Here is a 72,089-nt window from a genome sequence, read left to right on the forward strand (position 1 = left end):
AAAGCCTTCAACAAAAGAGTCAAGCCAAGACAGTTCACACCAGGGCAGCTGGTGTTAAAGAAAATTTTTCCGCATCAAGATGAAGCCAAGGGGAAATTCTCTCCCAACTGGAAGGGTCCATACATGGTTCACCGGGTTCTGACAGAGGATCCCTCATACTTGCAGAGATGGACGGAGAAGTCTAGCCAAAGCCAATTAACTCAGATGCCATCAAGCATTACTATGTATAATCTTTATGTTTTCCTTATATGATGTAATTTGAACTATGCCTGACCTGATTCCCATTTAAGAGAGGATACGTAGGCGGCCTTGTGGGTTTGGTCACAATTCAATAAAATTTTCATTTCCCCCCACAGTTGGAAATTGGGGCAGAATTTTGAGGAGGACCCTTAAAATTCCGAAGTAATTTCAGCCGATCAGTGCAAGCAACAGTCAGAAATGTTAACCCATCAAACTGGGGCAGAATTTTGAGGAGGACCCTCAAATTCCATAGCTAGAGAGATTGAAATGTCCCGGGCTACGTCGCAGTCGTCGGTTCATCGAAAAGCTATCTTAATTATATACTTATGTCATATTTTTACGAAATCATTCATGTTTATTACTGAAATTACTTTGTTCAGCAATGCTACCCCAATGATACATACAGTATCACCAGATCAAAGCCGAGCGGGACAAGCAAAGCTAGTGGAGATACGAACTAACCTCCCCCCTCTACAAAACTCTCGATTTTTTCTTTGGACGCAGGCACTTGGGTTGTGAAATCATCAAACATACTATACACTCATGGGATAAATATTATTTAGGAAAACGACTCTCCAAACTGTTACACTTGCAAACATTTGCTATCAGCATACACCGGTGATACCCTGTATGTCACAATGATCCCAGTAATCGCAACACCGCAATCCGCTATCAGCTAAGAAAGCTCTACTACCATTTGCCATTTTATTTCTTGCACAAGGCTATTACTCTGCCTTCCGAGGTTAAGCTCTACCTCCATTTGCATTTGCAGTGCATAAGGCTATTATTCTGCCTTCCGAGACTAAACGCTGTCTCCATCTGCATTCTTGTATAAGGCTATTATTCTGCCTTCCGAGGTTAAGCTCTACCTCTATCTACATTTGCATTGCATAAGTCTACTATTCTGCCTTCCAACTTGCATAAGGCTACTATTATGCCTTTCGAGACTAAACGATGTCTCTATCTACATTCCTTCATAAGGCTACCATTCTGCCTTCCGAGGTTAAGCTCTACCTCCATCTGCATTTGCATTGCATAAGGCTATTATTCTACCTTCCAACTTGCATAAGGCTACCATTCTACCTTCCAACTTGCATAAGGCTACCGTTTTGCCTTCCGAGGTTAAGCTCTAACTCCATCTGCATTTGCATTGCATAAGGCCACTTTCCTGCCTTCTGAGGCTAAGCTTCTGCCTCTCTCCGCATTTGCATCTTTGCATAGGGCTATCATTCTGCCTTCCGAGGCTAAGCTCTGCCTCCAATATTCTTTGAAACTAAGCACTATCTCAAGCATCGTTTATTTCATTTCTCTTATTGGCTAAGCTATGCCCATCAATTCGCAAGACTAAGCTCTGTCTTGTCCGTATCATGCTACTGCATCTCATGGGCTGAAAGATCACATCATACTGCATCTTATAGGTTGAAAGATCGCCTCATACTGCATCTCATGGGTTGAAAGATCACCTCGTACTACATCTCATGGGCTGAAAGATTGCCAAATTATCCAAAGGCATCATCGTTCGGAGGCACTATCTTCATAGCCCGAGAACACCATATCATGGCCTGAGGATCCCTTTTAATCTTTTGCATATAATTATTTAAAGTTATCATGGTTCGGAGGCACCATCCTCATAGCCCGAAAGCATCATTTCATGGCATGCGAATCCTTTATTGTATGATTCATGGCCCAGGACGTCATGGTCTCAGGACGTCATCCTAACTGTCCGAAGACAACATTCATGGTCCAACGGGAATTTGCATCATATTTAAATTTATGAGCGATATACGCTTGTATTGTTTCTAATTGCAGGTAAACCAACAAGCAACGGTCATCCCGGCAGGAGCGTCCTTGCTCCAATTCCCGCAGCCATATCAAACCTTAACCATTCCCACAAGTTGTCCACTCACCCTGTCCTGGATATTGCGTCCGTTCTTGAAAAGCCTCCATCGGCATACTCTGCTGACGGATCCTGAACTACATATGTCCTGATTCCTATAAAACTAGGGATATGTAGGCAGCTTAGAAGCCAGGGCGCGACCTAACTTCTTCAGACCGTTTCGCTCGGTCAAAATTGGCCATCATATCTTTACCCAACAACTCTTTCATCCTTCCCGGGTAAAGAACGGCAGCTGTTGATACCCAGATACCCAATTTTTTCCCTATATATTTTCAATATGCAAAAAAACTTCAAAATGACATATATATGCATATGTAAGCATATCCAAGTGTTTTATTATTTTTCCATAATTTTTTTAAAGGTTTTTAAATCAATGTATTTCCATCTTTTATCTATTAAAAAATCCAATAATTATTTCTAAAATTATTATTTTGATAATTCATTTGTTGGACTTTTATATTTATGCTAAAATATAGCTAAGGTAATTTTTGCATATTTTTTTTTACAAATTTATTTAGTATTGTTTAGCTAAATTGCATATGATTGCAATATTGGCACTTTTAAGATTCAATTGTGTTCTATATTCATAAAATTAAGCCCTATATTTTTAAATTATTAATTATATGTTACAAATCATTTTAGTGCTCTCAATTTATTTCCAAAAATTAATTTACTATTTCTTATAAATTTAAAAGCGGAAAATTGGCTATTTAAATAATAGCTCAATTGCATTTTAATTGTAGCCTAAATCTGACCCCAAATTAAACCTAATTTCCCCGGCCAATTCCCATTCAAACCCGACCCATAACCCAATTAAACAACCCAACTCGGATTCCCCACCTACCCTTTTGAATCCAGGTCGTTGATCACTCAGATCAACGACCACCATTTGCCCTTCCATAATTAAACCCAAAAGACCCTTTACCCTACTTCATTCGTTACCAAACGCCACCTTTGAATCCCCTCTTCTCTCAATTCTCTCTGAAACCTCACATGAACCCTAGCCGCTGCCATCTCATCCCACCCTAATCCGCCTTAACCCCTGCCTAATCCATGGCCTCTCGTGGTCATTAGAGATGTGTATTAGCCTCCTATGGCTCCTGGGTTTTTGTTTCTAAGGTTTCATGGCCAGACCTCGAAGGGATCTGGTCCAGTCCTTGCTTGACTTCTGTTCATGGACTTTCTCCGGCCATCCATGACCTTTCTCCGCCCATTCATGGACTTTCAAGGAAGATCCTTGACTTTCCTAGTTAGATCGGTAACTTTCAAGATCTTTCTCACATTTTTTGAGTTTTTCGAAACCCTAACCTTTAAGGTCTTTCAATTTTCTTTCAGATCTACTTATATCTGTACTTACTATGAATTTCTTAAGTGCTTTCTCGAAGGTTCTTCAATTTTTCTTTCAAAATGACTCTCCATTTTTTCTGATTAGGGTTTCTCTTAACCTCTCTTTTAAAGATCTCTTCTCTGATTTTGGTGTTGTTTCTTGATTTTGCTATGTTACCTGTTTATGCTTTCCTTTTACTTGAGTCAGCATGTTTAAAACCCTAGTTCCTTTTAGTCTTATCTGAGTTCTGAAATTATTTGCTTAAATGTGTGATTATCTTAAGTTCTTCGTTTATGACTCTCTTTTCCTTGTTCGACTTTTCTGATTTGAGTTCTTTTCACCTCTTAAACTTGACTACTATCGAAGTCCTAATTTCCTAAAAGGGGTTTTATTTTCACTTATTACTACTGTGAGACCTTTACTTGTTTCTGATTCTCCTTACATGTTGCTATGTTTCTTCTCTGTTGATTCTATGTGACTACTTGACCTACGTAACTACTGTGCTCCGAATATTTTTCTTACTACTGAATCCTAACTTACCTTGTTGCTACTGTATGCATGTGTTATATCTTTTGCTAATGTATTTGGCCTCGCATGTCTGATGATTCTGTTCACCCTATTTATATACTGAAGTGCAGAATCATGTATCTTCCTTGATTGATCTTGATTTGGTGACTGATTGCAAAAGCTTTTCTTCTATGAACCCTAATTTCACTCGCCTGTTTAAAATTAATTGATTCCTTTCTCTTTACTGTGATGTTTTACCTTGCTGAATCCTTTCCCAAAATAAGCCTATTTTGTACTTAGACTTGATTGTTTACTCCATGTTTTTATTGCACCTTATATGGCAATAATCAATCTGTCCCCAAACTGATTTCTCTCCCTAATTAAACCCGTTACTACCCGTTAAACAGTGATTCCTTAATTAAAGGGAATCACTTGTGTTAATTGATTCTGACTTGTGATTGTTTCTATGTTTGTGTTAAGACTTTACTTATTACCTTATTCTTCACTCGTTTTCAAAACTATAAATACCCACCCCCTTTTTTCTTTCAAAGACACGAACAATTGAGTTCAAGAACACACACTTATACTCAAAACTTTCTCTTTTCTTCACTACTACTTGTGTTACTGCTTTGTCTAGCCGGTTTAAAGCCAAAGCTAGACAGTGGAATCTTGCTTATTTCTTTATTTCTGCACTTTGCTTCTCTACTGGTATGTCCTAGTTAATCTTCAAGCATCGACAACAACATGTTTCTTTAGCTGTTTCAGTTTCTCTCATTCTTGTCTACTTTCGCTTATGTTTCTGCAATCAATTTACATTACTAGCATGTGAAATATGTTCCCTGCCCATTTTAAATTAACGCTCGCCTATGTGTATGAATCCCAAACCCCATATCCCCTTTATGTGTTTGCATTCTCTGGCTAGTTTGTGGACATGCCGGCATCATCTATTGTTGTGCATGACCAAACCTGACCCTTACTAGGGTCGTATGCTTCAGGCAATGTAATCGTAAAACCCCTGACCCCTTTGTGTAACTGTTGATTCTATGTAGTTTGAGTTTTTATTACTACTGTTTTCAAATCACCATTACCACTTACTATTTTCAACCCAGTTTTAAATAAATCTATGTATTCTGCACTTCCACTATATTCCTAGAACCTAGGTTCTGCCCTTCTTATGTGGGCCTTGCCTTGGGACCCTTGAGCTCCCTCTGAACTTGGACACATAAGGGTTGGCCCTTCCACACTGCACTCATCTCTATCTGTTAATACAAACCTGGGTGTAAGTATTGTCTGGGGTCCCTTGAGACCCTTAGGGAACTTTGACACACCCAGGTCTAAGAAAGGCTTTGAAATAGTTGGCATTTGAGGTGGTTTATTCCATAACTCAGAGAGAAAATCAGAATCAGGCTTCCTATTGTTGTAACTTCTAATTTTGCTTTCCTGGTGTAATTCATTCATTTTTGGTTTGTAATGATTTCTAACAAATATTGGTGGCTGGCTAGTGAAAAGGGATGGGTGATTATGCATGCTTTAGCTATTAGAAGGGTAGATAACATGCCTATAGAATCTGTTTTTAACAAATTTTGCATGTTTTAATTCCATACTTAGATAACATGCCTATAGGATCGGTTTTAATAAATTCTGCATGTTTTAATTCCACACTTAGACACCATGCCTATAGGATCTAAGCGGCTATAATCAGACATCATGTCTACAAGGTTAAAATCAGTTTTGAAATTAGATATCATGCCTATGAAACCAAATCAGCCTTTAATACTTAGATATCATGCTCGTAGGAATTAAAATCAACTATAATAGAAATTATGTCTATAGGACCTGAGACCAGTTTAGTTAAAAAAATCAGTTTGACTCGTACTGTTCTGAATCAGTTTAAGCAACTACTCCTTTTATTAATAGGGTTTAGAAATCATGCCTATAGGATCCAAATCGCCCATTTAAAAAAAATCAACCACTGCTCTGTTGCCTTCTTAATTAGTAGAAGATATCATGCTTATAGGACACCACCAATACACACTTAGGCAAGACTTAACTAATAATGATAAAACTGAATCCGCCTTTGTTTAATTAGCAACTGCTACACTAGCAGGCAGGCTTAATTCGGACTTCTTATCTGAGTTATGTAATAAATTGGGTTGCTTCAACAATTAAAATATCCTACCTTAGTATCTTTAAATTCTGACCCTAATTGTGTTTAAGTCATGCCATTTATGTGCATTGTCTGCGGAGGTATATATGAGCCTCTTATTTGTTTATATGTTTCCCCTAATGTGCAGTCTTACGTGTTTTGTATGTCGCCTTAGCCTTTTTACCTTTAAAACCCAAGAGTCAGCCTAAAACCCTCCCTTTTATAGGAATAGTAGTCCTAAATTCCTTCGGGACTAATAGGAATGGGACAGGTAATGGCATGCAATAGAGGTCGAGACCAATCCGTACTTTAAAACCTTAATGGAGTGGGAAGGGTAGATATCGATATGATGACCGGTGCGCTAATACCACGTGTATCCCCTCTTCTGAGGAGTATCATACCGGGTATCGTATTGATGTGATCCATATTGTAAATAAACCTAGGACCCCCCCTCCCTTTTATATTCTCAAGTGTTTGTAGAGTTGTAACTCCTTTTCAAAATTCGCCTTTTTATTAATTGTTTTCAAACTCTTATGTGTTCAAACTTAAATCCCCTACTATTTGAGCCTATATTTGTCTATCTGCTAATTGTACAAAATTCATAAAAACTGTCTGGTCGGGAACCACACTAGTGGATCCTGAGGGGTGCCTAACACCTTCCCCTTAGGATAATTTCAAGCCCTTACCTTGTACTGGTTATTAAATAAACTTAGAAATGAACCCTATAGGTGTCCTAATGCACCTTAAATCATTAGGTGGCAACTCTTCCAATGCCCCAGTTTCCAAAAGGAATGAGTTGTCCCATACCCAAAATGTCATAAACCCGATTTTCCGATACAAAGAGGGAAAAATGGGGCGCGACATAGGTGTATGAGAATAATGGAATGACTTGAGTTGTTATCATAAAGGATGTACGATGCATAGAGTAAGAATTTGTTTGGTTGCATTAAAGCGGGGTTACTTATTTAGGTGTTGCTGCACTAATGAGGCACATGTTGACCAGTTTATTTGGTTAGTCTAATTGAGATTTGAGCAGAGTGGATGACTCCCAAGAATAGTTTTGAAGGATTCGAGATCTACATGTAGTAATTGGGAATCTTCAGGATATATATTTGGCTAGGAATGTGGGTTTACATTAGAGGGTGACAAGTCTTGTGGCATTTCTTTATCATTATGTATTCTACACATCGGTATCAGGAAGGTGAAGGCAATGACTTTAGATTCGCAGGAAGTCTCTTCAAGGTAAACATTTCAAATGTGGTGCTTTTGGGGATATTTGAGAGAGTATTCAGTGGCTTGTGAGCCTTAGACGGTGTGGTTTTATGCTTGGGTCTCGTGTGATGAGTCTAGGTTGAGGAATTGCGGTATTATGGCAAGGAAAAGTATCAAATTGAAGGTGATTTAGAAGGAACTAGGATCAATATGATAGCTTGGTAGTAGGCCGGATCTGCATGGTAAAGATATGATTAGTTCTTTGGATGATTACAAGGTAATGAGTTTCTGCAGGTGTTTCGCAGCAATGCTCTTGGGTTTTAGTGGCCTGCGTAGCTTGGTTGAGTTAGAAGGACTCAGTCTTGACGGTTTAGTTTTGTGCAAATGGAATTTGGAGAGTTCCTGATGGTTTCTACCACGGTTAGAGATATATATTTTCTACGAGCGTGAGAAGCATGGGATGTATAGTGATTTTCTTCTAGATGGAATCAATGGAAAGTTCTTGGCTAGTTGAGTATGTAGTTGTTTATGGCTCGGAAGGGATATAAAGTTCTTATGTCTATCATAAGATGGTATGGTATATGCAGTATGTTGTGTAAAATTGAGATTTGCATGTGTAAGGTCACGGTTCAGTTCTGAAAGGAAGGTCATAAAATTCTTATGTGGCACAGCCAACTTCAGAAGATTTGGGAAATGATATTACTAATTGGTGTGGCTTGATGAGGGTATACATTTCAGAAAAAGGGCAATGTGATTGAATTAAAGATACTTCATTAGTATTAAGGCACTCTCTTATTGGATTGACTGCTGATATTCGAGTTTGCTTGGTGATACAGAAGTATTATAGGAGTACCTCCCATGGGATGATTGGGTATTAGAGGTGTGTTATATATTTGGACGGTGAAGTTGGGATCGGATATGGTGATTCACGTGCGATATGGATTTGGAGACTGGGAGTTCTCATAAACAGGTTCGGTCGTGGTTGTAGATCACGTATATCGGTCTTGTGTGGTAACTATTGGAGGTTTGGAGGCCCGAGTGGATCCTTGTTGCTTAATATGCTAGATTTTTGTGTGATATTAGGTATAGACTTGTTGTCTTAGTGTTGTGTTATTCTGGGTTGTTTTGTTAAGGAAGCAACATTGGCTATGCCGGGAATGCCACGGATTGAGTGGCAAGGTTCAACGGATTATGCTTTCAGTAGAGTGGTTTCATTTTTGAAGACCCAGCGGATGGCTGGGAAGGGTTGTTTTTCTTATTTGGCCTTCGTGATGGATGTCAGTGCAGAGACTCATACCATTGATTTAGTTTCGGTGATGAGGGATTCTTTCGGATGTGTATCCTGCTGTCGAGCATGTCACCGGACTTATTTGTTTATCTCGCCCTTCTTTCTTTTCTTCGATTTTAGATGGTAAAGGGTTGTTGATTTTGGTATTAATTGGGTGTCGGGCACCGTATCGTATGGCACCGATGGAGTTAAAGGAGTTGAAGGAGCAGCTTCAGGGACTCCTTGATAAGGGGTTCATTGGTAGGCCAATGTGGATGTGTGTTCTAACTTGAGTCGGCTTGGATGACTCCGAGTTGTACTATTGAGGGATGTGTTGATTCGATTATTGTTGAGCTTATTAGTGACCTGGGGAGATCTATGAGTTACCTTTACGTGTTGCGAGGCATTGGGATTTGTTGGTTATAGGCACATAGGGTGCAGTTTTAATTGGGGTCTCTCAGTGGAATTTGAGTGGGAAGAGTATTGGGTATTGCTCGGTGGATGGCGTATCGGTTGTGTCGTTTTGGGTTTGTGTAATGTTATGTCAATTGCTTCGCCGTGATTATGATGATTTGCTTTGGTTATAGACATCAAATTACGCGTGGTTCTCGATTTTGAGCATAGTGACTTGAGGTGTTTCATATGGACCAGTGTTTGGATAGGGTCGCTCATTGCAGCGAAGTTATGTGAAGGTATGATCCTTCGGGTTAGATTCGTGTGTTCTGTTTCTATGATGTGTGACGATTTCTCCATATTGTGTGAGGTGGTACTGGTCATCTTGCGGTACAACTCTCTCATTTGAGTCATTTTCATGATTTGAGTACGATCGGATTGTTGCTTATTGGTGCGCAGATTGCACGAGTTGTGGCTTTAGATTGTATTAATGTGTCATGTCACCAGAGTAGTTGTGTGGGATTAGATGAAATCATTGGGATCTAGAGTGAATATGAATGGATTCGATTTTAGCGTGTTGGAAGGATAATATCGATGTTCGGCTCAAATATTTGCTATGGTCCTTGCCAAAGGAGAAGTGGCTTTATGAATGGTTGATCTGAGGAATGGTTATGACTTTCTACGTGTTTCATCTAGCATTGGCAGTATACAGAAGTGTTGGAATGAGGCTTTATTTGATAAGAGGTTTATTATCGATATTTGATTATTTTGAGCAGCTGATGTGATCAGAAGTTATTGTTACGAGAGTTTGAGCTATATGGTATATCATGTAATTGCATCTGAGGCTACAGGTATGGTTTATTACAGCTGGTTCGGACTTATTTAGAGTATAGATGTGAGATTTTGATCTTGTAGATGATTTCAGAAGTAGAAATATGTTTCTAAGGTTTATGGGCTAGGTTGGATTGCGAAATTTCAATTACATTGTATTATCGGACCTATATGAGATAGGGTGACGTGGGATCACCCCCGTGTATGTGCATGGTAAGGTTACACAGTGATTTGATGGTCTTCGGAGCAACTCTGGGCTCGTTCGAGGACGAACATATATTTAAGTGGGGGAGGATGTAACGACCCGATCGGTCGTTTTGAGTTTTTGCATTTCGCTCGCTAATTCTCATGCATGACTAGACCCGTGTGTTATATTAAGACTTATGTAAATCGTCGATTTTGGTTTTTAGGATAAACGGAATTGATTTGGAAGAACAATTCTCAGTTTGAAGTTTTAAATTTGAAGGTTTGACTTTTTAGTATTCGATCTCAGATTTGGATTTTTATGATTTGGTTAGCCCCGTTAGGTAATTTTGGACTTGAGAGTGCGTCCAGAATGTATTTTGGAGGTCCATGATAGATTTAGGCTTGAATTGACGAAATTGAAAATTTGGCATTTTTCGGTCGGCAGTAAAGATTTTGATATCGGGGTTGGAATGAAATTCCGGAAATTGAAGTAGGTCAGTTGTGTCATTTGTGATGTGTGTGCAAAATTTCAGGTCATTCGAACGAGGTTTGATAGACTTTTTGATCGATTTCGGAATTCGGAAGTTCTGGAAGTCTTATGCTTGAATCCGAGGGTGATTCGATGTTTTGATATTGTTTTGAGCGTTTCAAAGGTTGGAACATGTTTGAATGATGTTATGGGATGTGTTGGCATGTTTGGTTGACGTTCCGAGGGCCTCGAGTAAGTTTCAGGGTGGTTTCGGACCATTTCTAGGCCATTTCTGGTTGCTGATTTTGGCTTCAGGGGTGTATAATGCGTTAGCATAGATCTGACCGCATTAGCATAGAGAAAATTTGGAAAAATGGAGTTGTGCTATGTGATCGCGTAAGTCTTCCCGCGATCGCATAGAGTAAAATCTTTGCTACACTGACCCGACTTTGGAAGCTTATATATCACAATCTATAAGGAATTTGAAGATGATTCAAAACTAAAAGTTGTAGCCCTTAATGTCTAGTTTTCAGAAAGTTAAACCAATTGTAATTTGGAGTTTTGTATAAAAAGTTATGACCATTATACTGGAAGCTATCTGAAAGAGTTGGAGAAGGCTGTTGGAAAAATTTGTTTAACGCAATCGCGGGGGAATGACCCCGATCGCATAGGGTAAAAGAAGGGCTGAAAAATTCTGTGCTTTGCGATCGCATTAGTTTGTCCGCAAAGCATAGGTAAATGCCTGGACAGATTATAAAGTACTCTATTTCGAGGATTTCGGCCATTGTTGCATTTTTGGAGCTATGGAGCTCGGATTGAGGCGATTTTTGAAGGGATTTTTAGAGGATTGATTAGGGTAAGTGTTTTTCACTAAAATTTGGTTAAATATCATGATTATGTCTTGATTCTTATCATTTAATTTGGAAATTTGTGGTTAAAATTGAAAAAAATGGAAGAAGGTTTGGAGAGATGATTTTAGGGATTTGGATGGCTATTTGATGTCGAATTTGGTGAATTTGATGTGGGTAGACTCGTGAGCGAATGGGTTTTCCAGTTTTATGATTTTTATCGGATTCCGAGACGTGAGCCCGGGGGCCGGGTTTGAGCCAATTTCGGGATTTTTGAGTTAATTTAATTATTTTCGCTTGAGCTTTGTTCCTTTAGCGTATATTGATGATAATATACTGATTTTGGTTAGATTTGGAGCATTTGGAGGCCGATTAGAAAGGCAAAAGCATCATGGGCTAGAGTTTGGACGGGATAGAGGTAAGTAATGATTGTAAATATTTGTCCTGAAGGTATGAAACCCCAAATTTCACATCGTTGTGCTTAGGAGTGTTCATAAAAATTCGAAAACCCGAACCAAACTGAAAACCAAACCAAACCGACCAAAAAAACCGATATTTTTTGGTTTAGTTTGGTTTGGTTTCGGTTTTGAAATTTAAAAACCGATCAAATTTGATTTGGTTTTGGTTTTAATTAAAAACAATCGAACCAAACCGAATATAGGAGTAACTATTTTAAATTTATTATTACACTTATATATATGTATACTTTTATACAAAGTTTTAAATTTTTTATAGTAAATATTATTCGTTTGCACTTTTAGTACAGTTCTTTACTTTTACATTCTAGTTTAATTGGTAGTTTTCTTTTGTTAAGTGTAAGAATCTATTTCATGTTAAAAATAATATATTTTTAATTGAGTCCTTAAATTATTCATTACTATTTGATTCAATTATTATCAATATATCTTGGTAAATAATAAATTTCTCAAAGGGCAATTGATTTGATAGTGTTACGTTGAAAATGTGGTCGTCGAAATGTGTGTTTGGTAGTGTATGTCTTATATTTAAGAAAAAATCGACAAATAACCGAAAAAATAGAAAAATCGACATAAACCGAATCGAGAAAAAACTGACTTAATTGTTTTGGATTGGTTCTAATATTTGAAAACCCGACTTACTTGGTGGTTTCTTTTTAGGGAAAAACCGATCCAAACAGAACCATGAATACCCATAGTTGTGCTGCTATGAGGTGACACACACGCTAGATGACGAGCGTGGGGTCGTGCACCGTTGGAGATTGTGACTTAGTCCGTCCCGTATGACTGTTAAGTCACATATTTGATTGAAAATTGTTTGATATCATTGTGTTTGGAAATTGTTACCATGTTTTGGGTTGAATGCCATATTTGAGCTTCGTGCCAATTGTTTTGGACCCTTAGAGGATTTTTACTACTATTCCTCACTGTTTTTACTTCATATTTGTACTCAGTCATGCTGTATTTTAATGTTTTTATAACTCAGTCATATTTACTCCGTTTTGATATTTTAAATGATATTTTGGGCTGAGCATCATGTTTTACTGTTGCCCGAGTGGCATGAGAGATTTCTGACTGAGTGAGGCTGAGGGCATGTGTTGTGAGGATAGTATGAGATCGGGTTGCGCGCCGTAGCAGTGTGGTACTGATTTATGATTATGAGGCCGAAAGCCTGATTTGTTACGCCACGGGGTGGCTTGATATGAGGCTGGGAGTCTGTTTGATTATGCCACGAGATAGCTTGTTATTGCTCTTGGGCCGTAAGGGGCCCTTCCCGGAGTCTGTACACCCCCAGTGAGTGTAGGTACCTAGTGTGAGTGATATGTTGTAGCCCGAGGGGCTGTTGTTGTTTCATATTGATGCCCGATGGGTTGTTTTGATCCATGTTTGCCCAAGGGGCGGTTCTTGATTCATGTTATGCCTGATTGGCTGATTATGAATGATTGTGAGGTAGTCCGAGGGGCTGGTTCTGTTGATATTATACCCGAGGGGCAGTTTATGGTATATATTTTGCCCGAGGGGCTGTTTACGTTTCTATCGTTTTTACTCACTATTTTTATCACTCGTTTGAAACTATCGAAGTTGTTTTAAAAAGGTTTTACTGAAACTGAGCTTGATTTACGAAGAAAATGATTTCTATACTGTTTTGGAAAGGTACTGCATTTGCTGTAGCGTTATGCTGTATTTTACGGATTTTCTTACTGCTCAGCTTTTATTTAATTTTATTACTTACTGAGTTGGCGTACTCACATTACTCCTTGCACCTTGTGTGCAGATTTAGGCATTTTTGAACCCGGTAGCGGGTGTTGATTGCTCAGTGATAGAGTCATCGGAGTTGGCGAGGTAACTGTCCAACGTTCGCAGCCCTGCTTTTCTCCCTCTTGTCTTCCTTAAACTGTATCTAGTACATTTTTAGACTCTTTGTTGTATTCAGACTTTAGTAGATGCTCGTGACTTGTGACATCCCGATGTCGGGCTTGTGTATTTATTCCGCATTGTTCATTCAGACTTACATTATGAGATATCTGATTAATTAAAGGCTTAAAAATGATTGTTATTGATTAAATGGTTAATTCAGGAGTTGTGTCGGATGCCCTAGTTTCACGATAGGCACCATCACGACCTGGTCGATTTTAGGGTCGTGACAATAGAACACTAGTATTTTACGTGGAAAATACTCGGCTCAAAAAGTGAAAAAATATGACCTACTACTCAGCAGGATTTTTTCCAATACTTCACTAAATCACTGAGCTAAAACATCATTTACAAAAATTTTTGTAAACCTAAAGATTGCCTCTAACCTCGTTGCGGTAACCAGCATCTAACTATTGTGATAGCTTCAAGTTAACTCTAACTTGAATACTCAGAGTACCTAATGCAATTGCTTCTAGATAAAGCTGAAAGGTACAATTTGAAAACCACCTACTACAATGAAACTAGAATAAAAGACAGACACTTGGAACTGGTTCTTCTATCTGGTTCATGTAGCTTCAGGTTTGCACACTTGAATCACACAATAATTGCTTGCAAAAATGCCTTGCTATTTTGCTCTCAACTCATGTTTAACTTCACCTTTTGTGCGTACTTGTAAAGTGAGAACATCTTGTAATTTATAGAGTTAGTAGAATAGGAAATAACTAGAGTTTCAACTTTCAATGTTATACTCTTCCTTGGTGGAAAAGTTCTGGTTATCTTCAATTTTTAACTCCTCCCTTATCTTGGATAAAGTTCTCTTTGACTAAGGAGTCCTTTTCCTTATCATTTATGCAACCTTTTCGATCAGAAGATATTATATATAACAACTTAAACTTATCTCTTTCACGTGCATCCCTTATGCTCGAATCTATCTGTGTCTGTGTACACTGTATATGGACCTGATTCATGCTTGAATTCGTTTGTCAATCATCAAAATAGACTTCACTTGGACCAACACGCGGTAATTTGGATTAATAGAAGTCCCAAAACGAATATCGGAAGAGGGAAAAAAAAATGAGCCAAGGAGAGCCGTTAAGCTTTCCACATTCTTCACATATACGATAATTATGCCAAGCTTGTGAAGATTATTATATACTCACATGTTGAGAGACTGGTCAATGATTATCTTTTTTTACCACGTGTTATTTTATCACATCGAATATATACCTTAACGTTATACTACTAGTTTGTAATTACAGCCTCGACTTAGCCAAATCACAATTATGCAGCCAAAGAGCCACGATCTTGAACTCGTTCCATTTTAGCCATGCTAGCTAAAAATACAAGCCTCCGACATGCATCTTCTGTTGGCATATATTTGTATGTGCTCATTTTTTTTTTCAACAACACATATTAGTTGCAGTACGCGAGCACATCTCAATTATTCAAGATTTTCAAAATATATAAGCAGTTGAAATTAATCGGTTAGGCCCTTTCAAATTTGAACCTCTCGCTTGTTTGAAATTGAACTAGAAAATCTCTCCCCATAATGGATGAGATAAAAGATTATAATCAATGAGATTTTAAGTCCATGGCATTAAATTTGTCAAACCGTTTTGTCTGGAAGCTTGGTGTAAATGCTCCGATGCATCATTTGAAGACAGATGGTCCTAAGAAAATTTTTTGAATTTTTGAAATTTTTTAAAAACTTCTCTGGTGGAATTTGGTTGAAACAAAGTTTTTGCAAAATAATTTGCAAAACCTCTTTTATTTTTTGAAGCAAACGCCACCTAATGTTATATAGACTTAAAAAAACGCTTTTGTTTCATTTTGATTTGCTTAAGGAGAATTAATTAATTTGATGTGCTATGGTTTGATAGTTTCAAATATGGAAAATAGTTTAGTATTTTGTATGTTACACGATTAGCATATAAAAAGATTTCATGAGTTTCTGCTTTAAATAATTGGTTAAGAATATACAAAACTTTGGCTCAACTCAAAGGAACATATTGTTTTACAAAGTCAACCTCTTCGTGTTTCAAATTTTAGTTACCTTAATGTTAAGTAACACCTACATTGAAGACAAGTGTGAGTTTTTTTTTTTTTTTTTTATCTAGGTTCTAAGTCTTTATTGTTTATTATTGGAAGTAAATTTTTAAAAGCTTCAAAGCATTCCATGCAAATACGTAATTTTATTTTTACTAATATCTAATTGAACAGAATATTAAGTTTTAATATGTTATGTAACGAGAATATTAATTAAGTTTCAGTATACTATGTTATGGTCTTTGCCTGGATTACCATAAAATAATGAAATCACCCCTTGATGAATAATTCTTGAGAATCGTGTTCCGTTATATATAATTCGACATATCAAATATTTGTAGTTTTTGAATAGTTATGTGAATCTATATATTTAATTACAAAGATACGTGATAGAAAATAATATATACATATCTATATTTGTTTTTATTGTATTCTATCTCATCGTTGTATAAAATAGATCTAGATTGCTAATAGGGAGGACTGTTAAGTTTTCTAGCATAGGTGATGCCTTCCCAAGGTCTGGTATGCATAACCGCATGGTGTATGGATATGTTCACACTAACCCATCGATCTGTGATCTAAATTCGAGATTTTCCTTAAGAGGTATCGGGAAGGATTTAGAATGGAATAATATCGATTCATCTTTTCTCTCAAAAGACGTTTTACCTAACCCACTATGTCCTTTGTTTAATACCAATTTTTACGAGAAAGAACCTTGAATTGAAAACTCTTTCTTCTGCCCTCGCCACTTGAAAATTAAAAGAGATGGCATGGAAAGCCTAGAAGTACTCTTCCTCTTGTAGACCCAAACTCTCCCTTATTAGGGTTCTGATTGCTACAAGGCTCGCGTGGTAGTCAAATGCTACAACCAACAATGGTTTAATTACTATGTATATTTCAAAGGAAAGTAGGTATAGTTCTTGAACTAGCATTCCCCAGCTTGAAGTCAAGTGAGTATTTGCAAAGTTAGAGTATAACTTGTGGGATCGGCCAAACTCGGCTGACTTTGGTCCTAACTTTTAGTTATTTTAAGAAATTTATTAAATATGTATAAATTATTCATAAAATAATTGGTAGTATCATGATCTTCCTTTTTTTAATTGGCCCGAGAACGTCTGTTAAAAGCTAGCTAGTCCCTTCATAAATTAATATATTTCTTGCATCTTAGTTATTTGATCTCAATCTAATTATTATAACATATTAGTAGAATAAAAATTGTAATTAATTGTCGTTGGAATATAATTATTGCAACCTCAAAGTTTGAACAAACAAGCTTAATGGTTCCCAAGTACAAACTCTGAATCGCCACCTTCGTCTCTCAACCACCAATGAAAGAAAAATAAACAAGTAAAGAAAAAAAGAAAGGACTATTTCAAAATAATTTGTCGATAAGTTGGAGTGTTTGAATTAAATTTAAGCATATTCCTCTATCCTATTTTAATTGTCACTTTTCAATTGTATAGAGTTGAATAAAAAAAGAATATTGCAAAGAGTTGTTGACTGTTTAGCTGGAATTGGATAAGAAAAATTTCATGACCATACGAAATTAGAGATTTTCAACATAATAAATAAAATAGATTATAAAAACACAAATTTAAAGTAGTTTATGATAAATGAGATCCCAGTTCCAACAAACAAAGATTTTAGGAAGTTTCGATTTGGCAACATGCTAACACAATTTTAAGTTTCTAAAAAACCAATAAAATAGGAATAACTACATTGTAAGATAAAAATATAACATTTGAAAATATATGTTGAGTTCCAAACATGAAGATAGTTTATTTCAACAAAATAATTAAAAATCACTTTGAGCTAGAAAACCTGTACAAGTACGAAAACATCCTGGTCAAAATATTTGCTGGTAACAAAATTTATCACATATAATTAATTACTACTACCAGTAAGAAACTTAAATAACCAGGAGTAATTCATTTTGGGACACAAGAAGTAATTTACACAATAATAAATTTCCTCTTCAAAGTGGAAAATTCTTTCTATGTAATGTTTGTTCTTAATCGCCATCCTCAACTACTCTTTCCGTCTCATATTAACAGTCGTGGCTACTAAAAATAATTGTTTCAAATTATTTGTCACTTTAGAAGTTCAAGACAAAATTGAATATCTTTGTCTCTTTTACCCTTAGTAATAATTATCTTTGAAGTCTATAAACACCTCAATTATGAATAACTTTGTTCAAATATCAATGTACAAAGATTAAATATTAAGACATCAATAAGGGAAAAGTAGTTAAAATCTTATTCTAATTAATTTTTCTTAATGGACGTGTACAAGAGAATTATAACAAGTAATATGAGACGGATGGAGTACAAATGATGGACTCGTAAAATTGGACTAATTCAAAAATTATTTTTTATTTTTAACCAAATTTATTTTCTAAATGGTAGCTAAATGTTTTGTCTAGATAAATAAGGTTATTTTGGACACGTCGGGACATTGGATCCTTCCTTTTTTAATTGTTGTCCAAAATTTCCAAAGTAATCCAAAAGAATTCAAAGTCATAAACAAACCGCGAAAAGGATAAGGACTAGTCAAAGTGTTAGACAAAAAGGCCCCCCGCGAATATTCCGCTGGCATAATTATTGTCTCAAATCGCACGCCCCCTCGTAAATCCCTTCCCACGCTAAGGACATTATTGTCATTTCGTTTAATCTCCTGAGGCATCCACCGCTCGATTCACCATGATGTTAGATCCACGGTTCAAAATTAAAGTTTGACTGCAAGTACGAAAAAATATGCAGACAGGAATGATTGGGCCTTTCGGTCATGACTTTGACCAGTTGGATTTTGAATTTTGATTTGAATATAATATTTAAAGAAGAGAGAGGAAAATAAGATAAATTTTCCTTTTCTTTTTTACTCTTTTCTTTGTCTATTTACAATTCCATTTCCCAAATTAAAAAAAGGATGCGATTTAATAAAAGTTACTATTACACGTCTTTTATAATTACCTAAAAGTATTACTCCTTCTAAATATGATTCAAAACGTAATTTTTCAATTTTTTTAAAATAAATTACTGCATGTTTTAATTGAAATTAAGGTTTTTTAGAAGGAAAAAAATATAGAAAAAATGACATTGTATAATTGCTGTAAAAATAATAGTCGAAAAAATATATACAATTTATATATTTTTTGTACATATATACATTCTATATTTATACAAAAATTATATAAATTGTATACACTTTTTCGACTATCACGTATAAATAGTTTTTTGTGCGGGGAAAAAGTATTAATATCCAAAAATATACTCATATATGAAAAAGTTAAATTAGAGAAAGGAATACAAATAGTAATTCTTTATCATGATTTTGGGAATTTCTTTTCTCTTTTTGGACACAAAAGGAGAGAGAGAGAGAGAGAGAGAGGAGAATGGGGCTTTTATTGTAGTAGTCATATTTTCCCATTTTGGCATTTCAAAGTTAAATCTTCTCTCTATCTTCTTCCTTTTCTCTCTCTTTCTCTCCACCATTGAAGAAAAATTTTCAGGTGTTTGAGGAAAGAGGAGGAGGAGTTAATTAATAAACTCTTAAAAATTTGTGGGTAAGCGGTGGTTTTTGGGGCTCTTGGGCGAAGCAGAGATGAATGTCATGCGTCGCCTTAAGAGCATTGCTTCTGGACGTTCCTCCGTTTCAGATCCTGTAATTTTCTATCTCTGCTTTTCTTTTTCTTTGTTTCTCTTACACTGGTCAAAATAGAGCGAAATAAAGATATATGTTTTATCTATAACAGGAATTAGGATTGAATTAAATGTTAATCGTTGTTTTCTTAATGAGTCTAGATAGAGGAGAATCGAGTGAAGTGATTTGTATAGAAGGTTGGGATATGAGAGAAAGTAAATGAAAAATATGTGAATTTACTATTTTCTTGGTTAATTTTCATCATATGGTTTGTTTTGTTTAGGAAATTTGAGAAGAAAGATGTTTACTTTTTGAATTTGGAATTTAAATTCTGCTTTTTTAGTATTTTTCTTTTTGGGGTCGATGGTATTTGTGTTGAATGCTTCTTTGTGATTCTCGAGGGGAAAAGAATAAGCTTTACAGTGATTTTATTCATCATATTAGCTCTAAATATGTGCGACTAACAATTAAGAAGGTAAATGCCATTTGGAGGATCATTTGCATATTTGACTTTTATTTTGTTTTGTGTATTTTTTTCTGGGTTGGGTAGGTGAGGGTTGGGAGAGTTAGAATCTTGCACCCTATAGGCCTGCGTTCTTTGATAATATCTGACTGTTGTGTCCTAAATTTTGTTAGGATTAACTGAAATGAGATTTATAATGGAAGCTTGATTTTAAAAAAAAATAGATTTATCATTAATTCATCATGTGATATATTACTAATTTTAACAGGGTGGCGATTCAAGCATAAAGAGGGTGAAGGTTGAGCAAGAAGTAGATCAAAGGTTGGTTGGTGAAACTCAAATGGAAGAGAGATGTACAACTACATTTCCAAAGGAGGATATGCCTTCCACTTCTAAGGGCACAACTACTGGAAGTACATCAACTATGGATACTAGACCAGAAAATTCAGAATTTGATGAGCTTCCTAAAGAAATGCATGAAATGAAAATTAAAGATGAAAAAACTGACAGTCATGAGGATAATTTAAAGGTATCTTCTACGTGTGTACTTTTTCCGGACTACTTTAGTACTTAAAGTTGATGTCTTTAAAATTCTGAAAATGTTGCTGATCTATCTTGCATCCCATAGGATATGGAACCTGCTGTTGTTAGTGGTAATGGAACAGAAACTGGTCAGATAATTGTGACCACTGTGAGTGGTCGAAATGGACAACAGAAACAGGTGAACTAGTTGAATATAATTTAATTTATTGTTATCCCCAATATCCTCTTATAGGCTTTTATTTTAGCTCTATTAGAAGTTGACCTCATACTGTTTTCTTCCCAGACATTGTCTTACATGGCAGAGCGCGTGGTTGGTACTGGTTCATTTGGAACTGTATTTCAGGTAAATTTATATATTTATCTAACATCTATTGAAAATGCTAGGTTGTTGAAAGCATTGCAGTTGTCTAGATGACTTCATTGATTCACGCTTCACCCATTTTATATATATGTCAGGCTAAGTGCTTGGAAACTGGTGAATCTGTTGCTATAAAGAAAGTCTTACAGGATAGGCGATACAAGAACAGAGAACTTCAGATTATGCGCACGCTTGATCATCCTAATGTTGTTAAACTAAGACACTGCTTCTATTCTACTACTGAGAAGAATGAAGTCTACCTTAACCTTGTCCTTGAATATGTGTCTGAAACTGTTTACCGAGTTTCAAGGCACTACAGCAGAATAAATCAACACATGCCCATTATATATGTGCAGCTATACACATACCAGGTGAGCTTATTGCTAGATTCTTCAATTTTCTTATCAAGGTTGTTTAATTTCAGATTCTTGCAACACAGATGTATTGTTTTGTGAACTATCTTAATTTCAGAGATTAAATGAATTCTTCCTCTAAATTATAAATTTTGCAGATATGTCGGGCTTTGAATTACATGCACGGTGTTCTTGGTGTATGCCATCGTGATATTAAACCACAGAATCTTTTGGTGAGCACTCAATTTTCCCTGTGGACATGCTTGTTGCTTTTAGATATCTATAGCTCTTCCATTTGCATGCCAAAATGACTCGAATATATTACTGTAACCCATGTTGTGTGGTTAAGTGGAGTTATATGTCAATAGTCTGATATTGCTTGCTTTGCTTCTCCCTCCGCTCCTTCTACCGTATCTGTCCTGACTATTTGTGGCTTATCCTACTTCTGAAGGTTAATCCTCACACACATCAGCTAAAGCTCTGTGATTTTGGGAGTGCAAAGATGTTGGTATGTGATGTTTCTTCTTAACCAGGTTTTCTTCTTCCTTTACAGTTAGAAAAGTTCCTAATATTTTTTTGTCTTTTTGCTTTAGGTGCCTGGAGAGCCCAACATATCGTACATTTGTTCTCGTTATTATAGGGCCCCTGAATTGATCTTTGGGGCTACAGAGTACACAACTGCAATTGACACGTGGTCTGCGGGTTGTGTTATGGCTGAGCTACTTCTGGGACAGGTTAGTTTATATGTTTAGTTTAAAGTTCTGCTTCACGTGTTATCGTTTCTGAACAATCCAATTCCAAAAGGTTTACGATTAAGAAAACTAATGCATAAACAGATATATATGTTGGTGACCTTGAATACATTAGTCTGACAGTTCGCTGCTGTACTATTTGCAGCCTCTTTTCCCTGGAGAAAGTGGTGTTGATCAGCTGGTGGAAATCATCAAGGTGGGCAATCAAGGGACTCTAATTGCTAATATTAGGTGGTTTTAATCTCTGTCAAATTGGATGCCTTCTTTTACTAATTGTCTTTTTATACTTGGTGTATGTCAGATTTTGGGGACACCAACTAGAGAGGAGATTAGGTGCATGAATCCAAACTACACGGAGTTCAAGTTTCCCCAGATCAAAGCTCACCCATGGCACAAGGTTAGTGAAACTTATTAGGTGGATGTAACTGATTTCCCCCCCTTTCACCTCATTGTTCCCATGATGAAGTTTGTTGTCCACTCACCCTCACATGAGGCTTAGCATGGATCAAATCTAATTAGATTGTAATCTGCAGATATTTCATAAAAGAATGCCTCCTGAAGCAGTAGATCTTGTATCAAGGCTTCTTCAATATTCTCCAACACTACGTTGTACTGCTGTAAGTTTTGAGTTTTCCTTTAAGTTTTCAAGAAATTAGGTTATTATGGCATTCTCCTTTTCCCCACCCTTCAAACTCGTGAAATATTTATGCCCTGTTTAATATGCGAGTCCTCAATTTATGTGCTTTTAGCGCATCATTCAGTGCCATGAAACAATTTGGTTTGCTTGCACTTCTTTTATGTGATCTTTCATGCATGCTTATAAAGTTACAAATTGTAAAAGACAGAATTTTTGTTGAAAGTAGTTTTCAGTTATGTTCCTAATGTTGTATTACTGGCTTTAAGTGGTATAATCCTTTAAACATGCTTGATGTCTGTTTTCTGGGGGGAATTTGAGCATATTTTGTGTTCATTGACAGTTGGAGGCATGTGCACATCCTTTCTTTGATGCTTTAAGGGAACCAAATGCTTGCTTGCCAAATGGGCGACCTCTGCCACCTCTATTCAACTTTACAGCTCAAGGTGACCTTCAGTTTGGTTTTTCACTTATACGATCACATGATTTGATGCCTCAATCTGACTATTGTAATTCTCATGCAGAGCTCTCTGGTGCACCTGCTGACCTGCGAAAACGCCTTATTCCAGAACACATGCGCAAGTGAATTTTGTGAAGACAGTTAGGCTTTGTAAATGGGTTTTTTTGAGAGGTTTAGTCGCCTATTCAGTGCACTTCGCTCCAACAAATGCAGCCGCTATTCTTGGCCCCGGTAATATTTGATGCACTTCAACGTCGAACATGGAGCTAGTAACTTGCTAGTTGGTTTTGGAAGGAGGTTATGTCATTGAGAATTGTCGGTGAATGATCGGGAACGTCTCTCAGTCTATAAACATATGTGTTAAAGCATCGAATACCCCCCGCAGTTTTAGATGAGAGTTTTCATCTGTTAATTGATACGTTGTAGCCATATCTATTTTGTGGGTATTCATAAGATCAATGGGTGCTCCCAAACTGGATATAGATGAATTATTAGGAATTTTTTTATTTTTAAGTAAACTATTTCTTCCTTCTGGTTGTCAGTGCTAATATATTCACTCCTTAAAGTTAATATTTGTACTCCAAATGAAGCATTTCCACAAATGAGAAGAAAAAGGAAATGAAATACAGGGGCTGTTTCACGTGCATTACCTAATCATACGCGATCACAGAATTTTGACCCTAGTCTCATTATTTTCATGCCATTTAACTGAATGCTAGGCCACTTGCTTGGATGGTAGAGGGCAAAATAACGTAGAAGTGTTACTCCGTGTATGAGACTTGAAAATATGGGCAGTAAAAACTAAATAAGGAACCATTAGTCCATTAAATACGGATCCTCTATCCAATTTAAGATGTAATCGTAACCAGCATTTGGAGAAAATAGATTCAGAGCACTAATTAACGACAACTACAATGTCAGCACCTAATTAAATAGTTTTAAGTACAGCTTTGTGGTCCTGTGATCACAACAAATTTGAACCAGAGAGATTACATCCCCCCATTCAACAAATAAGGACAATCAAGATAGGTCTGTTTACTTATTGACAATTGCATAAGGTCCTTGGCATGTGGTCCGGATGGTTTATGAACTTGCAACACATACCTATTTGATCTACAAAGAGAATACACCACCACAGATATAATCATCACCATCAACAGCGACATGTGTGTTTGATCTACAAAGAGAAAAGGGCTTTGATGTCATGGAGGACTTGGGAATGACGAATATACAATGTTCAGTAACATGTGTGTTTTTTGTGGTCCATACAACCAAAGGCAGGCAATGAACAAAAGGCTTTATCAGATATTCCTCTTACCATATGCCCAGAAGTCAGAATAGAGAAACAGGGGACTAGCGGTGGGAAAGCTACAAGTTTCTGCAAGCAAAAATTGTTATACTTTTGCATAAAGGAATAGGAAATTCGTGGACATACTTAATAGAAACAAATTATTTATTTGAAATAAAAAGTATCCATTCAAGATCAGAACACCAATTCATTGTGTCTAGACATTAAGAGAGATAGATCCGAAAGTAAAGATGTCTAGACTTCTGAATATAACCACTGTCCGCTTCACCCAGAAATAAACTCGCGATCCTTTGGGAAAAGGGCAAAGTGAAAGTCAGGAATTTCCCATTCAACATGTTGTCTTTCTATATTCTGGCATTGCTGAAAAATCATCAGTTATTAAAAAGCCATCGGTGCACACCTACCCTTCGCTTCCCAAGCCGCTGCCTCTAAGATACAATACTTTTTTTGTTTGATCAAATGATATCAATCAAGAAGACTCTTAGTTTTTTTTTTTTTCGCTAAAAAAATAAAACTCATCTTTTAGATCATAATCTTAATATGACCCATTTATTCTTTTTCTTTGGGACTTCAAAGGAAAATCAATCCATAGACAATTTAGATTAACAAATAAGGTGTGTGTTTGCAGAATAACATGTATCACATATCAGTGACATTCACAGTAGAATTTAGGAAATGTTGGGAATAAACCCCCTACAAAAATAATATTCACGGTAATAAAAGCGGAATAATAACGTAGCACTGAAATACGGTAATTAATAAGAATAAAAGAGTAATAACGACACCAAAATTTTTACGTGGAAAACCCTTTTGAATAAGGGAAAAAAACACGCTCAGAGAAGAGCAATTAATATCACTATAGCAAGGAATTTTACACTTTGTAGGTCCGAGTAAAATACTCAAAAGACCACTACAACATTCAAAAGAAATAACCCTCTTTTGATATTCTCAACTCACTACAATATCATTCACTCTCTATTTTTCTCACAGACTATTTTCCTATACCCTGTCTGTGAAACCTCACTCTTTCTTTCTAACTATCAGATATATTTTTCCTCTGAGATTGGTGTGTCAAAAATGAGAGCCGAAGCTCTCCTTTTATAGGCAGAGCCTCGCCTACTACATTTGACATTTCCTTCTGCACGCCTACCGAATTTGACACAAAAAAGAAAGAAACGTGGGCTGCTAATCAAGGAAGAAAATTTTCATCCTTGATTTATGGGATGGACGTCACAAACCTCCCCCTCCAGTCCAATTCACCTGAAGGAGGTAACACTGGAGATTTTAGTTTGAGTGCATGCCGACAAGTTCTTTGCAAAGATCGAACTTGTCTCTTGGTACTACCTTGGTTTGCATATCCGCAGGATTATCACTCGTGTGAATCTTTTTGACCTGTAAAGATTCGTTCTCCACATGCTCACGAATCCAATGATATCTCACATCTATATGTTTTGTTCTTGCATGATACATGGAGTTTTTGCTCAAGTCTATTTCACTTTGACTATCACAATAGATGACATACTCCTTTTGATGCAATCCAAGTTCTTGAAGGAACCGTTGGAGCCATACCATCTCTTTGCCAGCTTCAGTAGTGGCAATATACTCTGCTTCAGTTATAGAGAGTGCGACACACTTCTGCAACCTCGACTGGCATGATATAGCTCCCCCTGAAAATGTAAACAAATATCCAGTAGTGGATCTTCTGTTATCAATGTCACCTACCATATCAGCATCTGTATAGCCCTTCAAGATAGGATCCGATACTCTAAGGCACAAACAATCTCCTGTGGTACCTCTTAGGTACCTGAGTATCCACTTGACCGCTTCTCAATGTTCTTTTCCAGGATTTTCAAGAAACCTGCTGACAACACCAACTACGTGAGCAATATCAGGTCTAGTGCATACCATTGTATACATCAAGCTTCCGACTGATGAATAATAAGGAACTCTAGCCATATTCCCTTTCTCCTCCTCTGTTGTAGGACACATCTTTTTGCTCAACTTTAGATGACTAGCAAGAGGTGTGCTGACTGGCTTAGCATTCTTCATATTGAAGCGTTCTAGTACACGTTCAATGAACTTCTCCTGAGATAGCCACAACTTTCTACTTGTTCTCTCTCGAACTATCTTCATCCCTAGAATTTGTTGTGTTGGGCCCAAGTCCTTCATAACAAATGACTTGGACAAATCTCTCTTCAACTTTGCGATCAGCCCCTTGTCTTTTCCTGCAATTAATATACCATCCACATACAACAACAACATAATAAAGTTATTCTCAGAAAATCTTTTGAAGTATACACATGGATCAGAATAGGTCTTTAGGTATGTTTGACTTTTCATGAATGAGTCAAACTTAATGTACCACTGCCTTGGTGTCTGCTTCAATCCATAAAGACTCTTATTTAATTTGCACACCATGTGATTCTTTCCAGCCACTTCAAATGCTTCTGGCTGCTCCATATAAATATCCTCTTCCAAATCTCCATGAAGAAATGCAGTTTTCACATCCAACTGCTCCACTTCAAGATTTAGGCTAGCTGTTAAGCTCAAAATTGTTCGAGTAGAAGTCATTTTGACAACGGGTGAGAAAATTTAGTCAAAATCAATACCTTTTTTCTGTTCGAAGCCTTTAACCACCAATCGAGCATTGTATCTGACCAGCTTGCCATTTCGATCTTTCTTGAGTTTAAAGACCCATTTGTATTTGAGTGGTTTTTTTACCCTTTGGAAGTTCAACCAGCTTGTACGTGTCATTTTTCTATAGAGATTCCATCTCTTCTTGCATGGCTTTCATCCACTGGTTCTTTTCTGGATGGGACAACACCTCCTTAAGACTTTCTAGCTCCCCCTCATCACTAATGAGGACATACTCTGTGGAAAGGTACCTATATGACTCTAACCTTGGCCTCTCTGATCTCCCCAAAGGTTGAGGTTCTTCTTCTTCCTGAGTGGGGTGCTCCACTTCCTCGATACCTTCATCAAGTTGCTCCCCCTTCTCGGCAACCTCGTCGGTCGTACTTTCTGCACTTATGAGATTGTTAGAAGTAGAAGGAATAGTAACAAGGTTAGGAATTATACCATTCTTCGCCTTTTCTGGCATATCAGCAGCAGTTCCAACTTTACTTTCTCGGAAGACTACATCTCTGCTTCTGATGACCTTCTTCTTTACATGATCCCACAATCTGTACCCGAACTCTTAATCTCCATATCCTATAAATATGCAGGGAACAGATTTATCATCCAACTTTGTTCTCTGCTCTTTTGGTACATGTGCGAAAGTTCTGCAACCAAACACCTTCAGATGCGAGTAGGACACCTCCTTGTTGGTCCAAACTCTCTCTGGGATATCAAACGCCAACGGAACTGATGGACTCCTATTGATCAGGTAACAGGTTGTCTGAACTGCTTCACCCCAGAATGACTTATGCTTATTAGTCATTCTGAGCATGCTTCTCACCTTCTCTACAATGGTGCGGTTCATCCTCTCGACTACGCCATTGTGCTGTGGGGTTCCAGGAACTGTCTTTTCATGTGTGATCCCATGACTTGAAAAATACTCATCAAATTTCCTTGAAGTGTACTCACCTCCATTGTCACTTCGGAGACGCTTTAGCTTTCGACCCCTCTCCCTTTCTACTAGAGCATGAAACTTCTAGAAAACTTGAAACACCTGATCTTTGATTTTCAAAATATAAACCCATAATTTTCGTGTAGCATCATCAATAAAAATAACAAAATATTTGTAACGGCTCATTGATTCAATTTCCATTGGGCCACAAACATCAGAATATACTAAATCAAGTATATTCAATTTTCTTTCAGACGATGTCTGAAATGAGACTCTATGCTGCTTACCAAATAAACAGTAGTCACAAGGTTTTATCGTTGTACCTTTGGCATAAGAAATGAGTGATTTCTTGGCAAGAATCTGCAATCCCTTCTCGCTCATATGACCTATTTTTTTGTGCCACAAATCTGCAGAAATCTCATCTTGTGCCGCGTTCAATTCACCTTGGCATATTTCTGCATTTGTCCTGTACAACGTGCCACGAGCAACTCCCTTTGCAATCACCAATGATCCCTTAGTGAGTCTCCACTTTTGATTTGCAAAATAGTTCTCGTATCCATCTCGGTCTAAAGCAATTCCCTAGATCAAGTTCATCCGCAAATCAGGTACATGCCGCACATCCTTTAAAACCAATGTGCATCCGACATTTGTCTTGATACAAATGTCACCAATCCCCGCAATCTCTGAGTAACTTGTGTTACCCATTCTCACTGTGCCGAAATCACCTGCTACATATCTGCAAAAAAAATCTCTTACTGGTGTGGCATGGTAAGATACCGCTGTGTCAACCACCCATTCCGATTCTGGACCTGACAGGTACATGCATTCCTTTTCCTCATTTATAAAGAGGACAACATTATCATTGTTTTGCACCATGGCGGCTGTGTTGTCGTCATTCTTCTGGCCACTGGTTTCACTTTTGCCCTTCCTTGGATTTGGGCAATCTCTTTTGAAGTGACCTGATTGATCACAGTTGTAGCAATTTTTGGCTCTTGATTTGGATCGGTTCTTTGACTTCCCACAAGCTCCGGATCTACCATAGTTGCTCGAACTCCTTTGATAATTCCTACCTCTACCTTTTGTGATGAGAGTCTGTCTTTGATTTTCAGGTTTCTTTCTCATCTTCTCATTGAGTAGAAGAGCCGCTATGACATCTTTCAACTCAATAGTAGTCTTACCGTGCAGGATGGTTGTTGCCAAATTATCGTACGAAGATAGCAACGAGTTCAATAGCAAGATAGCTTTATCTTCTTCCTCGATTTTCACTCAGAGGTTGACAAGCTATGTGATTAATCCGTTAAACACATTTAAATATGACAAAAAATTGTACCTTCACCTATGTGTAGGGCGTATAACTGCTTCTTCAGGTATAATTTATTTGTCAGCGGTTTGGACATGTATATGCTTTCCAACCTTGTCCAAATTCCACGTGCAGTGTCTTCATCAATGATGTTATTTACCACATCATCTGATAAGTGCAACCTGATTGCACTAGCAGCTCTTTCATCCAAGTCAGCCCAATCCGCAGCTTTCATAGTATCAGGCTTTTTGGCATCAGCATCTAGTACCTTGTGTAATCCTTATTAGATGAGTAGATCCATCATCTTTCTTTGCCAGATTGAGAAACCGTTACCTCCGTTGAATTTTGCTACCCCGTACTTTACTCCGGACATTTTTATTTTTCACCGAGTATAGTACTACCGACAGTGAATAGTATTTCAGTGAACGAGCAGAACCTGTGCTCTGATACCAGTTATTGGGAATAAACTCCCTACAAAAATAATACTCATGGCAATAAAAACGGAATAATAACGTTGCACCGAGATACGGTAATTAACAAGAATAAAAGAGTAATAACAACACCAAGATTTTTACGTGGAAAACCCTTTTGAATAAGGAAAAAAATCACGACCCTGAGAAGAGCAACCGATATCACTATAGCAAGGAATTTTACACTTTGTACGTCCGAGTAAAATACTCAAAAGACCACTACAATACTCAAAAGAAATAATACTCTTCTGATATTCCCAACTCACTACAATATCACTCACTCTCTATTTTTCTCACATACTATTTTCTTATACCCTGCCTGTGAAACCTCACTCTTTCTTTCTAACTATCAGATATATTTTTCCTCTGAGATTGGTGTGTCAAAAATGAGAACCAAAGCTCTCCTTTTATAGACAGAGCCTCGCCTACTACATTTGACATTTCCTTCTGCACGCCTACCGAATTTGACACAAAAAAGAAAGAAACGTGGGCTGCTAATCAAGGAAGAAAATTTTCTTCCTTGATTTATTGGATGGACCCCACACCCACCTACCCTTCGCTTCCCAAGCCGCTGCCTCTATATCAAAAAGCACTTCTCAGCTTATTTTGAGAAGTGCTTTTGAAAAAAGAACTTTTGGAGAGAATCAGTTTGTGTTTGGCTAATCAGTCTGAAAAGCACTTTTGAGAAATAATTTGTGTTTGACCAAGCTTTTTAGAAAGTGCTTTTAAGTGTCAAATTACGAATAAGGACATGAATAGATTTACTTAATAATTAATACTATAAGTAAATAAATAATATCAAAATTTTGTTATTACATGCAATAATTAAAAAAAATCATTTTATTTAAGTAAAATATGAAAATAAAATTAAAAAGTACTTAATTCTTTTAATATAAGTTAAATATATTAAAATTCCTTCAACAAATATAAAAGCATTCACCCCTAAAGTCACTATATATTAGAAAGTTTCCTAAAAATAAGAAGAAATATTTATAAATTAATATCCTAAGTATTAGGTTTAAGGGTTATTTTGGTATATACTATATTTTGTTAAGGGTATTTTAGGTAAGAAGAAAAGTCAAAACTGTTTCTGCTTCTGCTTTTGGAAAGAAGCTATTTTTTTCTGCTTCTGCTTCTTCCCAAAAGCACTTTTTTCCCAAATAAGCTTGGCCAAACACCTCAAACTAGGAAAAAAAAATGCTTTTGAAAAAAAAAAGCACTTTTTTTGTCTTGAGAAGCTTGGCCAAACAGGCTATAAGATACAATACCTTTTTTTGTTTGATCAAATGATATCAATCAAGAAGACTCTTAGTTTTTTTTTTTTTCGCTAAAAAAATAAAACTCATCTTTTAGATCATAATCTTAATATGACCCATTTATTCTTTTTCTTTGGGACTTCAAAGGAAAATCAATCCATAGACAATTTAGATTTACAAATAAGGTGTGTGTTTGCAGAATAACATGTATCACAGTATCAGTGACATTCACAGTAGAATTTATGAAATGATCTCCTAATCAGGCTTAATATACACAATAAGGGTATAATCCCTCAAGACTACATCACATGCTTCTTTCTGAGAGTAAACAGAAATCTAGCTGCATAGCTTTTTTCTCCCTTATGATTACAAAAGGCAGCTATCTCAATCTTAAGAAATTTAATGAATCATCTAGTATCCTAGGAAAATCTCAATTTTTTTTCTGATATCCATCCCTTGTCAAAAAGTTTGATTTTATGAAGAGACACTGACATAATCCAAGCAAGGAACTTTGAAATCTTACAAAGATTTCATCCACTTACCACTGCCTGCTGATATTTCTTCCATCAAAACTGTTGTCAATTAATGTCATTTTCATCAATTCTCCCTTCATTAACAGCAAACAGCAAGCAATAACCTGTATAGTTATACGGTTGCTTTCAGGGGCGTACGCAAGAATTTTTGTTAGCGGTATCGTAATTTATAGAACGGAAATAAATAAATATAATTATCATATTTCTAGACAAGAAATAGCCTTAGTCCATTGGTTTCGTTGAATCTTAACTTAGAAAAGTTCCTGAGTTAATTCTGCGTAAACATAATTTTTAACCACAAACGCTCTCTCAAATATTAGCCAAAAAATACATGCTAGTTGAGGTTTGAACCTCTAAACACTTAGAGCAAAATCAGGCACATAACCAACACACTAGGAGACAATCTATGTCAAGTGGTGTCATATTTTTTCTATTTATTGGTTTTCTCATAGTATTAATACAATTTAGTAAATATTTCGCCGCTTCCTTGTGAGTATGTCCGCCCCTGGTTGCTTCACTACAGGACTCTCCATTAGGGAGAATCAGTAAATTAGAAGAGCCTGCACTGTCAGATGCAGAAGCATTTTCTCACATGGCAACACAACTGAAAGCACCAGCATCATTAGACTGACAGCATTTAGCATATATAAAAAGGATGAAGATGAGGAAAATCAGGTACCAAGTAACAGATAAAATAGTAGTTACAGCTACCTAAAGAAAGTTCAAGCTCAGTTTCTGCTTATGTACACCGAGTATCAAACAGGAAGGTGAAAAAAGTAAGAAAAACACTGAACAAAATTTCTATGACGTGCAAATTGAAGATTTTGAAAGGATTAGCCCCCAAAAAGTGACCTTCTTAACCGTCATTTTCATTTATGAGGAACAAAACCTAAGTTTTTTCCAGTTATACCAAAGTTTCAACTAGCCAGTTCATGCTATCAGGGAAGGCAACGGGATCAAAGAAAATCCATTAGCTTTACCCAAAGTAAAAGCACCTTTACCTTTAGAAAATTATATTATATGCCTAGCATGCATCTTTTTTTTAAAAGAAAGAACTTTCATTCTATACAAACAGCAGTAAACTCCCAAGACAATGGCAAGGCTATGCATTGAACAAATGTCCAATCTTACTCTCAGGGAAACACTAAGATATTCTCAAGCACTAGCATGCACCTATAACATGCTCAGAGTTCTAATCTTAACAGAAAACACCAAGTCAACTCCTTTTCAATCATAGTCTAGGTTTCAGGTACATACTAGACTTCATCTAAAGCGGAAATCAGCTCCATTGCAACGGAGTTCAAACAACTAGGTGGACATGGCACTTCAAGGACATAATGGAGCTTCAACAATCAAATTTTGGTAGCATATACAAAATTTACTCCTATGCCACAGGTTATTATAGCTATCCCTATCCCCTATGGCACAGGTGAAACCAGAGAAATTTTCTTCAGAAGCTAGAGGTTTATTTAGAATAGTTCCACAAAAAAATGGAGATGACCTACCCATGTCTATCATGTATTATGCGAGGGTGAATAGTTTACCATTTACCTCACCGAAACACCGGCAAGCCAACAGTTCCAATACCCACTGTCAGAATAGTGCAAAACCAAATGCTGTAACCAAACACTAGATATATCTTCTTACCGATAAAAAAAAAGGTTGTAAGCAAACACACAGCACCCCATAATTTTTTCAATCAACAAGACCATTCCAGAGTTCTAGAACAGTTTAACACAACCCAAAGTTCCCTGACAGCCCCAGAGTTCTCGAATAGTTTAACACAATCTAAAGTTCCTGACGCCCCACAAGTGCACAGGTTAGGTCCCTTATCTAGTTTGAACAAGTGCACGGTTTAGGTCCTTAATCTGGTTGGGTAAGTTATAGACTGAAAATGAAGCAGCTCCCTACTTTACCTGCAGAGTAGATATCAGAAATTAGGAGAAAACAATAACTCCAAGCAAAATTATTAGTAAGATGGTTTCATACCTGTGTAGGGAAGCTCATCACGTGGTCATGTTGAACGAAGCCTTCTTGAGGACTATCAGACCCTGCTTCATGGAGTTAAAAATATTTCTCAGAATGAGGACTAGTTATCTTCCCTGATGCAGGGGAGTGGCAATTGGTGCCTGATGTAGGAGAGTGTTGCGAGAATAGGGACTAGAGAATCGACTCTTGTTTAAGTCTCAGAGAGAAATCAGCTCCAATAATTCCTATCATTTATATTGATCTGCATAAACTTAATTTTTAGTTTCTATTTTCCAATTAATGATCTTCATTCTAGCAATTTATAGATATACAGATGTGAACAGTAAACCTTGTGATGAACTGCACCTCCAATTAATGAAAATTGGATGATCTGATCTTGAAGGGGAGCCTTGGCGTAATTGGTAAAGTTGTTGTCATGTGACCAGCAGGTCACGAGTTCAAGCCGTGAAAACAGCCTCTTGCAGAAATGCAGGGTAAGACTGCGTACAATAGGCCCTTGTGGTCCGGTCCTTCCCCGGACCCTGCGCATACGGGAGCTTAGTGCATCAGATTGCCATTTTTTGGATGATCTGATATTGCCAAGCCCAAAGGAAACAAGAGCCAAGGAAAGTCAAAAGAACATTTTCTACCAATAATCCCCACAAGAACATATTCCTTCCTTAAAATGATGAAAACAATTTGAATCTCGCAAAATAATTTGTCGATCAAAAACTCTTGACATGAACTTCATCGCATTATGACAGTCACCACATACACGAAGGTTCTTGTAAATCCGAATTGGTACTCCATTTGGCACACAAAGAAGCCCAAAAGCAATAGCCAACTTCTCACTGTGATAAAAAAGACTTCGTTCCCTTCCTTCTTCATTGATATCATGGAGAGAAAAATTCAAGTCTGGCACATATCCAGCTTCCTTAATCAATGTAATAACATCATCAAGTTTTGAGTAAATTTCATCACTCTTTGGATGGCTTCTTCCCTCAGATATAAATGTGTGGACAACTCCATTCATCTCAATCCAACTATAACCAGGCTCTTTATTAACACCCTTCAACTTCATTTTTCTTCTAAGTTTTGCTGCATCTTTCCATTTTCCTGCAGCTGAATAGATATTTGACAACATAACATAAGGGGCAGCATCTTGTGGTTCTAACTGGAAGAGGGCAATTGATGCTTTCTCTGCTAGATCTGTGCTCCCATGTACTCTACATGCAGCAAGCAACGCTTTCCACACAGTAGCATCAGGTGCAATATCCATTTCATTGACTAATTTCTCAGCCTCCTGTATTTTCCCAGCACGACCCAAAAGATCGATCATACATGCATAGTGGTCAGCGCTTGGTCTTATCCCATAATCTTTCTTCATTGAATCGAAGTACTTCTTTCCATGCTCAACAAGACCTGTATGGCTGCAGGCAAATAATAAGCCTATAAATGTAATAAAGTCGGGTTCTATTCCACTTGCAATCATCTCGTCATACAACCTCAGAGACTCCTTTCCTTTGCCATTCTGGGCATAAGCCACTATAAGAGCAGTCCAACTGATCACACTACGCATTTGCATTGAGTTGAATACTTTTTTGGCGTCTTCAAGGTACCCACAATTGGCATACATTGTCATAAGAGAATTATCAACTGATAATGATGCCTCAAGGCCAGATTTAAGAAAATCTGCATGAACTTGTTGCCCAAGTTCAAGTAGTGTCAATTCTGAGCAAGAACTTAGAACACTAGCAATGATAATTTGGTCTGGTTCAATTTTAGCCATTCTCATCTCACAAAAGAATTTAAGAGCTTCTTCATAAGAGCCATTGTGAGCACAGCCAGTGACGAGTGATGTCCATGAGATTACATCCTTTTCCACCATGCTGTTGAAGACACTCACTGCACAAGCTAGTTCTCCCTGTTTAGCATACATATCAATAAGTGCATTGCTTACAAGCTTGTAGCTTTCATATCCAGTTTTAACAACCATGCAATGAAGACATTTCCCATTTTTGGCATCCTGTATACAAGCAAGAGAATTCAGAACTGAAGGGTAAGTAAATTCATCCACTTCCATATCACTAGCATGCATCCTTTTGAACAAAGACAGTGCTTCCTCTGGAACTCCATGCCTCACACACCCAAGTATCATCGAATTCCAAGAAACTGCATGATCTACCTCCATCAATTCCAATGCCTTCTTAGCACTGAGCAAATCCCCACATTTAGAATACATGTCGATTAACGAGCTTTGAACAAACACATTGGCCTCAAAACCACCCTTGACAATGCAACTATGTACCTGTACCCCAAATCTATTATCATAGAGTGCAGCACAGGAAGTTAAAACACCGGGAAATGTATACTGATTCGCCTCAATCCCTTCTGAATGCATGTTGCTAAAACACTGAATTGCTCTTAAGGCATCACCATTTTGAGAATACCCATTAATCATAGCAGTCCAAGTAACATGATTTTTCCCATGAGACATAATTTGAAAAATACACTCAGCTTCCAGTATGCGCTTAGACTTTGCATACATATCAATAAGGCCAGTCATCACAAAAACATTCACATCAAAACAAGTCTTAATAGCATAGCCATGTATCTGTTCACCTCTTGAAAGCAAACCTTTTATTGCGCACATTCTCAGAATACTTCCCAATGTGAACTGACTGGGTATATGCCCCTCCCTTTGCATTTGCCAAAACAAATCAAATCCTTCAATTTCAAAACCATGCTTACAGTATCCACAAATAAGAGAAGACCAAGTAATTGAACTCTTGATTGGGACCTCCTCGAACACTTGTCTTGCTTCAACAAGCCTCCCTACATTGGCATACGCCGCAATCATTGTATTCCATGTAAACTCGTCTTTTTCAGGCATTTTATCAAACATCTTTCGAGCTGCATCAGTTTGACCCAGTTTTGACAACTCACTCAATTTTTTATTTTTATCAATTAAGGAACATTTATGGCCTCGTGTAATCGAACTTGCAAAGGTTTGAAACGTGCGATGAAGTTGCAAAGACATAAGTTGACACAAATAAACCTTTGACCAGAAATTGAAATGCTGAAAATTTTGCTTCTTGAATATGAGCATAAAATTTTCATTAGAAAAGATAACATGCAGGATTAAAGACACTTAATTGTTTATAGTATGATTTTTAGAATTGCATAATTCATCTCCCTAAATTTTTGGATTTGCAACTTATAAACTAAAACTTGTGATATTGGTGCAATCAATTTGCTCTCTCCTAACAAAGTCATGGGTATTAACGCATGAATACAATTTGCTTTTGTGTGTAATAAAAGAAAAGGGAAATACTTCTCTAATCATAGAGTTTAATGAGTGCTATTATAAGGGATGGTTTGTCCACATTAACATTATTTTATTATACGAAAGGATATAATTTTGTTTCTTTTGAATGTTGGTCGGCTCTAAGGTCAATTGGTTTTTTTAGCACTTTACAAATTTAGTTTTAGTTTTATGATTCTAAGTTCTTTTATTTTTTTTTCATACGAGATATATTTTTTCACACATAAAAGATCTAAAAATATCATTTTCTTAAATTTAAAATTATAAAGGGACATGATGTACAAATAGCACCCGGGAGTTTCCGGGTATTTTTATTTTTATTTCACATATGATCGTCCAATTTTACAAAAATTATAAAAATAATTTTTAAAACGATACAATAATACAATCTTACCGATATATCACTAAAAATGTTAATCTGGAGCCATAAACACAAATAGGTGGCAAAAATATTCACGAGACACAACTTTAAAAAATAAAATTATAATTTTAAATCACATAAAATTTAAAAATCATGATGTGCTACGTGGTGAAAGACAATATGTAGTAGGTTGGTTGGAAAATGATATTTTTGAGAAATTTTCGTAAAACTTTATCTTTTAGTAGTAATTAGCGATCTATAGATACCATTTGTTATATTTTGGATTATAGATATCTTTTATGTGGTTATATGATGTATTTGATGTATTTAAGCTGTTGTATTCATTAATACAGTAGCAAAAATATGCGTGAATCAGGGAAGTCCAGCTAATCAGTTGTTGTATTCGAATTTATTCGACTGTATTCATGACGTGAAACATGGGATTACAGCTGGACAGATTACTGTATTCGACTGTATTCATGGCGTGAAAAAGGGGATTACACTGTTTTTAAACAGAAAGTGTATCAATTAACATAATAGACTCCTAATATAACTCAACAAACTTAATTATAACACACAAAATTTGTATTTCCGGTTATAAAAAAGATTCTCAACTGGAAAAAATCCCAAAAAACATAGCAATCTTCAGAGAAATTATATAATACATCTGAATACATAAATTATATTAATTAAAAAATATATGAATACATAGAATACAGCGGGATACATCGAAATACAATGAAAAAAAAGACAGTGAAGACAATGAAATACACGGAATACAACGAGATACATTGAATTACAATGAAAAAAAAGACAATGAATACGATGAAACACATGAAAATACAGCATGATACGTTGAAAATACATTGAAATATATTAACAGAAAATCAAGTTGCTCAGCCCCAAACTCCATCGTCTTTGCTCAAGAACAAACCCTAATTTTCATCTTGTAGCCAAATAGTCCTTCCATCTTCAAAGATCTTGCACGCTCAAACCTCGAGGAAGTGACTGCTTCAACTTGTCGGCCTTCTCAAAGTCGGACACACAGAGTGTGTAGAGGTACTTGGAGTAGCGAACCTTGAATTTGACCATATCCTTATTCTTCTTGATCTAGGGTTTTTGATTGCTATAAACATTAAAAGATATCTATAGAATATAATTTTTTTAAATGGTATTTATTTAAAATAAATAAGGTGTTAAACTTTGCTATAGGAGATAAAAATTTATCATTTATTCATGAAAATTATTAACAATAATTACTTAACATTATAAAAATATAAAAAAGTCATTTTCTGTATGAATAATGTAAATATATATATGCATATGGGCTATTATTGCAAAATATGCAATTTGGCCCTAAAAATGCAAATGTAATTATGATAAATGCTCTGAAAATATTTAAAACCTCATATTGGTATAAATGATAAGTTTAGATGATTAAATCATCATAAAAATATATATATATATATATATATATATATATATATATATATATAAAACATATAGTTTAACGCATATGTAGCTATTTCAAGCTTAAATTTTCGTTCTCCTTTATTTTTAACATAAAATATTGAGTTTTAATTTTATTATTTTTAATTTTTGTTATCTAATATTCATACGCGTGTAATTATTTTAATAACTATCTTATCCTAGATCCTAGAGTTTAAATGCAAATTTTAAAAGTGATATTCTTTTATATTTCAAAAAAAAAGTATTCCCATTTCAAACAATTATCTATCTATCTCTCTCTCTCTCTCTCTCTCTCTCTCTCTCTCTCTCTCTCTCTCTCTCTCTCTCTCTCTCTCTCTCTATATATATATATATATATATATATATATATATATATATATATATATATATATATATATATATATACACACACATACACACTTTAGATAACTTCATTCAATTACTTTTATTAATTATATTTCCTTTTTAAGTCTAAATTATTACTCCCTCCGGTCCATGTTAAGTAATTTTTTGGCTGTTTTCACACATATTAAGAAATTCATCTTTTAACACTAATTAACAATGAAATAGACCATATTAACCTTAATTTGTTCATTGAAAATATAAAAAATATTAGGCTCTTTACTCCTAAGGGCAACTGTCACGACCCGAATTTCTCATCCTGAGGAGTCGTGATGGTACCTACTAGTGAAAGCTAGGCAAGCCAATTAGTCAAACTATTTAACCATTTTCTTTTTTAATCCCTTAGCAATTCCAAAACAACGTAACAAAAGCAGCAGAAATAATAATAACAAAATAGTACAAAAGACGAAATTTGATAATTTAGATTAATACAAACTGCGGAAGTCTAAGTACAACTCTACCCAGAATTTGGTGTCACAATGTCACGGACCATTTATGATTACTACAAATAAAGTTCGAATAGAAATACACGAATTTGTCTCTGAATAAGTAAAAATAGAAGGAATGATAGAAGGAGACGCCAAGGCCTACGGACGCCTACAGGACTACCTCGGGTTGCCTGAATGGACTGAAGGCAGCCACCTCACTGCGGTCCAAAAGCTGCAGCACCGGGATCTGCACACAGTGCAAAGTGTAGTATCAGCACAACCGACATCATGTGCTGGTATGTGCCTAGCCTAACCTCGGCGAAGTAGTAACGAGGCGAGGACCAGACAACCAAATAAACCTGTGCAGTTAAATCATATACATATCGGAAAATAAAGGCAGAAATGTACAGTTAAGGATAGGATGGGGAAACATGCTGCAGGGAACATCAAGTATCAACAGAAAACCAACAGTTAACTGTAAAGAACACCATAACTTAATTATCAGTAAAAATCAGAAAAATCAAAGACAAGTGCACGACATCACCCTTCGTGCTTTTACCTCACATAATCATGGCATGGAAGGATCGTCCGTGCATTATCACGCATATCATGGCACGGAATTGTACATCGTGCGGTACGGCATCACCCTTCGTGGTTTAACCTCACAATATCGGCACGACATCACCCTTAGTGCATTAACACTCTCTCACAAATATCATGTACGGCATCAACCTTCGTGTTTTAACACTCTTCCTTACCCAAACAACAATCACAAAGCAATAAGGGCAAGGGAATCAATAAAATTACAATAAAATCCCGGCAAGGGAACAATAATATGACAACCATATCCCGGCAAGGGAAACAATATCAAAAGTAACAACATCCCGGCAAGTGAGATAATATCATAAACCTATTCTCTTTTTCACATTTACTTCACAACTCAATTCACAACTTGAGCCAATGCTCTACAATATGCAATTGACAATAATATTTCCACAATCATTTTACAACTTGAGCCAATGCTCTTCAATGTTCAATTACCAATATTACTTCTACAAGCCTTGTTCAACAATAGAAATCATCATATAAAGTATGAACAATACGAAATGGAGTCACATTAATCATAGTGTAAGACTCATGGGCATGCTTGCCACCAACGTATAGATACCCGTCATCATACCTATACGTCGTACTTAACAATCAACACATAGCATATAGCCAAACACTTGTAGACACCTGATTTTTGACCCTCCCCGAGAATTTTCACATTTTTAGCGTGAATATGTGAAATTGGGGCCAATATAGCCAGTCTAACTATTTTTACTTTATTTCGTCGCAAAAGAAAAAAATTACAAAAATATATATATATAAATTTTAGTTTATGTATTTCTCATAAATTTGAAAAAATACAAAAAAAAATTATACTTTATTTTGGTACTTTATATAAATTCGAAAATTACAAAAAATATAATTCTATTAATGTTTTGTAGTCATTTTAATTTTTGAAAAAAATATAAAAATATATTACTTTTATATAAAAACGAAAATTACAAAAATAGTTTTATTAATATTTTGTAGCTATTTTTATCTTGAAAAAATGTTAAAAAAGATATAGCTTTGTTTAAATATTAGTCTTATTTTGGTAGTTATTTTGCTTACATAGGACTAGTTAAGCAACGTCGTGTTCTTATTCTCGGATCCGAGCAAAAGAATAATATTCGGGTTCAAACTACCCGGTTTTAGGCCTAATTTTCGGACCTAGCCCATAATAATTCGAGTCCACCATACATGGGGGACACGCGTGGGGAACACGGACGGAATCCCATACACGGGGAACCCCACCACGCGTGGGGCTCATTTTTCTTGGCAAGGGTATCAAATACACGGGAAAAACACATTTGGCAGGGGATTGGATTTTGGAAATTTTTTGAGGGGACTGTTCACCTTCTTCCTTAAAAAGAAAGGAACGAAGAACCCTACAAAAAGAAAAACACCACGACCAACAGCCGGACCCCCCGGACTGCCCCATCGACACCGTCCAAACACCACCCCGTCTCCTCCCAACTCCGTCACCATCTTGTCCGCAAACCACCACCAAAACCACCCTCAACCCTACTGCCTCACGACCACCACCAAACGTCACCCCCCTCCCCCGACGCCGGAACCACCAACAAACAGGCCCGTCAACCAACCTAACCCCCCAGCCCGCGAGCTCCAGCTCCACCCAAAACAAAACCATCGTTGCTGCGTCGTCGCGTCCCCAACAGTGAACGAAACCACCACTCCCTCACTGCCCAAACAACCACCCCTTCTGCCTCCTCCATCACCACCGTCAACAAACACCATTGTTACCCACCCAGCAACGCCCCAGCTGACCCAACTCCATCGTCGTCATTGTCCCTCGACCTCCTCTGCTTTATCTTGTCACACCGATCTGCTGCGTCGAGAAAAGTCAGTAGTAGCGAACATGGCAGGTTGTTAGCACTTTCGGGCCGAGCTTTCAGTTTCCTGTGAGGTCGTTTTGTTCGTCGAGGTCCGGTACGTCGAGGTTGGTCGTTGAGGTCGATGTTGAGGTTTGGTCCATGGCTCTATGCGTTTCTGTTTGTTCAGGTTAGTAAACCTCAATGTATTAGATAAAGAAACTTTACGTTAAATGTTCGAAGATGCAATATAGAAATTGGTATGATAATTTTCTGCTTATGTTTCACCGTATGCATTTTAGTTCATCTTTGTGTTATGTTATTCTTGTTTATTTGATGTCATTTAATTAAGTTTGACTAGTTGTTCTATGACACAAGTTTGACTTTAATTTGTTCGGGGTCCTTTGCTTAGTTCATTCGGACAAAAATTAGCATTAGTACTTGTTGTTACTACTTCCGAAACACGCGTTCACTAAACTCATTTTATTAATTTTTTGACAAGTTATGAGATTTTAGTTCTAAAGAAGTCGTAAGGTTTAGTATTGTTAAAGGCGTAAAAATGGCATCCTTTTAAAAAAAAAAAATTAAAAAAAAAAAAAAAAATGAGACTAGCTTCGCCAAAATAAAAATGTACAGATTGCGGAGCCCTCACAAAATATATGTATTAAATACTTAGATTCCGGGACGGGCCGTTTAGCAAATTTCACGGCCCTACCCAAAAATAATAATGCGCTAGTTGCTTTAGGCGCGCCTTTAATAATGTTATCTCCCTAAACTCGGGTGCACATTTATGTGACCCAAATCCAAATCTCAACGAAATCGAAATGTGTCTCTAATCACGGGTACATTGACTGTGACGTGGTCTGAGATGCATTTCCATGACGTTGCAAATTCATTTTTTTAAAATAATAAATGGGACGAGCCTCGACAAACAAAAAATGCAAATTGCGGGGCCCTCAGTAAATACTTGTTTTAAATTTACTTAGAATTCAGGAGGGCCGCTTAGCGAATTTCGTGGCCTTCCCAAAAATAATAACACGATAGTCTCTTTAGGCGCGTGTTTAATAATTTACTTTCTTAAACATGGGTGTGCATTTCATGCGACCCAAATCCAAATCCCAAAACATCAAATAAAATGTGTTCCGGATTATGGGTGCATTTCATGTGACGCAGTCCAAAGACATGTTTTAAATGATGTTCACATTCTTTTAAAATAATAATTATAAAGTGGTAAAAAGTTAAAATTGGCACATAAGTTCATATTTGTATAAAATCAGATAAATAAGCCGAATATAACAGTTGAGCGACCGCGCTAGAACCACGGAACTCGGGAATGCCTAACACCTTCTCCCGGGTTAACAGAATTCCTTATCCGGATTTCTGGTACGCAGACTATAATATAGAGTCATTCTTTTCCTCGATTCGGGATTAAAATTGGTGACTTGGGACACCCTAAATCTCCCAAGTGGCGACTCTGAAATAAATAAACCAATCCCGTTTCGATTGTCCTTTAATTGGAAAAAACTCCCTTGCACCCCCGCGGGTGCGAAAAAAGAAGGTGTGACAGCTCTGGCGACTCTGCTGGGGACAACACCCAGAACCACTGGTTCAGCGTTAAGAATTCGAGCTTAGAATAATTGTTATTATTTGGCTTTATTTATTATCTGATTATTACATGTTTTGAGCCTAATGTGTTAAATGCTGCTTTTACCGCTTTGATATTATTTGAACTGTATATAAACTGTGCCGAAACCTTTCTCTTCTTACCTCCGGGGATGTGCTTACTGGTTGAGACTCCCTATTCTGTTAGTGTCATACCCTGAATAAAAGAGGCTCGGAAAGTTTCTAAGCCGGCTGGCCTTTTGGTTCCCGGAAAGGAGCTCCTTCCTCAGCTCGAGTTGTCCGCTCGGGTACACCGTCTAGAACACCGACCCAGGTTTTTGAACCTAGTATAACAAAGCCACATGTCGGATCCCTAGTAGGAACGTTTATTTGCATCATGTGCATTTGACTTAGGGGACTCAACATAGTGGTTGGGTCCGTCTAGGACAAGCAACCTGAAAATAATAGACCATCTTTCGGCATCATATGTGCTACATGTTGTATTTAGTCTAGGGCGAATATGTCATTTGGTCATTTCCAGCATGGTGTTATTTTAATCAAAGCATGAGGAACATTTGTGGAATCCAAGAAGCCTTGGAATTCCCTATGTCCCCCACGCTTGCTTTTTGGGAAAGCACATGGGGAACATTTGTGGAATCCAAGTAGCCTTGGAATTCCCCTATGTCCCCCACGCTTCATTTTTGAAAAGCACATGGGGAACATTTGCGGAATCCAAGAAGTCTTGAAATTTCCTATATCCCCCATGCCACATTTTTGAAAATATAATAAATATAAAAAATAAAATATATACGTATATATATAGAAAGAAGCATTGGAAATTCAAAAAAAAAGGATTGTGTATGTTTTCATCATCCACAAATTAGAAAATAGTGGAAAAGAGGAGAAAATAACAGTGTAGAGATGTGGCTACTTATTGTTAGAAAAAAGAAACCAATGTCCGAGTAGTATCGAAACTCTGCCGAAATTTTGAGAAAATGAAAAAAAATGTCTTATTAGTTTGTTATATTAAAAGCAAAGGAAAAATAGAAAAAAAAATCATCATTGTTCTGTCTTGTTTTTTTCAAAAATATTGAAAAGAAAATAGTTTGTTTTGCCATTAAATGAAAATGAAAAAGAGTCTGGTTTTTAAAATGTTTTTTTTTAATTTTATTTTGCTTGTCTATGAAAATGCCAAAAAATAAATAAAAAAAAATATAAAAAGAGTCGGGCGTTGAACGTGATTTTATTATTTGTTCCAAAATAAATATATATATAATCCAAAAAAGAATTTCAAAAGAAAATTCAAAGTTCAAAAAAATATTTTTTTAAGCATTTCTTTTATTAAAGGTAAAATTCCAAAAAAAAAAACATTTTCTTTTTTCTTCAGAATAAGAAAAAAAAATGAAAAAACGAAAAAAAAGTATTATCTTCCTTTTGAAATTCTCAAAGTTCGAGTCAAAAGAAAAGGAATTCTTAGAAGTCGTTCTTTCAAAAAAAAAATATATATATATATATAGTTTATTTACTCCATTCTTGTTTGCCCGAACTACGCGGGTTTGATTCTCACCGGATGTGAGATACGTAGGCAACCCTCATCGGGTCCAACCCCCCTTTTGCTAAAAAGCCAAAAACAAATAATAATAATAAAAAAAACATGTCAAGATTTTTTCATAAATAAGTCGGGTGATGTCCAACTTCCCCTTTTACAAAAAAAAATAGCAAAAATATGTATGTCAAATTTCATAAAGAAGTCGGGTGACGCTGTTTTATCAAGACATAGCCGAATGTTCCCGAAAGGGACGCCGGAAGGCTGACTTTGCATAAACAGCCACTTTTGGGTCATTTTTAAGACTTGGTCCAGTTGACCCCCACAACCTAAAAATCTTCGTCCCCGAGACGTTGAAAGGCCGTGTTTGCAATATTGACTTTTCTAACTTGAAAAACGATAAAAAAAAAGTTATAAATAAGTCAGGTGATGTTGTTTTGTCATAAATAGCCGAATGTTCCCGAAAGGGACGCCGGAAGGCTGACCTGGCATAAACAACCACCTTTGGGTCATTTTGAGATATGGACCCACACAACCTTAAAAATCTTCGTCCCCGAGGCGCTGAAGGGCCGTGTTTGCAACACCAGGTTTTTATTATAATTTGAAAAAAAAACAAAGAGTCAGAGGTCAGGTGAATACCGTTTGAATTTTGTCATAATAAGCCGAGCCAGCTTCGGCCGCATCTTAAACCGTTCTTGCCGAAACAGCCTTAGAGTGTCTTTCAGTTGTCGAAAGGTTGTTTTCGTAAAAGAATGGACAAGTTGGTAAAAGTGTCATAAAATAATCCTCCCCGGCCTCAAAATTCATGTGAGAATTGGAAGGGGCCACATTTGCAAAAATAATCATTTGGTTAAAATTAGCAAACGGAGGAAGGAAGTTGGCTATTTGTTTTGAAGTTTATAAATCTTTTGACTAGAATATGCGGGTTGTTTGATTCTCAAGTTTGTGGGTCATCTTTAAATCCTTGAAACCCAGTTTGTTTTAAATTTAAAAAAAATGTGTTTAGTATTGTTTATCTTTTATTGGTCCGAACTACGCAAGGTCTGATTCATGCGGAGTCATGATACGTAGGCAATCTCCATAAGATTCGACCACAACAAAGAGAAAAGCAAAAAAAAAAAAGAAATGCAAAAAAGAAATGAAAAGAGAATGAAAAAGAAAAAAAGAAATGAAAAAAGGAAAAAATGAATGAAAAAAAAATCGAAAAAAAGAGAAAAAGAAAAAAAGATGTTGTCAATAATGAGGACCGACTGAGTCCGTTCTAACCTGTTTGTTTTGCAAATAAAGTTAAGGTGGTTGATTTGTGGTAAGCCAGACAATGACACCCAGAATCCTTTACTTGCATCTCATGATACACACTCTGCTGAGATCAGGCCTGATAACAGAAGCACTCGAATCCTATTGGGGACTTGCTGACGGAGGTTGATGATATTGAAGCTGGTAATGGTCTTGGCAGTATTTATGCGAAGTCCAGTGGCTAAGATGCCAGTTTTGATAAAGTGAGGAGGACGCTCCGTTCCTTGGTTAGCAAGAAAGAGGCATTTGGTGGCTTATTTTGTTGTCATTTCTGTTGTTCGGATTATTAAGATTGTAATTCGGATATTGTTTTGTGTCAATGTCTTTCCGCTTATCTTTCCGTTTTGTCATAGCGGTTTGTTTAAGTTTTGTCCCGGTTGTTTAGGATTTTATTCCGGTTTGTTTTTGTTTTTTCAAACCATTTCACCGGTAATTCTAATGCGAATTCCAGTCTTCTATTATTTCCAATTTTCTTTTGTTTAGTCCTTTTATTATTTTTTATTCAACGCCGATTCTTGTGACGTGACATGCACACGCAGTTTGGGCCTAATCTTAAAAGTTAATCATAAAACCCTGGGAAGGTGATCAAAGCATTTAAAGGAAATAAGAACGGTTTGAGATTATTTGAAGCCCGAGTCATGTGGAACTGGGGCAAGTTAAACACAAAGAAAACCGTTAAAAGCAAGATTCGCCAAATTGGCATGAGAGTCATTCATGATAATGAGAGTGTCGCCCAACGGTGCTTTAGAAATGACAAAGGAAAAATAAAATGTTTAACATAATTGTCAAAGTCCAGCACCATCGGAAGAGACTATAAATCTATGTTCAATTGTGTTGTTTGCACGGGGCATGTTTTGAAGACTGGAATGACGAAGGCATTTTGTTCTGCTACCTAAACACTTTATCCTTCGTTACCCCTTTTGAGCCTTATTTATTTTTCTTTCATACCCCTCGTTCGGAATCAGTAGCAACGAAAAAAAAAAGAGAAAGAAAGAAAACAACAAAACGAAAAAAAAAGAGAAAAAAGGAATAGGAAAAGAAAAGAAAACTGATAACAAAGAAAAAAAAGAAAGTCAAATGAAACAGAGGAATTGGGAACTACGTTTGACCTGATTCCTCAAAGAGGATACGTAGACGCTTCACGACTCGGTCATAGTTTTGAAAAAGGAAAAAAAATCAATTAAAATATCCCCAAGAGAGAAACTGGGGCAAATGTTGCGTTTGTTGTAAATAAATCTAATTCCGAAGGTTGTAACTAATAACCCAAATTAATGTATTTTTGAGCCTTTTATACCCTTTCTTTCTAGCCTATCCAAAACCCACATTACGGTCCAAAGAAAGACCTTCTGATCAGTCTTCAAAAGATGCCAAGTCAGACAAATGAAGAGTCTTACCGGCGCACATAACATTCTGTTCCACAGCAGAAAGGACTCTAATCTCCAACAGAAAGAGTCATACCGGAAACACTCCAAATCCCCAGCTGGAGAGAGACATAAAACGAGAGAGTCTTATTGGTGAAAACCTTCACATGCACCATAAGGCGATGAAAGCTGAGAGAAGAACCCAAAAATGAGAGAGACTTGATAGTGAAAACCCTTCGGGCACTACAAGTCGAATAAGATTGAGAATCAGATGGGGAATCGCCAATTGAAGATCTTGAAAGATGATTGACGGTAGAGGATAGGCCACATACGCATGTCATGGCCATTAGAGTCGGTATCTGCGTTTGATAGATTTTTATTTATAGTTTCTTTTGTAAAAGAGTCATCGTTTCCTTTGTCTTTTATTTTGTTTCTTTTATCTTTCTCCTTTCATAAAAAAATTCCCCAATAGAGTCTGTCGGGCCAGAACAAGTATGAAATGACTTCAAATATGCCATCAGCTTTTCAAGATAAGATCTGACTAGTACATCCAAATGGTATAGTCAGCAAGGAACAAGCGCGAGGCCAGTGTCAATAAAGATATCCCCAGCAAAAGGGAATTGACAAAAGGATTGACGAGCGTCAAGAGGGATATCCTTGCCAAAACCAAGGTTATAAACCTCAAAGACAATGCCCGTGAACAAAGCAAGGAGAGCAGTGAGCATGATTTGGCGAAATCCATACTAGACTAAAAGGTTGGGGAAATGCCAGTTTCCAAGCTATGCCACAAAAGAAGAGGGATATCCCCAGCAGGAAGGGATTATCCCCAGCACATAATATCATCCCCAACAAGTCGTGGAATACAGTGCAATGAAGGAGAAAGGGAAAGTCATCCCAATAGGAGTATCACAGCCAACCACCATATTTTAAACTAACAAATTTTGTTTGATTTGAAACAGGTAAAGGAAATGACATTGATGCAGAAACGCATGCCACAAGGGATATTATCAAACTGGGGCAGAAAATTTTCCTTCCATTTAGAAAATTTTCTGGAAGTCAGGTACCCCCAGCTGATAACATTTTACCCCCCAACAGGTAAGTAAATAATCCCCACCAAGTTTTCCAGGTAAGACATTTTCAATTCTTAATGATATTTTGGGTTCATCCGCCCTTAAAACAGGATATGTCGGGTTCATCAGCCCTCAAATAGGATATGTCGAGTTCATCCGCCCTCAAATAGGATATTTTGGGTTCATCCTGCCTCAAAACATGATATGTCGGGTTCATCCGCCCTCAAATAGGATATGTCGGGTTCATCCTCCCTCAAATAGGATAGTTCGGGTTCATCCGCCCTCCAACAGGATATGTTGGGTTCATCCGCCCTCGAATAGGATATTTTGGGTTCATCCGCCCTCGAATAGGATATTTTGGGTTCATCCGCCCTCGAATAGGATATTTTGGGTTCATCCGCCCTCGAATAGGATTTTATTTTCAAAGTTGTTGTTAAAGACAGGCGCCCACCTGAATAACGAGAGGAATACATTTCTGTCTTTTCAGTTCTGTCCTAGGTCACCCACCAGTATAATGCGGGCATATCATTTTTTAAATTTCATACCAGGCGCCCACCTGAATAACGAGAGGAATACTTTATGTCTTAGTTTAGACAGGCGCCCACCTGAATAACGAGAGGAATACTTTTTGTCTGTGCATTTCATATTTTTAGGCGCCCACCTGTATAACAAGGGAATACATTTTGTGTCTTTACCATTAGGCGCCCACCTGTATAACAAGGGAATACATTCTACGTCTTTACCCATAGGAGATGCATTTCCTCCTAAGTTTGTTTCAGTTTCACCCATAGGAGATGCATTTCCTCCTAAGTTTGTTTTAGTTTCACCCATAGGAGAGGCATTTCCTCCTAAGTTTAGTTTTACCCATAGGAGATGCATTTCCTCCTAAGTTTGTTTTTTTACCCATAGGAGATGTATTTCCTCCTAAGTTCATTTTACCCAATAGGAGACGCACTTCCTAAGTTCAGTTGTACCAATAGGAGACGCACTTCCTAAGAAGTTTCACCAATAGGAGACGCACTTCCTAAGTTAAGTTTCACCGATAGGAGACGCACTTCCTAAGTTAAGTTTTACCAATAGGAGACGCACTTCCTAGATCCATTGTACCAATAGGAGACGCACTTCCTAAGAAGTTTCACCAATAGGAGACGCACTTCCTAAGAACAGTTTTTACCATAGGAGACGCACTTCCTAAATTCGTTTTACCCAATAGGAGACGCACTTCCTAAGTCCATTTTACCCAATAGGAGACGCACTTCCTAAGTCAGTTTCACCTAAGGAGACGCACTTCCTAAGTCAGTTTCACCAAAAGGAGATGCACTTCCTAAGATAAGCTTTACCAGTAGGAGACGCACTTCCTAAGTTAATTTCATCAATAGGAGACGCACTTCCTAAGATAAGTTTTACCAGTAGGAGATGCACTTCCTAAGTTAACTTCACCAATAGGAGACGCACTTCCTAAAAATAATTTCACCAATAGGAGACGCACTTCCTAAGGAGACACACTTCCTAAGATAAGTTTCACCAATAGGAGACGCACATCCTAAGTTAAGTTCACCGATAAGAGACGCACTTCCTAAGTTTATTTCACCCAATAGGAGACGCACTTCCTAAGTTTATTTCACCCAATAGGAGACGCACTTCCTGAAAAGTTTCACCAATAGGAGACGCACATCCTAAGTTAAGTTCACCGATAGGAGACGCACTTCCTAAAATGTTCACCGATAGGAGACGCACTTCCTAAGTTTATTTCACCCAATAGGAGACGCACTTCCTAAGTTTATTTCACCCAATAGGAGACGCACTTCCTGAAAAGTTTCAACAATAGGAGACGCACTTCCTAAGTTCAGTTTTACCATAGGAGACGCACTTCCTAAGTTCAGTTTTACCATAGGAGACGCACTTCCTAAGTTCAGTTTTACCAAGAGGAGACGCACATCCTAAGTAAGATTCACCAATAGGAGACGCACTTCCTAAGGAGACGCACATCCTAAGTAGTTTCACCAGCAGGAGACGCACTTCCTAAGTTCAGTTTTACCATAGGAGACGCACTTCCTAAGTTCAGTTTTACCATAGGAGACGCACTTCCTAAGGAGACGCACATCCTAAGCAGTTTTCCCCAATAGGAGACGCACTTCCTAAGTTTATTGTACCCATAGGAGATGCACTTCCTAAGTCTATTGTACCCAATAGGAGACGCACTTCCTTAAAGTTTAGTTTTGCCCATAGGAGACGCACTTCCTAAGTTTACTTTTACCCCATAGGAGACGCACTTCCTAAATTAAGATTTCACTCATAGGAGACGCACTTCCTAAATTATTTTCATTCATAGGAGACGCACTTCCTAGTTCAAAATCATTAAGGTTTCACCCATAGGAGACGCACTTCCTAAGACTATTTTACCCCTAGGAGACGCACTTCCTAAGTTTAATTTCATGCACAAGAAACACACTTCCTGAATTAAGTTTTCATTATTAGGAGACACACTTCCTAGTCTGGTTCGCTCAGGTTATCCTTTTGCTTTAGGAGACACACTTCCTAGTTTGGCTTTTCAGATTATATTTTATTTCAGGAGACGCACTTCCGGAATTGAGATTTCACCCGTAGGAGATGCACTTCCTAGTTTGATTCATTTTAAGTTCGACCATAGGAGACACAATTCCTAGTCCAGTTTTTGAAGTTTACCCCTAGGAGACGCACTTCCTAATCGAGGTCTTTCAAGTTTTTTAGGAGACGCACTTCCTAAATCGAAATTTTATTCATAGGAGACGCACTTCCTAGTTCTAGTCACTGAAGTTTTCACCCGTAGGAGACGCACTTCCTGGTTTAGCTCATTCCGATTCAACCATAGAAGAAGCACTTTCTAGTTTGAGTCATTGAGGTTTTTATTTTAGCAGACACATTTGCTAGCAAGAGTTTTGGTTTTACCCGTAGGAGATGCACATCCTAGCCTAGTCTTTAGTTTACTCTCATCATTGCATCAGTAGGGTAAGTGAGTTACAATTTTGCTAACGACTCACAAATCTTCCCAGTACAAACTGGGTTAGGAAATTTTGTTTGTTTTGTTTGTTTTGGTTGTCAGGGACCCGCCTGTAGAACGGAGGTTGTTGCATGTCGAAGATCGAAGAAGTCAGGAGTCCACCTGTAGAACAGAGGAACATTTTTCAGGATCAAGCAGTAACCCACTGGAAAGTAGAAGGATTACAACAGAAATCCCCAGCATTCAATCCAAGTTAGAAGTTCGCCTCAAGAATGCGAGTCAATAGGCTGGGATGATCAACAGAAGCTGGTCACAAAAAAAAACAAGAAGAGAAAAAAAAAAGAAAAAAAAGAGAAAAAGAAAAAAAAACAAAATACGGATGTGGAGAACAAATGTGGTCTGCTCAAGAACTAGCGCCTACAGCTAGCAAGTATCAAGGTTCAAATCCAAAGTCTGTATGAAGCACCATTCAAGACTCAAGACCAAGTTTCAGAAGACTTAAAGATAGGAATCCTTGTAACTAGTAGCTGATAGGCTTAGTTAGTCTTTTTCAGTTTTCATTTTTGTTGTAATGACAGGACCGCGGACCGGAACCTCAACGGAACGGCACCTCGATCGGCTCTCCACCTCGGTACACTCTACCATCTCTCTCATTTCCGAACTACACGTGGCCTGATTCCTGTATAACCAAGGTTATGTGGGCAGCTCAGATACCAGGGCTCGGTCACATCCCCTTCATTTCCTTAGTGTAGTCCGTCCAAGTAATGGTCGGGTCAAAAACATGTCTAGTCGTTCTTTGTCGGGAAACTCTTCGTGTTTCCAGTCAAAGAGGGCAGCTGTAGACACCTGATTTTTGACCCTCCCCGAGAATTTTCACATTTTTAGCGTGAATATGTGAAATTGGGGCTAATATAGCCAGTCTAACTATTTTTACTTTATTTCGTCGCAAAAGAAAAAATTACAAATATATATATATAAATTTTAGTTTATGTATTTCTCATAAATTTGAAAAAATACAAAAAAAAATTATACTTTATTTTGGTACTTTATATAAATTCGAAAATTACAAAAAATATAATTCTATTAATGTTTTGTAGTCATTTTAATTTTTGAAAAAAATATAAAAATATATTACTTTTATATAAAAACGAAAATTACAAAAATATTTTTATTAATATTTTGTAGCTATTTTAAATCTTGAAAATTATACTTAAAAAGATATAGTTTTGTTTAAATATTAGTCTTATTTTTGGTAGTTATTTTGCTTACATAGGACTAGTTAAGCAACGTCGTGTTCTTATTCTCGGATCCGGGCAAAAGAATAATATTCGGGTTCAAACTACCCGGTTTTAGGCCTAATTTTCGGACCTAGCCCATAATAATTCGAGTCCACCATACATGGGGGACACGCGTGGGGAACACAGACGAAATCCCATACATGGGGAACCCCACCACGCGTGGGGGACACAAACCTTGAACCCCACCACGCGTGGGGCTCATTTTTCTTGGCAAGGGTATCAAATACACGGGAAAAACACATTTGGCAGGGGATTGGATTTTGGAAAATTTTTGAGGGGACTGTTCACCTTCTTCCTTAAAAAGAAAGGAACGAAGAACCCTACAAAAAGAAAAACACCACGACCAACAGTCGGACCCCCCGGACTGCCCCATCGACACCGTCCAAACACCACCCCGTCTCCTCCCAACTCCGTCACCATCTTGTCCGCAAACCACCACCAAAACCACCCTCAACCCTACTGCCTCACGATCACCACCAAACGTCACCCCCTCCCCCCCCCCCCCGACGCCGGAACCACCAACAAACAGGCCCGTCAACCAACCTAACCCCCCAGCCCGCGAGCTCCAGCTCCACCCAAAACAAAACCATCGTTGCTGCGTCGTCGCGTCCCTAGCAGTGAACGAAACCACCACTCCCTCACTGCCCAAACAACCACCCCTTCTGCCTCCTCCATCACCACCGTCAACAAACCACCATTGTTACCCACCCAGCAACGCCCCAGCTGACCCAACTTCATCGTCGTCACTGTCCCTCGACCTCTTCTGCTTCATCTTGTCACACCGATCTGCTGCGTCGAGAAAAGTCAGTAGTAGCGAACATGGCAGGTTGTTAGCACTTTCGGGCCGAGCTTTCAGTTTCCTGTGAGGTCGTTTTGTTCGTCGAGGTCCGGTACGTCGAGGTTGGTCGTTGAGGTCGATGTTGAGGTTTGGTCCATGGCTCTATGCGTTTCTGTTTGTTCAGGTTAGTAAACCTCAATGTATTAGATAAAGAAACTTTACGTTAACTGTTCGAAGATGCAATATAGAAATTGGTATGATAATTTTCTGCTTATGTTTCACCGTATGCATTTTAGTTCATCTTTGTGTTATGTTATTCTTGTTTATTTGATGTCATTTAATTAAGTTTGACTAGTTGTTCTATGACACAAGTTTGACGTTAATTTGTTCGGGGTCCTTTGCTTAGTTCATTCGGACAAAAATTAGCATTAGTACTTGTTGTTACTACTTCCGAAACACGCGTTCACTAAACTCATTTTATTAATTTTTTGACAAGTTATGAGATTTTAGTTCTAAAGAAGTCGTAAGGTTTAGTATTGTTAAAGGCGTAAAAATGACATCCTTTTAAAAAAAAAAAAAAAATGAGACTAGCTTCGCCAAAATAAAAATGTACAGATTGCGGAGCCCTCACAAAATATATGTATTAAATACTTAGATTCCGGGACGGGCCGTTTAGCAAATTTCACGGCCCTACCCAAAAATAATAATGCGCTAGTTGCTTTAAGCGCGCCTTTAATAATGTTATCTCCCTAAACTCGGGTGCACATTTATGTGACCCAAATCCAAATCTCAACGAAATCGAAATGTGTCTCTAATCACGGGTACATTGACTGTGACGTGGTCTGAGATGCATTTCCATGACGTTGCAAATTCATTTTTTTTAAAATAATAAATGGGACGAGCCTCGACAAACAAAAAATGCAAATTGCGGGGCCCTCAGTAAATACTTGTTTTAAATTTACTTAGAATTCAGGAGGGCCGCTTAGCGAATTTCGTGGCCTTCCCAAAAATAATAACACGATAGTCTCTTTAGGCGCGTGTTTAATAATTTACTTTCTTAAACATGGGTGTGCATTTCATGCGACCCAAATCCAAATCCCAAAACATCAAATAAAATGTGTTCCGGATTATGGGTGCATTTCATGTGACGCAATCCAAAGACATGTTTTAAATGATGTTCACATTCTTTTAAAATAATAATAATAAAGTGGTAAAAAGTTAAAATTGGCACATAAGTTCATATTTGTATAAAATCAGATAAATAAGCCGAATATAACAGTTGAGCGACCGCGCTAGAACCACGGAACTCGGGAATGCCTAACACCTTCTCCCGGGTTAACAGAATTCCTTATCCGGATTTCTGGTACGCAGACTATAATATAGAGTAATTCTTTTCCTCGATTCGGGATTAAAATTGGTGACTTGGGACACCCTAAATCTCCCAAGTGGCGACTCTGAAATAAATAAACCAATCCCGTTTCGATTGTCCTTTAATTGGAAAAAACTCCCTTGCACCCCCGCGGGTGCGGAAAAAGGAGGTGTGACACAACTCATAATCCCTCAAGCTAAGGTTAGACCAAACACTTACCTCGATGCAACGAACACAATTCAAGCCTCAACTACCGCTTTACCTCTCGATTCTACTTCCAATTCGGTTGAAACTAGTTACAATATACTTAACGATATCAATAAATGCTAAATAAATCAATTCTAATGCATGAAAATAGGTTTTCTAAAGTTTTTTCCAAAAAGTAAAAAATCGACCCCGGGCCCACATGGTCAAAACCTGAGGTTCGAACTAAAACCCTATTACCCATTCACCTATGAACCCAAATATATAATTTGTTTTGAAATCGAACCTCAAATCGAGGTCCAAATCTCCAAAATTTAAAAATTCTAAGTTCTACCCAAAACACCCAATTTCTCCATGAAAACCCTTGATTTTTGGATTGAAATCATGTGAAAAGATATTATAGATTAAATAAAATGAGTTAGAAATGACTTACAATTGGTTTGGAGATGAACTTTTCTTTAGAAAATCGCCCAAAAGTGTTTAGGTTTTGAAAAGGTTTGAAAAATGCAGAAAAATGTGTCTAAGTCCCAATTAACTGGTCTCTGATGTCACAATTGCGATTAGGGTTCGCAATTGCGAACCCCTTCAGGACCTGTCATCTTCGCCTTTGCGAAGAATAAGTCGCATTTGCGACTCTGGCCTTTTCGCATTTACAATGAAATGTTCGCATTTGCGATCAAGGCCTGTCCAGGCCATCTTCGTATTTGCGATACAGCTTCGCATTTGCGAGCCAGGCTTCGCAATTAGTCCTGTAACACACCAGTAATTTCCTAAGTCAAATTTCACTCCGTGGCCTATCTAAAACTCACTCTAGCCCTCGGGTCTCTAAACCAAACATGCATGCAAGTCCAAAAATATCATACGGACTTGATCGTGCGATCAAATCATCAAAATAACATAAATAACTATGGATATAGCATCAAAATCAAAGAGAAATCTCATAACCTCTTAAGTTCCATTTTTAACAACCGATGGTCCGATTCACGTCATATCAAGTCCGTTTCTTATCACATTTTACAGGCTCAACTTAAATACCATATAAGACCTGTACCGGGCTTCGGAACCAAAATACGGTCCCGATACCATCAAATTCAAACACATTCCAATTTCTAAAAACTCTTAGAATTTAGTTAATCAATTTCTTTCAAAAATTCATTTCTCGGGATTGAATTCCGGGCATACGCCCAAGTCGCATATTTTCCTACGGACCCTCCGGAACCGTTGAATCACTGGTCCGGGTTCGTTTACACAGAATGTTGACCGAAGTCAACTTAAATTCATTTTAAAAGCAAAAATTATCATTTTTCATAGATTTTCACATAATGGCTTTCCGAATACACGCCCGGACTGTGCACGTAAATTGAGGTGAGACAAAAAGGAGGTTTTAAGGCCTCGGAACACAAAATTTATTTCCAAACCAAGTGATGACATTTTGGGTCATCACATCAACTTTGGAAAAAATAAATTAATTCCTTCTTGATATTTGAAAAAATCAAATAGTATGGATCACAAAAAAGCATATATATATATATATATATATATATATATATACACACACACACACACACACTTTAGATAACTTCATTAAATCACAGTTAACTAATACATATTTTCAATTTAATTGACAACTTAATCATACTCCTTTGTTGACTTTATTTTGTTTTGGTTGTTTTTACACATATTAAGAAATTCATCTTTTAATATTAATTAATAATGAAACATGGCAATATCAATCTTACTTTGTTCATTGAAAATATAACAGATACTTCGAGACTTTACACTCCAATGGAAACTTTGGAAAAAAGAAGTTAATTCTTTATTGATATATGAAAACATCAAATATTGTAGACAATAAAAAAGGGTAAAAACACACACACACACACACTTTAGATAACTTTATTCAATTACTTTCATTAATTATATTTCCTTTTATGTCTAAATTATTACTTCCTCCGGTCCACTTTAAGTAATTTGTTGGTTGTTTTCACACATATTAAGGAATTTAATTTTTAACACTAATTAAAAATGAAATAGACCATATTAACCTTAATTTATTCATTAAAAATATAAAAATACTTCTAGGTTCTTTACTCCCTAGGGTAACTTTGAAAAAATAAATTAATTTCTTCTTTATATTTGAAAAAATCAAATAGTATGGACCACACAAAAGAGGCCAAAAATTACTTAAAGTGGACCGGAGGGAGTAATTTTTTTCTAAAATATTAATGTAAATTCATATTTTTTAATAACTTAATTGTACAAATTATATATATATATATATATATATATATATATATATATATATATATATATATATATATATATATATATATATATATATATATATAACTCTAATTTTTTAACTGTTGTTTTAGAGGTGAAGAATATGATGACCCGAAAGGTCATCTCTTGTTTTAGAAGTCAAAACTGTATTTCGAGGTCTTAAAAACTTCTTTTTATCTCACCTCGATTTGCATGCGCAGTCGCGTTTCCGGAAAGCTTTTATGTTATATTTTAGAAAAACATTGAATTTGATCTTTAAAATTGGTTAAAGTTGATTTTGGTCAACATTATTAGTAAACGGACTCGGACCTGTAATCGGACGGTCCCGTAGGGTCCGTAGGAAAATATGAGACTTGGATGTATGCCCGGAATCGACATCCGAGGTCCCAAGCCCGGGAATTTTTTTTTTAAAGAAAATTATTTGCTGGAAAATATAAAGGCTTTTAGAAGTGAAATGATGCATTTTCTTGGTGGTATCGGGCCCGTATCTTGATTTCGGAGCCTGGTACAAGTTTAAAATAATAATTAAGTTGAATCTGTGAAATTTGGTAAGAATCGGAATTGGTTTGGTATAAACCGGACCTATAGTTGAGAAAATAAATTTTTTGATGTTCTTAAGTAATTTCATGAATTTGAGGTTAAATTCATAGTTGTTGATGTTATTTTGATGATTTGATCGCACGAGCAAGTCCATATGATATTTTTAGACTTGCGTGCATGATTGATTTGGAGCTCCGAGGGCTCGGATGTGTTTTGGATAGGTTACAGAGTGAATTTAAACTTAGAAAAAATTGTTGCAGGTTGCAGATCTGGTATTGGCTTCTGATCTCGCAATTGCGAGATCAGGGATCGCAATTGCGAAGACTGTCAGCATGGTAATTGCGGGGTGGGGGCGTGATCAAAATTGTGAAAATATGCCTTAGGCTCAACACTTGCTCAGTACATGGGGTCGGTTGTACTGATACTACACTCTGCACTCTTTTGTGCAGATTTCGGTACCGGGCCCGGTGAGTAGCTGAGGTAGATGTCTTCAGTCCAAGGAGACCAAGATAGATCTACTGGCGTTCGCAGAGCCTGAAGTGCCCCTCCTCTGTTTAGCTTTCTGCTATCTCATTTCTTTTTCGAGAATAGTTGTACTTTCTTTTTAGACCAGTATTTGTAGTAACTCGTAGATGTTCGTGAAGTTGTGACACTAGATCCGTGGGTAGACTTGTATTGGATTATTTGATCATGTTATAACTCTTCCGCATTTATCAACTGTTTTAACTTTAGTTTCTGTATATAACTATTTGGGATTGATTGCTACTGTGTAGAACCCTAATAGTTGGCTTGCCTAGCTTTCACGAGTAGACACCATCACGACTCCCAAGAGTGAAAAATTCGGGTCATAACAATAACATACTGACCATTAATACAATCATATAGTATCAAAGAAAAATAATTTGTGATCTAAATAACATATGCAAAAGATAAAAGCTCGGGAATAATCGAATTCTTATGCAGAAGAGTGAGATGTGCCCAAGATCCACTTGTATAAAAGAAGCCAAAAAAGGTTGATCAATTGAGAACAAAAAATTCTTCAAATCAATTCAAACAAAATACGGTACGTTGCAATTTTTTTATGAATTAACAATGATCAGTGGGATGAAATACTAAAAGTGAAAAGAATTTAATTTATATTTTAAATTAATTCAATATTCTCATTTATCAATTCATAAGATTTCTTTGAGTTCACATATTTTTTATTTCATCTAAACTTCAAATTCAATTCATCTAATCTCAATTCAAATACTTTTAAATTAAAACGTGTGACAGATTTCAAAATGATATGTATAAGATAGGACTAATTAAAGATTGCTCGACTTTTAAACTCATATAGAGATTTCTTAGATATTTTATAATTATTCACTATCAAAAGATAATTTCTTCTTTATTTCAGTGCATTAAGAATTTCGAATAAATAAATGAATTGAAGTTACATCGATTGAAAAAATTCAATTGATATATAGAGAAAATTAAGTTTTCTATTTATCTTTATTTATATCTATGAATCTATTTAAGTTTAATCAATTTGAATAAATAAAATTACATTGCCGCTTGGTTTGTTTTACGTTATCGATGAAAATAATTTCTTTAATTGTGATTCCTTCTCACAATCAATGTAATGTTATTATTTATGTCACGACCCATTTCCATAATAGGTCATGATGGCGCCTAATACCATTGTCGGGCAAGCCAACGCAGAAAAATACTAAATAAACTTTCATTTACCTTTACCCGAAAATAGTTGAAATAATTCTTTAAGTTGAAATAAAATCAGAAATGATTAATAAAGTCATAATAATCATACAACTCCAAAATGATACAGTCTACTAATGTGTGTGCCAAGACTTGGTGTCACAAGTTGTGCGCAACTAGTAGAATATACAAAAGAATCACACTATCCTACTGTCCGAAACAGAATAGACAACAAAAATACATAAGAAAGACTTTTTCAGGCTGCTGAACGGCATGGGAGGGAAGCAGCTCACCATATAAGTCTCGAGTCCGCTCAGGGATGCGCACCAGACTGATAGCCAGATACACCTGCCTCAGATCCTGTACAATTAAGTACAGAAGTGTAGTATGAGTACATAAACAATATGTACCCAGTAAGTATCCCGTCTAATCTCGAAGAAGTAGAGACAAGAGGTCGACTACTTACTAGGGTGAAATAATATGTGAAGAATTTATAATAAGCAAAGATAGCACAATTTATTAACGTTTTATGGCAATGAATAACAGTTCTTTTTTCCAAATAATGTCATGGTATCCATTTACATTTTCAAGGCAAATATGAAGTTCAGTCCACCGAGAAATACTAAGTAAAGCATGCGCAAATAACACCGAGGGACGTACGGCCCAATCCAATATAAAAGTAAAGTGTGCACTGCCGAGGGTCGAACGGCTCGAACCATAGATGCATCTATTACCCCGCTTGCGAATCACACGTGCGACGCGGTAAAATATAAATAAGCTCATCAACAAGCAGACAATAATATATATATCGGAGGGGTAGTTATTCACAGGAATATCAAAATTCTCTTTTAAAAAAAACAAATAGGATAAAGTTCCTCCACTAGTCTCATTTACCTTAATCAAAATAATTCATACGAATCCGAATTTATCATCAAATTACAAGAATATCACGTAGAGCATGCTTTTGGGTCCTAGACTACCCGGACTTAACATAGTAGTAGCTACGCACTGACTCTCGTCACCTAGTGCGTACGTAGCCCCCCCCCCCCCGCATATAATAGCAATTAATTCCATTATTACACCTATGGAGACAATTCTCTCTTACAAGGTTAGAAAGGAGACTCATCTCGCTCCAAAGTGCACTTCCAATACCAAGAACGAGTCCACGCCCTCAATTCGAAGCCGAACGATCCCAAACTAGTTAAATGAGGTAAGAACTAATCAATATAGGTTCACAAGATCGAATTCTAGCTATTTAAGCAATTTTCCAACCTTTAACACAAGTTTCCTAAAATCCGACCCCAGGCCCACGTGCCCGGATTCCGAAATTTTTCGAAGGAAGTTGTTCTCTATAAACTAAAGATCGATAATATATGATTTCTAATTTATTCCATAGCAAATTTCGTGGTTAAATCTAACTTTTACTAAACCCTTAAATTTTTGCTCTAACCCCATGATTTCACCTTAATACTAGTGTGTAATCTACCCAAGACAAAGTCATTAAACTAGAGATAGGTAGAACACACTTACCTCAAAATGCTAGGTGAAGATCTTCTCTCAAAAGCTCTAAAATTGCCAATGGGAGAGTGAAAAAGTATAAAAATGACTTACAGCCTGTATTAAATGAACCTCACTACCTCAGCGATTTCCGCATCTGCAGTCTGAGGACCGCATCTGCGAGAAGAGGACCGCATCTGCGGCTCCTGGCCTGGCCTGCTCTGGGCCGCTTCTACGATGAAAGGACCGCTTTTACGGTCTCGCACCTGTGGTCTACCAACCGCAGGTGCGGTTATGACAGAAGCAACAACTTAAGCTCTTCTAAAAAATTTCCACATCACTCAAGCCTCGTCCGATTGACGGTCGGGCCTCCCGGGCCCCGCCCGAACATACCGACAAGTCTGAAATCATGAGACGGACCTATTCAAACCTTCAGAATACCCGAAACAACGCTAATTCTAGGAATCACCCCCTAAAACTAAATGATTCAAACTTATGAACTTCAAGTTCTTAATTTTTCTCTAACGGGCCAAAACGCCCTTAAACTACTCGAATTGACTCCAAATTTTACAGGCAAGACTTAAATGATATTTCGGACTTGTACAGGGCTTCAGAACAAACATACGAGCCCGATACCTATGAAATCAATCATTAATTAGTTTCTTTAAATCCTTAAAACTTCAGATTAACAATTTCTAAATAAAAATTCATTACTCGGGCTACGGACCTCGGAATTCGATTCTGGGCATACGCCCAGGTCCCATATTTTTCCACGGACCCTCCAGGATCGTCAAATCATGAATCCGGGTCCGTTTTCTCAAAATGTCGACCAAAGTCAAACTTAGTTTTTTAAGAAAATTCTAAGGAATCAAATGGGCATATTTCACTCCAAACTCTTCCAAATCCCGAACCAACCCGTCCCCATAAGTCAAAAATTAGCTAAAGCAAGCATGAGAAGTTTTATTTAAGGAAATGGGGTTCTAGAAGGCAAAATGACCGGGTGGGTCGTTATTCTCCACCTCTTAAACAAATGTTTGTCCTCGAATGGACATAGAAAAGTACCTGAGCTGCTGAATAAACGCGGATATCTGCTTTGCATGTCCTCCTCGGACTCCCAGGTCGCCTCCTCGACTGGTTGGCCCATCCACTGGACCCTCACTGTAAAAATCCTCTTGGACCTCAACTGGCGATCCTGTCTATCAATAATGGCAACTGGATCCTCCTCATAACCCAAACTCTCATCCAGCTGAATAGTACTGAAGTCTAACATATGGGACAAGTCAGCATGATACGTCCGAAACATCGATACATGAAAAATCGGGTGAACCCCCGATAGGCTGGGGGGTAAAGCAAGCTTATAGGCAACCTCCCCAACTCGCGTCAACACCTCAAAGGGACCAATAAACCTTGGGCTCAATTTTCCCTTCTTCCCGAACCTCATAATGCCTTTCATTTGCGAGACTTTCAAGAGAACCTTCTCGCCAACCATGAATGATACATCACGCGCCTTCTGATCCACGTAACTCTTCTGTCTGGACTGAGCTGTGCGAAGCCTCTCCTGGATCAACTTCACCTTGTCTAAGGCATCTTGTACCAAATTTGTACCGTATAACTTAGCCTCACCAGGCTCAAAACACCCGATAGGAGAACGACAATAGCGACAATATAAAGCCTCGTATGGAGCCATCTCTATGCTGGATTGATAGCTATTGTTGTATGAAAATTCCGCCAAGGGCAAGAACTGATCCTACTGCCCTCCAAAGTCAATCACACATGCCCTGAGCATGTCCTCCAAGATCTGAACTGTCCGTTCCAACTGCCCATCGGTCTAAGGATGGAATGCTGTGCTGAGCTCTACACGGGTCCCTAACTCACTCTGAACTGCTCTCTAGAAATGGGAAGTGAACTGAGGGCCTCTATCTAATATGATGGAAACAGGCACACCGTGCAACCAGACTATCTCTCGATTGTAAATCTGAGCATACCTCTCTACTGTGTAAGTAGTCGCCACTGGGATGAAGTGGGGAAACTTGGTCAACCTATCAACAATGACCCATACTGAATCAAACTTCTGCAAGGTCCGCGACAACCCAACTACGAAATCCATGGTGATGCGCTCCCACTTCCACTCTGGTATAGGCATCCGCTGAAATAGGCCACCCGGCCTCTGGTGTTCATACTTGACCTGCTGGCAATTCAAACACCTGGCTACATACTCCACTATGTCTTTCTTCATCATCCGCTACCAATAATGCTGCCTCAAGTCACGGTACATCTTCGTAGCACCTGGATGAATGGAATACCGCGAACTGTGCGCCTTCTCTAGAATCCTCTCCCTCAGGCAATCAACATTAGGAACACATAAATGACCCTGGAGTCACAAAACACCATCCTCGCCAATAGAAACCTCCTTGGCACCTCCCTGAAGTACCATCTCTTTGAGAATTACCAAATGTGGATCATCGAACTGCCGGGCCTTGATCTGCCCCTATAATAAAAATTGAGCAACCACACACGCAAGAACTCGGCTGGGCTCTGAAATATCCAACCTCACAAGTCTGTTAGCCAAGGACTGAATGTCCAAAGCTAGTGGACTCTCCGCTGATGGAATGAATGCCAAGCTACCCATACCCTCCGCCTTTCTGCTCAAGGCATCCGCGACCACATTTGCCTTGCCCGGATGATAAAGAATGGTGATGTCATAATCCTTCAGTAACTCAATCCACCTGCACTGCCTCAAATTAAGATCTATTTGCTTGAATATATGCTACAAGCTGCGATGATCAGTATAGACCTCACATGACACCCCATACAGATAAAGCCTCCATATTTTAAGGGCATGAACAATCGCAGCCAACTCTAGATCGTGCACAAGATAATTCTTCTCATGAACCTTCAGCTGACGCGAAGCATAAGCAATAACTCGTCCTTCATACATCAATACACATCCCAAGCCAATGCGTGAATCATCGCAATATACCGTATACATCCCCGAGCCGGAAGGCAATACAAGAACTGGTGCTATAGTCAAAGCTGTTTTGAGCTTCTAAAAGCTCTCCTCACAATCATTAGACCAACGAAAAGGAGCACCCTTTTGGGTCAATCTAGTCAAAGGTGATGCAATAGATGAAAAGCCCTGCACGAATAGTCTGTAGTAACCTGCTAACCCCAGGAAACTCCTGATCTCAGTCACTGAGGTAGGGTGTCGCCAACTCTGAACTACCTCGATCTTCTTGGAATCCACCATAATACCCTTTCCTGACACAACATGCCCCAAGAATGCCATCGACTCTAGCCAAAACTCATACTTGGAGAACTTAGCATATAGCTTCTGCTCTCGCAAGGTCTGAAGCACTACTCTCAAATACTGCTCGTGCTCCCCCAAGCTACGGGAGTATATCAAGATGTCGTCAATGAAGACGATGACAAATGAATCAATATAAGGCCTGACACCCTGTTCATCAAGTCCATAAAAGTTGTTGGGGCATTAATCAAGCCAAAGGACATCACCAAAAACTCATAATGGCCATATCTAGTCCGGAATGCAGTCTTCGGAACATCCGAGTCCCGAATCTTCAGATGATGGTAACCTGACCTCAAGTCTATCTTAGAGAACACCCTAGCACCCTGCAACTGGTCGAACAAATCATCGATATGAGGCAACAGATACTTGTTCTTGATGGTGACTTTGTTCAACTGGTGGTAATCAATGCACATCCGCATAGTCTCATCCTTTTTCTTCACAAATAACTGGTGCACCCCAAGGTGATACACTAGGCCTAACAAACCCCTTCGCCAACAACTCCTCAAGCTGCTCCTTCAACTCTTTCAACTCTTTAGGAGCCATACAGTACGGTGGAATAGATATAGGCTGGGTGCCTGGAGCCAAATCAATATAGAAATCAATATCACGATCCGGTGGCATGCCCGAAAGATCAGAAGGAAACACATCAACGAACTCCCGAACTACTGGAATTGAATCAATCGCTGGAGACTCTACGGTGGTGTCCCAAACATAAGCTAGATAAGTCAGACACCCCTTCTCGACCATATGCCGAGCCTTCAGAAAGGAAATAACCCGACTACGTGTATCAACTGTGGACCCCTTCCACTCCAACCTCGGAAACCCTGGCATCACTAGTGAAACAATCTTGGCATGGCAATCTAGGACAGCGTGATATGGATATAACCAATCCATGCCTAGGATGACCTCAAAATCGATCATATCAAGCAACATGAGATCTGCTCTAGTCTCGAAACCATAGAATGTGACCACACAAGACTGGTAGATCCGATCCATAACCATAGAATCACCCACAAGAGTGGACACATAAACAGGAGTGCCCAAAGGCTCAGGAGAAATAACCAGAAAATGAGCAAATAAAGATGATACATATGAATAAGTAAACCCTGGGTCAAATAATACCGAAGCACCTCTACCGCCGATGGAGATAATACCTGTGATGATGACATCTGAGGCTAATACATCTGGCCTGGACGGAAGGGTATCGAATCTAGCTGGAGCGTGGGCTGGCTGGCCTCCACCTGACTGAGAAATAGCTGGCTGACCTCTCCCTGCCTGGCCTCCACCTCTGGGATGGCCCCTACCAGCATGCCCTCCACCTCTAGGTGGCGGGGTGGCCGGTGTTGAAGTCATAGGTTGCTGACCCTGCTGCACTGCCTTGCCCCGATGTCTGGGGAAGGTCCTCTTCATATGACCCAGAACTCCACACTCATAGCATACCCTTGGTACCATAACCTACTGCCCTGAAGTCTGAGCCTGCTGACCCGAATACCCACTAGAAGAACTCTGGATGGCTGGGGGGCAATATGAACTCTTTGGCATGGCACTGAAGTGAGCACTGGAAGAACCAAATAACCAAAATACCCACCGGAGGAACCCTGAACAGTTGGTGGGCGGTAAGAACTCTCCGGAATCGCACTGAAATAAAGCCTCATTGGAGCACCTCTGGGAGGGGGTGGTGGTGCCGAATACAAGGGTCTGTTGGGCTGACCCCTCCCGAAGTAACCTCTACCCCTAGCTGATACTCATTGGGGAACGTCTGAACTCTCCCGAAAATCTAGCCCTCTCATCCTGCTATATCTGCTCTCTACCCCTCTGTGATACCCTTCAATCCTGCGAGCAATCTCTATCACTAGCTGATACTCAGTACCCATCTCCACCTCTCGGGCCATGCCAGCTCGAATAGTGGGGTGTAACCCCGCAATGAACCATTGCACTCTCTGCATCTGTGGGAAGTATCATAAGTGCATGGCGAGACAACTCAGAGAACCTCGCCTCATAATCGGTCACTGACATCTGACCATGCTCAAGATGCTCAAACTGATACCGCAGCTCTTCCCTCTCAGAGGGCGGAATGTACCTATCCAAGAATAACTGTGTGAACTGACCCCAAGTGAGGGGAGGAGAACCTGCTGGCCTGCTAAGAACATAGGACTTCCACCACCTACGGGCCCTGCCCTCCAACTGAAAAGTAGTGAAGTCAACTCTATGCGACTCCAATATCCTCATATTGTGCAATCTGTCCCTGCACCTGTCAATGAAGTCTTAGGTATCATCATGTCGCTCACTCCCGAAGATAGGAGGGTGAAGCCTAGTCCATCTATCCAATAACTTCTGCGGATCGCCATCCGCAGCTGGCCTGGGCTAGGGTGCCACTGCAATAACTGGCTGAGCCCTATCTGCTGGTAGTGCACCCAGAGTCTAATACACTACGGCTGCATGACCGGGAGCCTGATCAGTAGGGGTCCGTGCTCCCCCGCCCGCCTATGATGTAGCCAGATCTGCTGGAAATAAACCAGCCTGAGTAATAGAATCCATGAACCATAGCATACGGCTCATGACCTCCTGGAATCCTGGTGTTGTCATAAAGTTTGTCGGGGTAGGCTCAGCTGCGGGCACCTCGCCCTTCTCCTAGATAATAGGATCTTCCGTAGGATCTGTTGGTGGTACTACTGGAATAGCTCTAGGACGCCCTCGTCCCCTACCACAGGCCGGTGCCCTCTCCCGGCCTCTACCTCGGCCTCTAGCAACAGGGGGAGCAACTCCGCCCGGGTCTGGAACATCAACCGTGCGTGTCCTCACCATATGTGAGAGAATAGAAGAGGGAAATTTAGTATACCAACCACTGCACGATAGGAAATGAATAAAGAGTAGTTTTCTTAATACCCCCCCTCAAAGATAAATACGGACGTCTCCGTACCGATCTACAAGACTCTATTAGGTTGCCCATGACTTGTGAGACCTACATGAACCTAGTGCTCTGATACCATGTTGTCATGACCCATTTCCATAATAGTTCATGATGGCGTCCAACACCATTGCCGAGCAAGACAACGCGGAAAAGTACTAAATAAACTTTCATTTACCTTTACCCGAAAATAGTTGAAATAATTATTTAAGTTGAAATAAAATCAGAAATGATTAATAAAATCATAATAATCATACAACCACAAAATGATACAGTCTATTAATGTGTGTGCCAAGACCTGGTATCACAAGTTGTGGGCAACTAGTAGAATATAGAAAAGAATCACACTATCCTACTGTCCGAAATAGAATAGACAGCAAAAATACATAAGAAAGACTTCTTCAGGCTGTTGAACGGCATGGGAGGGAAGCAGCTCACCGTAGAAGTCTCGAGTCCGCTCAAGGATGCGCACCAGACTGATAGCCAGATACACCTGCCTCAAATCCTGTATAATTAAGTACAAAAGTATTGTATGAGTACATAAACAATATGTACCCAGTAAGTATCCCGTCTAATCTCGAAGAAGTAGAGATGAGAGGTCGACTTGATACTTACTAGGGTCAAATAATATGTGAAGAAGTTATAATAAGCATAGATAGCACAATTTATTAACGTTTTATGCAATGAGTAACAGTTCTTTTTCCAAATAATGTCATGGTATCCATTTACATTTTCAAGGCATATATGAAGTTCAGTCCACCGATAAATACTAAGTAAAGCATGTGCAAATAACACCGAGGGACGTACGGCCCAATCCAGCATAAAAGTAAAGTGTGCACTACCGAGGGTCGAATGTCTCAGACCATAGATGCATCTATTACCCCACTCGCGAATCACAGGTGCAACGCGGTCAAATATAAATAAGCTCATCAACAAGCAGACAATAATATATATATCGGAGGGGTAGTTATTCACAGGAATATCCAAATTCTCTTTTAAAAAACCAAACAGGATAAAGTTCCTCTACTAGTCTCATTTACCTTAAATCAAAATAATTTATACGAATCCGAATTTATCATCAAGTTACAAGAATATCACGTAGAGCATGTTTTGGGTCCTAGACTACCCGGACTTAACATAGTAGTAGCTACACACGGACTCTCGTCACCTAGTGCGTACGTAGCCCCCCCTCCCCCCCCCCCCCCCCCCCCCGCATATAATAGCAATTAATTCCATTATTACACCTATGGAGACAATTCCCTCTTACAAGGTTAGAAAGGAGACTCACCTCCGGGCATACGCCTAGGTCCCATATTTTCCCAAGGACCCTCCGGGACCGTCAAATCACATCCGGATCCGTTTGCTCAAAACATTGACCAAAGTCAAACTTAGTCTTTTAAGAAAATTCTAAGGAACCAAATGGGCATATTTCACTCAAAACTCTTTCAAATCCCGAACCAACCGTCCCCGCAAGTCGAAAATTAGCTAAAGCAAGCACTAAAAGTTTTATTTAAGGGAACGGGGTTCTAGAAGGCAAAACGACCGGGGAGGTCGTTACAATTTAATATAAAAAATAAAAATATTTGTATTTAACGTATTGGATAAATTCTTATAATATAGATGGTTAATCAAAGACAAATTTAAAAAAGATATGTACATGCAAGATATTGTATTCAAGGTAAATCAAAGTTGAGTCATATAAGAGTCAAAATATATCTCAACCTCCCTTTTCAACTGATAATATTAACTGTAATGAAGGAGCCTAAACGGAATTGAAATAATTAATGATCCATAACAAAATTGAATTTAAGATTGCCGTGTAAGATTCAAAATAGAATTGAATAATAAAAGATTTAATTTGGTAAATGGGATTGCATATATAGTTTTTAATCGATTTTTCCTTATTTACGATATCCCTATAAATTCTCCTTAATATTGCCAAGTGGCTTTTTAATAGCTTGCCACTTGGTTTAACAATAATGCTTATATATATGGTAATTTTATTCCTTTAATATATATATATAGATTAACTTATTTTTTCACGATTATTCTTCAATATATATATATATATAACACATTTCAAATATGCTTTGTGCTTTATGTATTAGTCTAAATTTGGCGACTTGGTAATAGTAGATAAATGGAACTAAGGACGGGGTCGACCATGGTGTAATAGCGGGAAGCCGTCATCGAGAGGGCCGTTGTCAAAGATAAGCAACGGAAGTAAAGAAATAACGGGAGGATATTCCTTGTGTTTTCATCTGAACCTATTTTAATAAACTCTAGATCAAATATTGTAGGATATTTACAAGATGAATAGAGTCCGGGAATGTTATATAGCAGATTTAATACTCAATGATTATTAATGACTATGGTAATATGAACATGCAATAAATGTAGATAATGACAATAAATATAATAAGAAAGGATTTACCACCCAATTATTGTATGATTGAGATGTTCCTTTCTCCTGTCAGCGACGCAGGTGCATCTGCTAGACATTCGAATCTATGGATTTTGTGAACAAAAATTGGACAACGTGTATTTCCAATGCCACCCCATATCGGTGGTGATGACCTTCCCCCTACGAAGCATCATACATAAACTCGAACTGTCGGGGAGACTGGACAAATGGGCCATAGAATTGAGCGAGCACGATATAATATATTAGTTGTGAACAACGATAAAATTACAGGTGCTTGCCAACTTCGTCGCCGATTTTAGAGCCAAAATAATGCCCGAGGTCGAGCAGGAAGCCTCTCGTACCTCCCCCGGGCTACCCGCCCTATGGGTCCTTTACATTGGTGGTGCATCCAACATGTTAGGATCCGGACTGGGACTTGTACTCGAGGTCCCAACAGGCGAAATTATCCGCCAATCCATACGGTGCCCAGATATGACTAACAATGAGGCCGAGTATGAGTCCGTTATTTTAGGACTTAAGCTAGCTCTCAAATACGGGGCATGACTAGTCGTCCTCAGATGAAACTCACAATTCTTCGTCAATCAAGTCACATGGACTTTCCAAATTAAGGAGCAGAGACTACAAAAGTACCAAGCAGAGATCCATAAACTGCTGCCTGAATTCGATGAATGTCGACTCGACCAGATACCTCAAGCACAAAATACCGAAGTGGATGGCCTCGCCAAGTTAGCGGCAGCTACAAAGAACATTACAAAAGAAAACGTGGTCACCCTCTTCCACTCATCAATAGACCAACTCAAGGTACACTCTGTAAATTTGACTTGGGACGGGCGCAACAATATTATAATATATTTGCAGGAAGGAGTATTCCTAGCATACAAAAAGGAAGCCAAAAAGCTTCGAATGCAGGCGGCAAGGTACAACATCATAAATCCTGACCTATACGAAAGAACATTTGGAGGCCCCTTGGCGAAATGCCTAGGGCCGAATCAAACAAGACGCGTGCTCGAGGAAGTGCACGAAGGCCACTAAGATGCCCATACCGGCAACCGGGCTCTCGTTAGATGCCTCATTAAAGCAGATTATTATTGTCCCACAATGAAGAAGGAAGCCGCCGATTATGTCAAGAAGTGCTAACAGTGCCAAAAGTATGCTCCTATGATACATCAAGCGGGCGAACACCTCCACTCTGTTACATCGCCATGGCCGTTCATCAAATGGGGAATGGACATCGTCGGACCCCTCTCAGCAGGGCGAGGTAATATACGCTTTCTTTTGGTCCTATTGACTATTTCTCCAAATGGGTAGAAGCATGTGTATTCACCCAAATACGCGAACAGGAAGTTATCACATTCATATGGAGAAACATCATATGCCACTTCATCATCCCCAAAGAAATCAGCTATGACAACGGACCCCAATTCACCGGAAAGAAGACCGATGAGTTCTTCGAAAAATGGCATATCAAGCGAATACTCTTCACGCCATATCACCCTACCAGTAACGGTCAGGCTGAAGCCTCCAACAAAACAATACTGAATATCTTGAAGAAAAAGCTTGAGGACGCCAAAGGACTATCGCCGGAATTACTAGCAGAAGTATTGTAGGCATATCGCACCATGCCAAAAATATGCACAAGAGAAATTCAATATTCACTATTCTACGAGACTGATACCGTGATACCAGTCGAGGTCGGAGAACCTAGTTTGAGATACTCCAACGAAAGTGGATCAAGCAATGATGAGAACAAAAAACAAGACCTCGACAAAGCATAGGAGCGAAGAGACATGGCTTACATAAGAATGGTAGCCCAAAAGCAACAAGCAGAATGGTACTACAACAAAAAAGCCAAAGTACGACCACTCAAAGTCGGAGACTATGTACTCAAGGCCAAAACTCAAGCGAGCAAAGATTCGAGAGAAGGCAAACTAGGAACCAATTGGGACGGGCCATATAAAATCACGGCAGCGGCAAACAAAGGATCATTCCAACTAGAAACAATGGATTGAAAACTACTACAAAACAATTGGAACGTCTCGCACCTCAAATACTTCAACTTTTGAAAACAGACGCCCTCCACGTCGTACTCTTATTCCCTCACCCGGGTTTTTTCCCAGTTGGGTTTTCTCGGGGAGGTTTTTAACGAGGCGACAAAGGGG

General features: G+C 37.9%; 2 protein-coding genes across 4 annotated transcripts; one reads left to right on the forward strand and one right to left on the reverse strand.

The window, feature by feature from the left end:
• Positions 1-19,224: 19,224 nt before the first annotated feature.
• Positions 19,225-23,489, forward strand: LOC107831359 (shaggy-related protein kinase epsilon-like). The gene is given in 13 exon segments (NM_001326259.1): positions 19,225-19,419; positions 20,130-20,390; positions 20,490-20,582; positions 20,688-20,747; positions 20,861-21,133; positions 21,274-21,348; positions 21,567-21,623; positions 21,709-21,849; positions 22,013-22,063; positions 22,169-22,264; positions 22,401-22,484; positions 22,845-22,947; positions 23,026-23,489. Coding segments are annotated over 13 exon segments (1,416 nt in total). The 5' UTR covers positions 19,225-19,359; the 3' UTR covers positions 23,088-23,489.
• Positions 23,490-31,056: 7,567 nt separating this feature from the next.
• On the reverse strand, positions 31,057-36,718 carry LOC107831361 (pentatricopeptide repeat-containing protein At2g03880, mitochondrial). 3 transcript variants are annotated; one of them, XM_075217922.1, is made up of 3 exons: positions 33,732-36,718; positions 33,387-33,627; positions 31,057-33,313 (listed from the first exon to the last, which is right to left on the reverse strand). In XM_075217922.1, the coding sequence occupies exon 1, from the start codon at positions 36,472-36,474 to the stop codon at positions 34,012-34,014; it is 2,463 nt and encodes an 820-aa protein (XP_075074023.1). In that variant the 5' UTR covers positions 36,475-36,718; the 3' UTR covers positions 31,057-33,313; positions 33,387-33,627; positions 33,732-34,011. The 3 variants fall into 3 exon arrangements, with proteins under 3 accessions (XP_075074023.1, XP_016514611.1, XP_016514612.1); XM_016659125.2 differs by having other exon boundaries at positions 33,715-36,718; XM_016659126.2 differs by having other exon boundaries at positions 31,057-31,501; positions 33,045-33,313; positions 33,387-36,718.
• Positions 36,719-72,089: the final 35,371 nt, after the last annotated feature.

The sequence above is a fragment of the Nicotiana tabacum genome, chromosome 7, assembly GCF_000715075.1.
Source record: "Nicotiana tabacum cultivar K326 chromosome 7, ASM71507v2, whole genome shotgun sequence".
NCBI classification, from domain to species: domain Eukaryota; kingdom Viridiplantae; phylum Streptophyta; class Magnoliopsida; order Solanales; family Solanaceae; genus Nicotiana; species Nicotiana tabacum.

Bases quoted from the DNA above. Each gene is read 5' to 3' on its own strand.
- LOC107831361 (XM_075217922.1), bottom strand. From the start codon at position 36,474: ATGCTCATATTCAAGAAGCAAAATTTTCAGCATTTCAATTTCTGGTCA.